The sequence below is a fragment of the Micropterus salmoides genome, unplaced genomic scaffold (genome assembly GCF_014851395.1).
Source record: "Micropterus salmoides isolate LMB-PRFRI ecotype aquatic unplaced genomic scaffold, ASM1485139v1 Ms_hic_scaffold_8, whole genome shotgun sequence".
Taxonomy (NCBI): domain Eukaryota; kingdom Metazoa; phylum Chordata; class Actinopteri; order Centrarchiformes; family Centrarchidae; genus Micropterus; species Micropterus salmoides.
Window position 1 is genome coordinate 3945153 of NW_024044570.1, and position 71745 is coordinate 4016897.

Here is a 71745-nt window from a genome sequence, read left to right on the forward strand (position 1 = left end):
CGGAGCTGCGTTATTGTCACTAATACTAGTATTGCAGTAATGTGAAGTATATCTCTGAATGAGAATGGGTTTGTATTAGCCTGGGCTTAACAGGCTAATACAAACCCTATGTAGCTGTAGCCTATGACAGACAGATGTAGTGCAGTAAAAAGTACCATATTTCCTCTTAGATGTAGTGGTGGGAAAATCTAAAGTATAGCAACCTGATTTTTTTACTTTTATATGTCAGTAAATGTACTTAGTTACTTCCTGCCTGCCTCAGAATCCTTCTGATTGGGCCACAGCAGCAGATTAATGGGCTTCTCTCTGATTCTACCTTTTTAAAAGTACAATACTTCTTAACTCAAAGTAAAGTTGCAGATTTTAGAATGAGAATAAAAAAACTACAAAACACATAAAAAGCTCATCAGTGATATTAGACAGAGTACTTGTACCAGTTAGACTTAGATCTCATTGAGCTCCTGCAGTCATGTAATCTGCTGCAGCATCAGACTGTGTAGTTATTCAGAGCGCGTCCTCATGTGGCCACAGGCTGCAGTTTGTTATGAACTCCACTAGAGGGCGTCCTCAGGTGTCATTTATTCTCTACAAACCAGTAGCTCTGGTTTTGTGTTCATATCAGCTGCTCAAACACAACTCAAACCTTAAATAACACCACATTATCTTCCACTGCAGACTGTCTCAGATGTGATGGGGGATTGGAGCTCGTCAGCTCGAGTCACGTCTGAGAACAGCTGATGTTGTTTTTAATCACATGATTTGGTGTCATTAGAAACACCATCAGCTGTTTTTCAGCTTTGATACCAATCAAAAACAAAATAACTTAATCAGACAATGAAAACATTATTTTGCTTTTGTTTATTTAAAAGAAAAAGAGAGAAAAACAAAAGACTTTTGTCTCATTTATAAACTGCTCCTCAGTAATTTGGGCCAGTATGCAACACTTCTTATAGAAACAATGATCAGAATATAAACAGTTTAGAATTTGGCAGCCAGACATAAGAAACGTGTAAATGCTTCTTATTTCTGAGGACATTGTTTTCTGATGATTTCACAGTGTTGAAGGCAGGTAATGCAGTTATTAGAATAAATTAGACGACATTAGATAAAATCAATCAGAGCGGTAAAATTGATGTGTTGTAGCAACGTGACACATCAAAGAAAAACATTTACAGAAACAACATCAAAGTGTAGAGAGTACATCAGCAACAAATATACATTTATTACATTAAATATAGAAAATCAAATGGTTTTTCTACTCAGTGTGATTGACAGCAGAGATGATCAGAGGGGCAGAGTTTTCACCACCATCGTTTATACAAGGACTAAAGAATGGGTAGAGTTTCTCAGTGAAGCAGCAGCCAGTAAAGGAGTAGATAAGAGCTGCAGCATCAACGTCATAAAAGGAGACCAGACCCTCCTCATAATCCACAAACACCCCCACCTTCTCAGGCTGAGACTTCAGAGAGAGACAGACTGGAGGGTCAGCAAGAGCTTCATACTCATTTTCATTCCTCAAACATATCGTCCAGTAACCTTTCTGAGGCTTCACTGTGATTTCTCCCTTCCTGTTGATCAACTCTCTGGCCACTCCTAAATCCCACTTAGTCTTTCCTTTAACCTGAACCTCGTAGTAAAATCTTCCTGAAGAGAAACTCTGCTTTGATAAGACATTAACACAATAATCAAATCTCTCTGGATTGTCTGGGAGATTCTTCTTTATATCACCATGTTTAACTTGTTTTCCATCATCAGACAGGATGAGGTTGGGATGTGCTGTATCAGGATCGAGTGTCACATCCACTGCATACTGCTGGACCCTCTTCAGCTCGGCCTCAAGCAGCTTCTTCATCTGTTTACTGAGCGTCTCCTCCAGCTGATTCACAGCTCTCCTCACAGTCCCCTCATATGAAGGTGGACGGACGCTGACTTCTGTCCAGTCCTTGGTGGGTGGAGCAGCGTTCAGGGACGGGAGGCTTTGGAGGAGGTGGAGGTGGTCTTCAGAGCGTGAGAGCTGCTCCACCTCAGAGCTTCTCTTCTTCAGCTCAGAGATTTCCTGTTCCAGCTCTTTGATGAAGCCTTCAGCCTGTTTCTCTGTCTCTCTCTGCTTCTCTTTGATCGTGTCGATGAGCTCGGCCTGGCTTCTCTCAACAGACTCCTTCAGAGCGCTGAAGACCTGAACACCACCTGCTATCTCTCTGTCTGCATCTTCCTTACTGAGCTCCACTGAGCGTTTGATCTCCTGAATCTTCAGTCGTCTCTTCTGGATCATCTGCTGAGTTTCAGCCTCTGTCTTCCCCAGCTCGGCCTTCTTTCCTTCATATTCTTCTTTCAGAGGAACAACATCATGTGTCTTGTGGTCTAAAACAGTGCAGAGCATGCAGACACACATCTGGTCGGTCTTACAGAACAGCTCCAGCAGTTTATCGTGCTTCGTACACATCCTGCCTTCCAGGTTCTCCACAGGGTCGATCAGCTGATGTTTTTTCAGGCGTGAAGCTGTCAGATGAGGCTCCAGGTGAGTCTCACAGTAGGAGGCCAGACACACCAGGCAGGACTTCAGGGCCTTCAGTTTGGTTCCAGTGCAGACGTCACAGGGAACTTCTCCTGGTTTGGCAGCTTGTTGCTCTGAGCTGCTGCTGCTGGCTTTCTGTTGAGCTGACTGTCTGAACTGAGCAGCCATCTCAGAGATGAAAGTGTTGACCTGCAGCTCAGGTTTTGAGTAGAAAACCTCTTTACAGCTGGGACACTGATACGGGACATTAATATTCCAGTGTTCAGTGATGCAGGTTTTACAGAAGTTGTGTCCACATGGTGTGCTGACTGGATCAGTGAACACATCCAGACAGATGGAGCACAGAAACTGATCTTCAGTCAGCAGACAGCTGGCAGCAGACATATCCACACTCTGAGGACAACAAGTGAGGAAAAAATGGACAGTTAAAATTAAGGCAACTGGACTTGGTTGAAGATACTTGAACTATCTTAAACTTTGAGCAAAGAGTCATTGTGTCCTTTGTGGAAACTCCTTCTGTAGGTTACATGTCATGTGAAAAGGTTGAAAAGTGAAGTTTGCTGTAAAGGGAGTGTTGTAGCCACTGATCCATAGATACAGGATGTTCCTACGTGTGTTGACCTCTTTTGTTCTGTTGTTTGACTGTTAGAGCATGCTGTAGACTCCAGTATAAGAAAAATAAAATTAAACTGTGAAAAGTCTCCAGTAACCACAACGTGCCCTTTAAAGCCTTCAGTGCTTTGCTCCAAACTAAATTCATCTTCTACCAAAAGAAAAACATCACTAATCAGGTCAAATCTGAAGGGCAACAAAACCTCACCTGCAGAGCAGAAAGAGGTGGAGCAGCACTGGAAAACCACGAGAGTTTAAGTGTCACATGATCAAAATGAAACTAAACTTTAGTCTGAGTGTCAGCAGACCTGCAGTCGAGACAACTCTGATTCTCAGGAAAAGAAAAGTTAAACTGACTTAACAACACAGCAGAGTCTCTGCCAAACAAGTACAGCTGATAATATTTACTGTTTCAACACTAACACAAATCTCTGACATCATATCTTTTATCTGGGAAAACAGATGTAAAACAGTCAGATTCTGGTTTGAACTAAACTTTGACCAAATACTGAGTCAGTGCATTTTGGGCTTGTAGGGCCGTGTACTCACCAGGGTTTGGCAGAGATTCTGCTGTTTTGTTGAGAAAAACCTGATGGATTCAGTTGAAAGTTTCTTTAGAGAGAAACAGAGAGACTTGTCTCGACTGCAGCTCTGCTGTTGCTCAGACAAACTTTAACTTTGATTTGAGGAAATGTGACGTTGCAGCTCTCCTCTTTCACTGTTGCTCCTCCTCTCAGTGTAAAAGTAAGGTATAACTTTTGGGAACTTTGTCTTTTGTCAGTCAAACTGCTTATATTCCTTGGATTCAGGTTTTTAAAAAGTAATTTTGCTATCAGCACCAAAACTCAGGTATAATATTTCAACTACTATAAAAATGTTGAAACAATGTTCCTCAGCAGTGAGTGATCTGTTTTCCTTAATGGCAGTGAACATAACACCACGGTGAAGTGCAGCAGGATGAAATCCCAGAAGGTGCAGCAGCTGATCACACTCTTCCTCCTGCAGGTTTATGCGTCACTAAATGAAAACACATTCCTCCAACCAGCTGCTCCTTTGTAGAAATGTGTTCACTAAATATTTACAGGCAGTAACCAGCGATGGAAGAAGGATTCAACTAATTTACTGAAGTAAAAGTAGCAGTACCACAGTATAAAAATACTCCATTACAAGTAAAAGTCCTGCGTCCAAGTAAAAGTACACAGAATGTACTTAAAGTATCAAAAGTAAAAAGTACTAATGCAGAGTGGCTACTGTCAGTGTTTTATTATTATAGTATTGATCATTATTATTGATATATTAATATGTAAGCGGTACTTTAATGTTGTCATTGGTCGAGGTGGAGCTAGTTTGAACTACTTCATTCACAGAAAGAAGAATCACCAGCGTCTGTTGATAAAAGAGACGCTTTAATAAAACACAGACTGCAGTTTGTACATGACGACAGGTGTGTTTGTATTAAAGTGTCAAATGTGCCGCTGAGGACACGACGACCTCAGGTGACCTTTACACGTCTGTCAGCTCTTTTAGTTGTGTGGAGGGAAAAAGAGAAAGTTATACCTCCACTGGTAATTATTTTCTCTAAAAGGTCAAATTAAACTTCTTTTTCTAGTCAGATTATTTAGTGGAGCATATTGTCGTCACGGTCGACAGTCTCAGATCCAACTTTCAGTAAACCAACAAAAATGTGCTCTGTTGCACCTGTAACCACACCCACCTGTGATGTCACAGGGTCCTGGAGTACACCTGTACATCACTGCAGCAAGGTGAGAAGTTAAACCACTGAAGGTCAAAAACAAGACGTTCAGGTTAACTTACTCTAAACTTCTTCTTCTTTGTTGGACATGTGTTGTACTTTCCAGCTGAGTTGTAGAGATCCAGGAAACGTGACTCCAGTAAAAAGCATCCAACAAATTGTGACGAGCGAGCCTCCTACAGCTTCATACAGTTTTACTTCAGCACATGACTGACAGCTGGCCAACAGAAGGTTAAAGGTAAATACGTTTATATAACCTCCATGTTTCTGTCATTACGTGAGGTCACAGGAGGGCGGGGCTTCAACAGGAAATACAGTTCATGTACAGGAGCGTTCAACTGATAACGGATGTGTTTGAGGCCAACATTAAACCTGATAAACCTCTGAAGCAGCGTTCAAAGACTCACGTGACACTAAAGTCTGCAGCTCGTTCAGATTCAGCAGCTGTTTAACATCAAGTCTCTTCATTGGTCAGTCGGACCGTCCTGCTGTTAACAGACTGCAGGAACACAGATTCACAGCAGCTGCTGCCAAATTTTGGATGGACAGGCCACCAATAAAATAATGACTTTGGCCACGTGAAAAATACATTTTCTCATTATTTTGTTCATACTTTACACAACTGGATCGATATTGATTGATTTATTTATCTGGTGAGTTGTTAGATATTACTTATTGATCAGCTGTATGTGTTGGAAAGGCCGGCAGTGACACCTAGTGGACTAAATCAGAAGTTGCACAGAAACAGTGTCTGCTTTCTCAGTCAGTCATTGCAGCAGCAGGAGAGGAGTGGAGGGTTAATGGATATTTTTTTTTAGTTAAATGCATCATGTTGTTGCTGTCGATTAAAAAGTTTGCATCTTCAGTTTTATTTTTTTTGGGGGGGGGTCATGTCATCAGATGAGTTGATGGATTAAATGAAGTCACTCAAGGGTTTAGATGTTTTTTTTTTTAGATTTGGTATTCAAAAAATGCACCTACAGTTACCTGAAACGAAGTTGTTGTTTCAAATTAAGAGATTAACCAGCAGTAATATGACTTTATTTCATGTTGAATGTAAAAGGTGAATCTGCAAAGTAACCATCAAATCCAGTTGTTAGACAGATGATGCTCACTGAAAAGGACAATATTTCCTCTTAGATGTAGTGGTGGAAAAGTCTAAGGTATAGCAACCTAATTTTTGTACTTCTGTCCATCAGTAAAAGTACTTAGTTACTTGCTGCCTCTGCCAGTGAGTCGTTGTGACTGTAACCATGTCATTATGTATCTGTTCTATACAGTCTGTGATCCATCACAGCAACTAATCCCTCTGCACTTCACTGCTGTTCTCCAAAGTGTTGAGCAGCTTTTCTCTCTCTGAAAGATTTCTCACAGATTACATTAGAAGGAGGAAAATAAGAGTTTCAGACTGAGATGGAGAATCCTTCTGATTGGGCCACAGCAGCAGATTAATGGGCTTCTCTCTGTTAGACTTAGATCGTATTGTGCTCCTGCAGTCATGGAATCTGCTGCAGATCTACACTTGTTATATAAACAATGATCAGACAATTAAAAGGTTAGAATTTGGCACCAAGATTTATTTCTAGCATACTGAATAAACGTACGATCGAACAGTTCACAAAATAAATAACAAAATGAATAATGAAAAATAAATAACAGATTCTTATATAATGAGAATGGTGAGGTACTCTGTACTCTGGGATGCTTGTAAAGCAGTAATGAGAGGGAAGGTGATTGCACATATTTGAACATATTTTCTTGAGAAACAAAGAGTAGAAAAACTCAAACACCTTTAAGTTGATTGAAAAAGCTAGAGATGGAACATAAGAACTCATTAGATCCTAAGAGTAAAGTAGAAATAAGGAAAAGAAACAAGATTGAAGAAATATAAACACAAGAAATTCAAAGGAATCTGATTTTCACTAAACAAAAGTATTATGAAAATGGAAGCAAATATACAAAATTACTGGCTTACAAACCTCGAAACAAAACTAAAGAAGCCTACCACCAAATGAAGGAAATTAAAGACTGAATATTATGAAAAATCATATTCACAACCTCAACAATGATCAGAAAATGGAGACAACAGTCAAGTAATTAAATCTGCCGACACTTAAAGATCAAGATTTACACATTTAAATCAAAATAAAACCCAGGCTATGCTGATAAGCCTGGATGCTGAAAAGGCTTTTGATTCAGTTAGTTCTTATTTAATGTCATGGAAAATTTCAAGACGTTAGAAGCTCTATACATCAGGCCATCGGCTAGACTGGAAATTAATGCTGAACTCACTGATTGTTTTTTGTTAGAGATCCACAAGGCTGCCCGTTAACTCCACTTCTATTTGCAATTTTTAGTGAACCATTGGCGCAATGGATTGGAGAACATGATTGAAGGTATAAAATTGGCACCAGGGGAACATAAATTGGCCTTATTTGCAGAAGACATTCTTGTGTACCTCTCAAGCCCAACAAACTCTTTACCTTTGCTGATGTCAGTGCTGGATGAATACAGGTCCTACTCAGGCTGTAAAGTAAATGAGCAAAAACACAGGTCCTTAACATCCACTATATCCCTCCTCAGTACCTCCGCTCTAGGTATCGAATGGGTCGGGACAAGAAATCTGTGAAATATTTATCCAACGAAGGTTAAAAAATCAAGGGCAACTGGACTTGGTTGAAGATACTGGAAGACGTTTCGTCCCTCATCCAAAGGACTTCTTTAGTTCTGACTGACTGGCAGGGAAACTCAGCTATTTAACCTCAGTGGGGTCGTTTGCCAGGGTCATCGATACCGCTGGTTCGTTAGTGTTCCTTGTTGCTGTGACGACAGTCGTTACAGTCGTTAAGACTACCTGTGGCCAAGACTGAACGACCATCGTTGGTATCTTCACCTGAGGCCAATAGGTTACGTTTGTTGAGTTTCCTGGGAAGAGATGAAAGGACAGCATTGTAAGTGGGGGATAAGTGGTGGCGTAGACCCCCTCCCCTGTTCAATGACGGCTTCTCAACCCTGGTGTAGATGCTTCCTTGATACCTCTTTCAAACCATCCATCTTCTCTGTCTAAAATGTGCACCTGGTGGTCCTCAAACGAGTGTCCTCTGTCCTTCAGATGTAAGTAGACTGCAGAGTCTTGACCTGAGGAGTTGGCCCTTCTGTGTTGAGCCATGCGTTTGTGTAGTGGTTGTTTAGTCTCCCCAATATACAGGTCTGTGCATTCCTCACTGCATTGGACCGCATACACTAGATTGCTTTTCTTGTGTTTGGGTGTGCGGTCTTTGGGGTGGACCAGCATCTGTCTTAGTGTGTTCTTGGGTTTAAAAAACACAGGGATGTTGTGTTTGTTGAAAATCCTCCTGAGTTTCTCTGATACTCCAGACACGTATGGAATCACAATGTTGTTGCGTTTGACCTTCTTTTCCTCCCCTGTAGTTTTGTTCTTCTTGGATCTTGTGGCTGTTTTCACAAAGGTCCATTTAGGGTATCCACAGGCTGTAAGTGCCCCCTTCAGGTGGTTCTGTTCCTTCTCTCTGGCTTGGGCGCTTGTTGGTATGTTTTCTGCTCTGTGGTGTAGTGTTCTCATGACCCCTAGCTTATGCTCCAGTGGGTGGTGTGAATCGAAGAGTAGGTATTGGTCTGTGTGTGTGGGTTTTCTGTAAACACCAATCTGCAGGCTCCTGTCCTCTTCAATGTGTACAGCGCAGTCCAGGAAGGCCAAACTGTTGTTGTGAACATCTTCTCGTGTGAACTTGATGTTACTGTCCACAGAGTTGATGTGTTCTGTGAAGGCTTGCACTTCCTGGCTTTTAATTTTGACCCAGGTGTCGTCCACATATCTGTACCAGTGGCTCGGTGCTATTCCTCTGAAGGAGTTGATGCTTCTGTCTGTAGAATCCACCGTTGTACTGGAAGTAGGTGGTGTTTAGACAGAGGTCGAGTAATTTGCAGATTTGGTCAGGGCTGAGGCTAGTTCTGTTGTCCAGGGTGTTGTCTTGTGTTAGCCGTTTCCTAACGGTTTCTACTGCCTCTATGGTGGGGATGCAGTTGAACAAAGAAGTCACGTCATAGGATACCATGGTTTCATCTGGATCCAGTTTTAGTCCTCGAACTTTGTTTACAAAGTCAATAGAGTTTTGGACGTGGTGAGGCGTGTTTCCCACCAAAGGAGCTAAGATGGTAGAAATGTGTTTGGCAATGTTGTAGGTAACTGAGTTAATGCTGCTGATTATTGGCCTGAGTGGGGCTCCTTCTTTGTGTATCTTGGGTAGTCCATAAATGCATGGAATGGCTTCTCCAGGATACAAACGGTAATATTGTTCACGGGTGATGGTGTTGTCCTTCTGTAACTAGACATTCTATGGCCTTTTTCTTGTATCCGCTGGTTGGGTCTCGTCTCAGTGTCTCATATGTGTTTGTGTCCATTAGTAGTGTGTTGACTTTGTTCTGGTAGTCCGCTACCGTGAATCTTCCTTTGTCAGCTTCCTTTGTTTTGGTCCTTGCTCAGAGATGTCACAGCCTTCCTTTCTTGGATGGTGAGGTTGGAAGGGTGGGCCTTCGCATTAGAAAGGGCTGCAGATACCTTTAGTCTGAGCTGTTCCGCTTCTGTTTCTGTTAATTTGTTTTTCCTAATGGCTGATTCTGTGGCTGTGATGAGGTCTACTATCGGTAGTTGCTGTGGTGTAATGGCGAAGTTTAATCCTTTGGCCAGAACGTCTTTCTCTGGTTGGGTGAGTTCCCTATCTGACAAGTTTTTCACCCATCTGTTGTCTGTTTCAAGTGTTGTGGGGTTATTGTCCTTTCTCCTCCAAGACAACTCTCCTGTTCTGTTAGTGCAGCTCGCTCTGGACTGTAGGTTTTGGAATTTCCGGGTCTGCCTTTCTTTGCTCTTGTTGTGCTGAGATAGCTGTGCTTTCTTGATGAAGTCCATGACCTTTCCCAGTGCTGTACTGGGCAGATATGTTTGTAGTTTGTGGTGTATGTTGTCCATTTCTTTGTTCAGGGCTTCAATTGTGAAGTGTATCTGTCTCACTCTCTCGTTCAGTAGCTGGTGTTGGGCTTTCTCCAGGATTATTCCGGCTCTGTGTCCTTTTACCGTGGAGCCTAAGTGTAGGCTGTTGGGAATAAGTTTGTGTTGTCGGCATCTCAGGTTGAATCGTAAATGGTTCCTGTAGTCTGCAATTTTCCTGGCTGTCCTTTCATACTCCCGTACTTCCTGAAAATGGTCTTACAGATTTCTGAACACTCCTAAATCAAGGTACGTGTAGGAGCCACCTGTAAGTCTCCCATGTGTTCTATGTTTATGGTCCCATTCATATTATTCACTGCACTCGGATTGTAGGTGGTGGGCGTGTCCATCATTGTTATGGGCGGAAGTGATAGTGGTCTATTTGTTTGCTTCACCTGTTCACCTGGTTTTTGGGGGCTTTGACAGAGAGAGGGGGTGAGCCTGGGAGCAAACACTTTCTGTTGACCGCACTCGCAATTTTTATGACTTGGTAACTGCAGTGCCAGTTGTATTTTTTATGTGTTGAAGTGTAATAAATGCTTGAACTTAGATCGTTGAGTGGAACTTATTTTTTGCGCGTCACAGTGTTTTCAGTTGTCTACAGCCGCCATATTTATTCAACAGAAATGTATTAAACCAGAGTGTTCTTCTACAGAAAATAGCTGGATCACAACGGAACGATTTGGATATCAGAGGAAACGCGGAAATGTTTGGAGCTCCGCTGTATTGGATGGCGGTTCATTCATTACCGCTCAGAGGATAAAGACCCGGCCGCAACAGCAACTGAAGCGGTATGAAGTAACTTAGTGGCAATTTGTGCTGTGTAAGTAGTTTATTTGAACACAGTGTAAATAGGTTACTGCCACTTGTCCATAGGGGACGCATTGTTGCTTGCTTGTGTTGTTTATTGTTGGTCTTTGGATGTGGTTTGTGAGGCAGCGGTGGATTGATTGATTGATTGATTGATTGATCGAAATGGTGGATTCTTGGATGATTTGTGGTACATTGGGAAATGGCAACAAGTGGCTCAAAATCAAATTCAGATGTCAATGGCTCAGAGATGGATGAACAAAAGAGAGAAATCAAACTCACTTCCAAGGCCTTGGGGAATAAAATTAAAACACTACAAAAGGAACGTAGAAAAAAGGTTCACAAAATCAAAGGTCTAATACAGACAGAATAAAGGATCTAATGCAAAAGGATGATAATGCCCCACAAGTACGATCTCATCTTGAGAAACTGAGTCTAAAGGTGGATGAAACTACCATGTTACATGAGTCTGTGATTCCCATACTTCCTGAAGAGGAACAGGAAAAACCAATTAATTGGTTAGCACAAATTTATCTGTGATCGTTAAAAGAAATGGTAATAAAGAGTAAATGACAAAATAAAGAAGAAGAAAAAAAAGATTTTGGCATCCAGACATTTGAGGAACGTTCAAATGCTTCTTATTTCTGGGGACATTATTTTCTGATGAGTGTGATGATGATAAGTGTTGAAGGCAGGTAATGCAGTTATTAGAATAAATTAGATAAGAGGTGTAAAACTGGTGTGTTGTAGTTATGCTCATTAAAAGTTGTTGTAGGCAACGTGTTTTTCAGCTATACAGCTAGCTTAACATTATATTCTCCAGCATTGCATTCTCCAAGGAACAGGCAGGATGTTGTGTTTGGCAGGATTTAATGAAGGAAAATATGTAATTTGTAAAACTGCAAAAAGGCCTTATATGTACTAAATAATGTCTCTAGTACATTATTAGAGAAAGAATACTAACACAACAGTTACTGAAGGTAGGTATGTCAATCCAACGATACACTAACATCATCTACCAATATTCATAAATACTTTGACTACACTCAAAAACAAGAAATAATAACATGTTAATACCACTGTATATCGAAGATGACTTACGGATGAAGCCGTTTGGTGGACTTTAAGACACAGGATTGTTTGGATTGTTAACTGTGATGTTTCCTCTAAGAGCCCATGTGGAAAAGGAAGTTCCTAAACACTACTTCCTGTCATCCTGACTATTTGCAAGTAGCTTACTTCCTCTTCAGAGCAGCTTTTGCAATGACCACTAGATGGTGCTAAGAACATACAAAATAAGCCTATAAACTGGTTCCAATACAATAGTAGTAACGTGACACAAAGAAAAGAAAGGAGTAAACACGCATTGATCAGAATCTGCAAAGAGGGGGTTTGGCAGAGATTCTGCTGTTTTGTTGAGAAAAACCTGATGGATTCAGTTGAATGTTTCTGCTGTCACTCAGAGAAACTTTCACTTTCACTTGAGGAAATGTGACAGTTGCAGCTCTCTTTCACTGTTGCTCCTCCTCTCAGTGTAAAAGTAAGGTATAACTTTTGGGAACTTTGTCAGTCAAACTGCTTATATTCTTTGGATTCAGGTTTTTACAAACAAACAATGTTCCTCAGCAGTGAGTGGTCTGTTTTCCTTAATGGCAGTGAACATAACCCCACGGTGAAGTGCAGCAGGATGAAATCCCAGAAGGTGCAGCGGCGGCCGGAGTCGTGCCACTCCTACCAGCCAAAGGTCAGTGCTGAGTTCTCCGACTGTCAGCAGACATTCAGACAACAATATGAACTGATGAACACATGATGAAGTGAACTGTTGATGATTTTGGACTCTGAAGCAGCGAACGACTGTTAAACTGCTTCAGAGTGAAAAGTTAAAACAACAGTGACAGCAGCCAGTTGCAGCAGCTGATCACACTGCAAACCTCCTGCAGGTTTATGCGTCACTAAATGAAAACACATTCCTCCAACCAGCTGCTCCTTTGTAGAAATGTGTTCACTAAATATTTACAGGCAGTAACCAGCGATGGAAGAAGGATTCAACTCATATACTGAAGTAAAAGTAGCAGTACCACAGTATAAAAATACTCCATTACAGGTAAAAGTCCTGCGTCCAAGTAAAAGTAAACAGAATGTATTTAAAGTATCAAAAGTAAAAGTACTGATGCAGAGTGGCTACTGTCAGTGTTTTACTATTATAGTATTGATCATTATTATTGATATATTAATATGTAAGCGGTACTTTAATGTTGTCATTGGTCGAGGTGGAGCTAGTTTGAACTACTTCATTCACAGAAAGAAGAATCACCAGCGTCTGTTGATAAAAGAGACGCTTTAATAAAACACAGACTGCAGTTTGTTCATGACGACAGGTGTGTTTGTATTAAAGTGTCAAATGTGCTGCTGAGGACACGACGACCTCAGGTGACCTTTACACGTCTGTCAGCTCTTTTAGTTGTGTGGAGGGAAAAAGAGAAAGTTATACCTCCACTGGTAATTATTTTCTTTTGACTTCCTGCTTTCTAACAGTGCAGACGCTTTGCTGCTTGCTCTTGCCTCTCCTTGCATTCTTTTGCTTAAACTCTCTTTTTTTCCTCCTGCTAGAAATCAGCAGCTCTTGGATACTTTTAAATCACTGGGACTGTCAGATAAAGTTGGCTCTTACCATACTTTAAAAACTTTTATGATCTTAGTGCTATGTGAGTGCGGCCTATCAATAACACTAACCTGTACTGCAGTAACTGGAGTTATAGCTAATGCTAATTAGCAACAAGATGCCCCCCTTCTCCACGGACGACTTCTACAAACTTCTACAGAAAATTACTGTGCTGGAAACCAAGACCCACAGGTTGGAAGTGATTCTGGAAGTGAATGGACTATGTGGGGATGACACCACTTTACAGTGGACCCAAAACAGTGGACAAGAGCATGCTAACACACCTAATGCTAATTACCCAGATAGCAGAGGACTGTGGGGCGGATCCGCCTTCAAGCCGGCACATTCGCCGTACGCTCTCTCCTCCTGTCTATGGCAAGCCATTAGTGCCAGAAAAACGTCACTCTTGTAGCATGTTTTGCTAACAAAACGGCGTTTAAAACGGCGTTTTGCGTATAAAAACGCTGCGAAAAACGCCGTTTTATTTTGGCACGCCGTAAAAAGCGGCGTTTAGTTTACAAAACGGCGTTTTACTAAACAAACGGCGTAAAAAAAGGCGTTTTCTAAAATGATAATGAGCTCCGCCCTGTGGATTTTACAGCCACTAAATTTGAACTGTTGCCACCCAATCAGTACAGAAGAAGAACAGACCACACTAATTCAGCACTGATCTACTTTACTGTGATCGTAGCCACCCATAGGAAGAAAGTAACTACAGACAAACATGAAAAACTCAACACAAAAGTCCCAGACTGATCAAGTAAATTAACTACATTTACTAAAATTTGAGCTACTCTAGGTTATAGCTTGTAACATCTATTGATTGATGATTTTAGATCAAATTTGACATAAATAATTAATTTGCATTTTATTTATCATCATTGTCAGATTAAAGTATCTCCTAAAATAGAACATACAAACGCAAAGAAAGTAAGAAATCACCATAAGTGGAACAACTATCTTTACATCAGTGAACAGTTTAAGCCTCAATTGTCTTTTTATGACCCCTTCAGTCTGTGTACTGTTGATAGCGAGCCTACCCTTGTTTCTACAAAGCTTTGTTTTACCATGTCATCCTAAATCCAGGCCAAAGGCAACGTGACACAAACGTGTGTTTCAGTCCATTCAGACAAAACACAGCTTGTCATTTATTCCCTGGCTGGAAACTTTTTATTTATTTATCCAAAGCTATCCTTCCGGACTCCTGCAATAATATATATATGTTACCCCAAAACACTACACTACACAAGCTGCTACAAAAACTTTCCTTATTCCATATTTATATATTTCCACATTTATTTATGTTGATGTTTGTCTACGTGTAGCACCTTATCACACCAGCAAATTCCTCGTATGTATAAAACACTACTTGACAATAAGGCTCATTCTGATTCTGAAAAGGCATCTGCAGGCTATTAAGATGCTTGCTTTAAAAAAAACGCTGCATTGCTTTCCTCCAAAAATGGACATATTTGAGAAAGGTTACCTGAACTCTTTGTGAAAGCATACCTTCTGATAATACCTAAGCTAAATAATAAGAAGCATGTTTTGAAATCATGTTAATCATCAATAAGCTATCTTTACATTGTGAATAATGTTGGCTGATAATGACAAAATGAAATCAGTTTAATCAGTAAGGTTAAAATTTATTTTACTGTGTAAACCACACAACATTCAAAATTACATCCCAAAGTTCATCCCAATTCATTTTTCAATTCAATTCAATAGCGCCAAATCACAACAACAGTTATCTCACAGCGCTTTTCATAAAAGATCAGGTCTAGACCGTACTCTGTGATGATATTTACAGAAGCCCAACAGTTCCCACCAAGAGCAGCACTAGGCGACAGAGGCAAGGAAAAACTTCCTTTTAAGAGGCAGAAACCTCGAGCAGAACCATGGCTCAGGGTGGGCGGCCATCTGCCTAAATTATATAAAATTTTATTAGAACATAATTATGAACAACCAGGATGACGAATCTGTCAGACTATTTGTGAGAGACAATTGATTGGAGTCTTTACTACTACTAGATATTTGACTTAATACTTTGAACAATTAGGAATTATATTAAAACCATTAAAACCAGTAAAGGTATTAAAAAAAAAATTCCAAAAAATAATTACGCTAATTTTAATGAACAACTGTAACCAATATAGCCTATGTACATCAGTGTGTGTGCGTCTGCGTGAGGCTCCAGCTGCTGACGGGCATCACTAGTGGTCCAGTCCATCGTAGGATGAGTGGAAGTTCTTGGGCAAAACCTTCAGTTCTTGGCGCTGTTTGAACTTCAGCTCTTTAACTGGCTGGCTTGATGTGCACAGTGGGGCTGCTGTGGTGATACTCTTCTTTTAAGAGATGGGGACAGATAGGCTTCCCAGTCATCTGAGCGGTGCCATCCACGTTGTATCTAGTGGATAGTTGGATGGAAGAATTTAAAAGGGAAAAGAGGGACAGAATTTTAATAGATTACAAAGTATGTCTTTCATAGTGCCAATGACCATTTGGATGATCCAGAGGAGTCATGGGAGAAAGTCATGTGGTCAGATGAGACCAAAATAGAACTTTTTGGTCATAATTCCACTAACCGTGTTTGAAGGAAGAAGAACGATGAGTACCATCCCAAGAACACCATCCCCACTGTGAAGCATGGGGGTGGTAGCATCATGCTTTGGGGGTGTTTTTCTGCACATTGGACAGGGCGACTGCACTGTATTAAGGAGAGGATGACCCCCCATGTATTGCAAGATTTTGGGGAACAACCTCCTTCCCTCAGTTAGAGCATTGAAGATGGGTCGAGGCCGGGTCTTCCAACATGACAATGACCCGAAGCACACAGCCAGGATAACCAAGGAGCGGCTCTGTAAGAAGCATATCAAGGTTCTGGCGTGGCCTAGCCAGTCTCCAGACCTAAACCCAATAGAGAATCTTTGGAGGGAGCTCAAACTCCGTGTTTTTCAGTGACAGCCCAGAAACCTGACTGATCTAGAGAAGATCTGTGTGGAGGAGTGGGCCAAAATCTCTCCTGCAGTGTGTGCAAACCTGGTGAAAAACTACAGGAAACGTTTGACCTGTAATTGCAAACAAAGGCTACTGTACCAAATATTAACATTGATTTTCTCAGGTGTTCAAATACTTATTTGCCGCTGTATCATACAAATAAATAGTTAAAAAATCATACATTGTGATTTCTGGATTATTATTTTTTTAGATTATGTCTCTCACAGTGGACATGCACCTACAATGACAATTTCAGACCCCTCCATGATTTCTAAGTGGGAGAACTTGCAAAATAGCAGGGTGTTCAAATACTTATTTTCCTCACTGTACATAGATATGTAGTGTACCATTTATGAGGCATTATAGCCTATCACTGGAAGTTTAATCATACAATACATTATAGTGTAGCTACTGCTAACTGTAAATGATAACATTTCAAAGCACACAGGGCAGTCAGGCCTAAAGCTAGTTAATGACAACTCGAGGTGGTACAAATCTCCCGCTGACATTGAACATAACCCAAAAATGTCTTTACATACTTGTTGAAATAGACATATGGCCTTAATCAGCACATGTATACTCTTTTCAAATAAACCACCTAATGCAGTGTAATTCATGTTTCGGCTGCAGTAAAACATTTATAGGCCTATATTTTTTTGATTTGTGATTTGATACTCCTGTTTACATCTGTTTTTGCAAACAATAATAACTACAACTGTGGGGCTGATGTTTTTATTAAGTTACATGGGGCAGCTCTAAAATGTAATCTTTACATTTTCTTAACATAGAACATTTAGATATAGTGTAAGTAGGCTACTAGTTTGGCTAGATAGCCTATTTGATATATTCATATAGCCCATCTTTTTACAACCCTATTCACAGCCATAAGAAATTTAGGGACAGAACCAACAAAGCACCAAGGTCCGAACTTAGTTTTGGTTTAGTTTCACACCTTCTGCGACCGCACTAAAAGACTTTAAGTGACAGACTTGTGTCCTGTCGTCATCATCTAAGTGCGCTGCATCTCCCCACTGCGTCTCCCTATACTTGACATTGATTGGTTTATTAAATAGTTCGGCAGGTATCTTTGACAAGAATGAATGAATGAAAAATTAACATGTACATAGATAGGCTATTTGTCGCTATATTGTCATTATTATGGCATTACTACCTGTAGCACCAACTATACTGAAGGCTAGTTCAAATTCGCAAATACACACCCTCATTGTGCGAATAACTTCTCCGACAGGAATGGAGAAGACAACAATCCTTCTGCACCTTTCGTTTCAGGAGAAATCATAGGTAGGTGTACCCTACATTAGGTCTAACACTTCTAACACACAGTCTAATCACTCTGAGGAATGAGATAGGTAAACAGCAAGTGTAATATTAGTGAATATATAGGGCATGATTTTGAACTGTGAGTTTTTGAAATATAGCTTCTTATGGCCTAGGCTATCTTTTGAGACTGTAGCCTAAACACACTCATAGCCTTTTAAAAACAGTATCACAAAAGAGAGTGTCCTCCAGCCCACTTGATGTAATACCTACAAAATGTTTACTGAAAGTAAAAGATTCTGTTGGGCCCCATTTGATCTCTGTTTTCAACAGCTCCCTATCTACTGGTTGTGTCCCTGATTATTTTAAAACGGCTTGTGTGAACCCACTTTTAAAGAAACCTGGTTTAGATCCCTCCCTCCCACATAATTTTAGACCAATTTCAAAACTGCCTTTTATTGCAAAGATTTTAGAAAGAATTGTGTCCAAACAGCTGCTCACTGTACTGGAAAATAACAAATTATTTGAAAAGTTTCAGTCTGGTTTCAGGAAGTACCACAGCACTGAGACTGCCCTGCTTAAAGTCACCAATGACCTTTTAATGTCTGCTGATGAAGGCATGTGCTCAGTCCTGGTACTCCTGGACCTTAGTGCTGCTTTTGACACCATTGATCACAACATCATGTTAGACAGACTGAGGCACTGGTGGGGATCTCTGGTTCTGCCCTAGAATGGTTTTCATCCTACCTGTCAAATAGGAAGTTTTGCGTGTCTGTAAACAACCATGTCTCCCCTTTCGGTCCAGTTAAATATGGTGTGCCTCAGGGGTCGGTCTTAGGACCCATTTTGTTTTCCTTGTATCTGCTTCCCCTTGGACATATTATCCATAAACATGGCATTTCTTTTCATATTTATGCTGATGACACACAAATATACTTGCCCGTCAGATCCACAGACCCTGGAATGCTGAGTTCACTTAACAACTGCCTTTGTGAAGTTAAAAAATGGATGTCAAATAATTTCCTCCAGCTGAACTCAGACAAAACAGAAATCCTGGTCATCGGGTCTCAGCAGATGGCAAATCAAATACTGCCATCTGCTGGTTCCCTAGTAAATCACATTAAGCCTGTGGCAAAGAACCTTGGTGTTTGGTTTGATAGTAATTTAAATTTCGAGCAGCACACCACAAAGCTTGTTCAATCATGTTTTTATCAACTTAGAAATATAGCAAAAATTCAATCTATGTTAACTTTTAAGGACACCAAGACCATTTCACACGCCTTCATCTCATCACGCCTGGATTATTGATATCATCTAGATAGAAGACAGACATGTTTCTGCTGTCACACCACCAGACGGCAGAAGAGCTTTAAACTCAAGCTACGGTTTTTAGTTTATTTCTGTTTACCATTCTATGATTGTACTGCCTGCTATGTACCAGAAGGGAGTTACAAACATTTCATTTTACAACCATGTTGTCATGTGACCATTGAACATTGAACACAGCTAAACATTGCAGATAGGTAACCTAACATGTGGTTATAAGATTTTTAAAGAATAACTATTTAATGTGTGACTTTCTAAATAAATATTTCCAAAAGTTTGTAATATAATCATATTATAAAGGTTTTTAATACATAGATATTTGACCAGGTGGTTGTTCCTCAGCAGAGTTAGACCAAGGCTACAGCGCATAGGCCTAGCCTAAATAATATTGGAAATAATAATAATAATGACTGAAAATGGAAATAATCCTAACCATTAACATATTCTCACAGAGAATTGCTTTAAAAATGAGACAGCAAGAATGAGGAAACAAACATAATTGTTTATTTTCGCGGTTTTCCGTGGCTTTTCATTCTCAGTCCACTCTTTTGAGATGGTAGATGAACAGACATGTCGGAGAGAGGCAGAAGATTTCAAAGAAGAATAAGTGAAATCAGAGACAGAATGAACGCCCAGTTCAACAGAATTTTGAATGAAGACGGACAAAAAGAGTCTTCTCTACTTCAGAGGTGAACAGTTTTTATCATAGACTGTATATAAAAATACGTTTTTATAGATATTAGTGTAGGCTATGTTAACTGTTACTGGGTAACGTTAAACTTACACCAGACATTCCATAGTATTGCATATTAACGCTAGCATTTAAAAATTGTTGAATTAACATTATTATAATTGTAGGATAGCCTGTGCATAAAGTGCATGTTTCTAAAATGAATACTTTTGCTGTTACTTTACAATAAAAGTAAAAGTCTGGACATTTCATTTCATTTCATTTATTTATTTAAGGACAGTGCACATTAATAAACATTTCTGTAAATGTGCCAGTGTTAGCCAGCAGGCTAATTTTCAACTGTAGTCCATTGGCAAGATGTTATACTAGGCACATAATAGCTTAAAAGAAACAAACAAAAAAAATAAATAAAAAAAAAAACAAAAAAAACAAACAAAAAAAAAAACAAACACATTAAATCACACAGCAATTGATATACAACAATAAAACATAATGCCATAGCACTGGCTCCATTAAAACATAACATCATAAAACATATAACATATAACCATACAGCCATACAACTGTTAGGGCATTAATAAAGTTACCATCTAACCATCTATTTAGCATACATATACCAAAAGTTACAGGACAGCTAAAATATAGAGACAGACATACATTATTATTCTGAGAGGTGTTCACATTTTTGTATGCTCAAAAGCCAGACCTTAAGATGGTGTGAGAATGTATGGTATGAGGTGGAATTTCTAATATCCACAGGCAATTGGTTCCATAGTTTAGAGGCTCTCACAGAAAAGCATAATTGGCCAAAGGAACTAGACCTACGAGGGACTACACAGTCCCCTCTTAAGGCAGACCTTGTGGTTCTGCTGCTAGATGACTTCTGCTGTATAAAAGTACAGAGTGGTGGGTGAGCCTTCCCATTAATGATTTTAAAGATTAGGCATGCATCACTGTGTTTTAAAATATTTTCCCAATTGAGTAGGTTATAAGTATTAAGAATGTTACAGTGATGGTAAAATTGGGGGGTTTTGTCCAATACTTTAAGTGCTTGTTTGTAAAGTGATAAAATAAGCCTTAGTGTTGTACTGCATACCTGGGTCCAGCTTGTCATACAATATGTTAGGTGAGGAATTATCATAGTTGTCATGTATAGCTTTGCTACAGGTGTTGTCAAACAGTTCCTTATATACTTAAAGTTCGCTAGGTTATATTTGGTTATTTGCACTACCTTTCTCACCTGATGTTTAAATGATAGAGTAGAGTCAAGAATAATGCCTAGATATTTGAACTGTGTAACTGTTTGAATGACCTCCCCAGACACACAGACATTGGGTTCACAATGAGATACAGTTTTGCTTTTACTAAAAAACATACATACTGTTTTCTTAACATTGAGATTCAGCTGTGAGCCAGTAAGCCATTTACGTACATGTACCATTGTATCGTTGAGCTTGGCAACAACTTGGGCTTTAGTTTTCGCGTGAACATATATGACTGTATCATCAGCATACATCTGCACCTCACATCCAGTGCACACTAATGGCAGGTCATTTATGTAAATGCTGAACAAAACAGGGCACAGGACAGATCCCTGGGGTACACCCAGTTCGTTCCTCAGGGGTGGTGATGTCTCATCATTAACTCTCACATACTGTACTCTATTTGACAGATAAGATCTCATCCAGTCAGTAACACTGGTTGAGAAATTAAAATAAGACATTTTGTGGATGAGTATTTCATGGTTGACAGTGTCAAAAGCTTTTTTCAGATCTAAGAAAATTGCCCCAACTATGCCTCCTTTGTCCAATTTTGACTTGATGTTTTCCACAAAGAAACAATTTGCTGTCTCAGTGGAGTGATTGGCTCTAAAGCCAAATTGCATGGAGTGCAGTTTAAAAGGGCTTCTGTTAAGATGTTCAGTCAATTGCTCAGCCACGCATTTTTCCAAGATCTTAGACAAGACGGGTAAAATACTAATCGGCCTATAGTTATTCATATCAGTTGTATCTCCTGATTTATAGACTGGCACAACAATGGCTAACTTCCAATCGTTTGGGAATTTTTCCTCCTTAAAAGAGCTGTTTATAATTTTAGTGATAGGCCCTGTGAGGGAGGCAGCATGTTTCTTTAAAAACATGGAATCCAGTCCAAATATGTCTTTTGATTTGGAATTCTTAAAATAAGTAATTATAGACTTAACCTTGGGTTCAGAAATTTCAGTCAGAGTGAAGACTGGCTGTAATACATCAATTGGTGAGGAGTGTTGTGGACCACTTATGGGACTATGCACAGTCAATCTCACAGAATTGACAAAATGATTATTGAAGATAGTCACAACTTCAGCTTGTTCCTTATATAGGTTACCATTTTCTTTGATCTCCAGCTGCTTTGTTGCCTTATTATGTCCTTTCCCTGTTAGTTTATGCAGACAGTCCCAGACTTGTTTATGATTACCTTTAGCATCCCGTATGAGGTCAACAAAGAAAGTAGATTTAGCTGCCCTAATTTCCTTTATTACTCTATTTCTCAAGGACACAAATATATGCCTATCAGTCAATGATTTGGACTTGAGAGAGAGCTTTAAAGCATTATCTCTCTCCTTCATTAATCTCCTTATGTCACTAGAGATCCAGGGGAGGGTGTATTTACTATTCCCTTTAGATTTGTTTTTCTTTAAAAATCGCTTTGTTATGTTTTGAATTGTGGACATGAGGACATTAGTGTCATTTTCCACATCTCCACCAGCTATGATTTGATCCCAGTTAATATTTTTGATTTCTCTTTCAAATTCATCAACATCACACTTGGGTATTCGTAACTGGCTGGATTTGGTGTTAGGTTTTAAATAAAAACGGGATTTAGTAAGCTTTCTAGCTATAAGAGTGAGGTTATGGTCAGACAGACCAGTGACCATGTTAAAGGATTTCGACACCCTTTCAGGTTTGTTGGTAAATATCAAGTCAATTTGAGTTTTTGAAGACGAGGTTACTCTAGTGGGCCCTTTAATTAGTTGTGTGAGATCAAATTTATTACAGATCCGTTGCAGTGCTTTACTAGTGCCTTTGTCCTCCCAATTAACATTGAAGTCACCCATTACTAGTATTTCCTGACCTGACCTGCATACCTTTACAACAGTTTCTAATTTGTCAAAGAAACTAGCTTTTGCAGATGGAGGTCTATACACTCCAATGAGAAAGAAGGACATTTGTGGTGAAAGACTAATATTAAGGCAAATATACTCAAGCTCATTCTCAACTGAGCATTGAACCTCTTTACATGATATATGTTCCTTGATGTATAACAGTAAACCCCCACCTTTGCCAACCTTTCTATCTTTCCTAAAAACATTATAGCCAGGAATATGTATGGCTGCGGATGGGGAGTTTTTATTCAACCAAGTTTCAGATAAGCATAGGAAGTCCAAGTTAGAGTCCACAAGAATATGTTTTATCTCATCACTTTTAGAAATCAAACTACGGATATTCAGGTGACCGCCCAGTAGCCCACTGGGTTTTGTTTGAGGGTCCCACAGAACTTTGGCATTATTCACTGTTTGAAAAAGGTTAAATTTACGCAGCTTGAAAATAGCTGGATTTAGTCCTGTGGCTCTCCGTTGAGTGGCGCTAACTCCTATTCTACGTGGATTCTTGATTGGCCCACGCTTACCTGGACCATAGAGAGCGTAGACGGGAAGAGTGGAGTTTGTCGGACAGAGGTCAACTGGTTGAGCGCTGCCCGAAAACTGGGCAACCACCACCCTTGACGAGGAGACCCCTCCGGCCACGTCGGAGGAGACGGAATCATCCGCGCGGTGGATTTGCTGCCGTGCGACTTCCCCGGAGCTTTGCGAGGATGCACACCGTTTCAGCGATCGCGGCACTCCCGCTTCCTCCATGCCAAACATCCCCCACGAACCCGCCCGAGCGGCGACTGCAGCCAGTACACTCCTCGAACCATCCGAGGAACAAGCACGGAACTTAGGTGGGTGATCCGGACTTTTTTGTACAACGTTAACAGCAGATCGTATCTGTAAACCAGATGACTGACTAGTCGTGTCAGGTTTTGATGATTTGGTTGCAAATTCAGTGTGGAACATTGGGCCAGGGCATTGATGAACGTCACCAGCTAAGAGCAGACAGAAAGTTATGAGAAGTCGTCCCCCTCTCTGATCCGTCTTGGTGAATTGTTTGTCTGAGCCCTGCATTCCCATGCCAGGGCGAATAAAGGTGGTAAACAATGCGAGCTGACCAAATTAAAACGTAAGTATTTGAAAAGACACATATTTTCTGAAATGATATTCAAGCCTACAACGTTAAATCTTTTGGGGATGATTAATGTTAGGCCGCTACTATGTTATGCCATCTCAATTAAAAATAGTGCAAGTTTTTGATTATCCTCTTAATGGATTTACAGAAGCGGCCATTCAGCAAAAGTACCAAAGGCTACAAACTATATATTTAACAAAATATATAGTTATATAGGCATATAATCTCAGATGTTCAAGATTATTAAAACGTGAAGCACCGCTTTGAGACAAAGCACAAATTAGCACAAGTAGGACAATTAAATTAGGTAAAACCTCCTTAACTGGCATTTGACAGAACACAATGTGACTAGATTAATCTGCAGATTTACTTCTGGCACAGGCCGTTTAAGAAGTAGAATTTAGAATGTACTGAGAGCAGAACATAGAATTTACTTAATAGTTTTTCTTTTATTATGATTGTTCAAACCAAGATTGTGGAGGTTGTGCAAAGAGCCGTAACATTGTGTCTAGCGGAACCTAACCTAGTTACAAGGAACCTGTTGACAAAGCTTATTAAAGTAAATGTTAGTATTTTAACTGCATTGCCAGAATTCAGTCGGAAATACAGTAGACCTATACCTTTGAAGGACTGCAGTATAAGTAATGTTAATGTTTGTGAGTTGTTACAGTTCATCATATTTTCCGTGTGTATTTTCTACTATTCTGTAGATTCCAAACATTCAGACGAGAGGAGGGTGGAGGACCAGTCCGGAGACGCAGATGTAGCACAAGACAACAAATAACCTTCAGAGTGTCTGTGCTGAGGAGCAGCACATTGACCTGTTACAGGTCTCATAGGGGTAATCTCTGTTTTTATTAGTTCGCTAATTTACGTGGACAGATCTTTGTTAAAAAAACAAAAAACAGATTTGTTGTATAACCAGTTTCTTTGTTTCACCATCTTTTACATAGTGGTTCGTTATATTTTGTCTTGCTTGTTATTAGTAATAAGACCTTTGTTACGTTGTTAAAACTATGAGTAATATATCTTTTTTTACGCAGATGCTACTCCTCCCTGTCGGGTCGTCGTCCCTTTAGACCTTGACGAACAGGAGTTTGTTCGAGCCCTTCAAGAAAACATCCCCGAGTTGCACTTTGAGCTTTGCCGAGTCAATGGGCAGCGCAGCATAATAGTGTTGGAGGAGCAGTACATACATGTCCAGAATGCCCTAGGGCGCTCTTGTCTCTACCTACACCCCAAGGTATGCAAATATGTGACACAGTGCCAGTGTTGTAGTTTTTTGGTCCTGTTATGTTTTTGTTGTTTAGACCTCCCAGTCTCCACATTCTTGTTCCTTGTCCATGATTATATGGTGTTAAGCATTTGTTATACGTTGTCTTTTATTTTGTTAAATGCACCCTTATGTATTTTGTAGTAGTTCCACTTCTTGTTTCTTATCTAGCTTTTTTCCTGTTAGTGTTGATTATCTGATCTTGTCTAACAATTTTTCTGTTTCTTTGGGGATTCTGTACTTTGGTTCTTGCTGGTCTTCTCAGTTTGTATTGTTGCTTTTTTTTGGATATTTGGTTGATTTCTGCCTGCCTCACCTCCATTTAAGTGGATTACTCCTATTAGTTCGCTTCAGATGCTCCTTGCCTTTACTTATAAAGATATAAAGTTGTGGCTGAAACTGTATGAGCCTTCACATGCATATTAATGTTGTTCATCATTTCATTTTAGGATGTTATGTCAAACCCCTCCATACCACTGGAACAAACACCAGCTGCACCACCAATTGCAGTTGGGACCACTTCCCCTGCTCCATCTCCACCAATCACAATCCACACCTCTTCCCCAGCTTCCTCTCCAGCTCACAATCATTTCTATATATCCTCCGCTCCATCAAGCCCATACCAGGAGGGAACTGAAGAGTAAGTACACATTTTCTGAAAATACTACAACACCCTTATAGTGCATAGTGAAGGTGTGACAAAAACTTGGAGAACCACTGGTTTAAATGATTGTAACTTCAGCGTTTTTTCTCTATCAATACAGAGCTTTTGACATTGCTGTGGCACTGTCAATCCCTACAATCAAGGGTTCACCATCTGGCTCCCACAGCCAATCAGATAACTTCGCAATGAAGAATTTGAATGTGACGAGAAAGCCTTCCGGCGACCAGCCTTCAATCCACAGTCCAAGCTGGACATCGTTTTCATAGATGAGGATGGTCAAGGAGAAGGTGCCATCGACGATGGTGGGCCCACAAGGGAATTTTGTAGGTTGCTAATGCAACAACTCCAGGAGCATCAAATATTTGAAGGGCCTCTTGAAGCCTGTACCTTGGCCCTTGACAGTGTTTTTTTGTTTGTTTTTTTCCCAACAATGTCAGGAAACATACTCATTTAATGTATGTCTACACTCCACAGCTTTATTTAACATTACTTTGATCAATTTTAATTTTCTTTCTTTTATAGCTCTTCACAACAACACTTATAGACTTGTGGGCCAAATGTTGGCAGTTTGTCTCATCCATGAAGGGGTGTCGCCACACTTTTTTTCCAAAAGGCTTTTTAATCAAGTCTGTGGTCTACCACCTAGTCCAGCAACCATTGAAGAGTTGGTAGACCACAGCCTTAGGGCAAAACTGGAGAAGGCAAGTTTGGAAGTCATTACACACTTTGCACACCTGTCTCTGGCCAATAAATGTTCAAGTATTTGGTAGTGGCTACTCTCTACCTGGAGGTTGTATTCAAGTCCATCAGTCACCTGCACACTGAGTATAAGCCCTCTTGCAAACAGCCTCTGTCAATGTAAGTTTTAGAAGAAAGAAAGACCAGCGCGATGCCTACTGTTCATTCAAGCCTGGAAACATAGAAGCAGCTTCATGGGACACAAAGGCTGCGAAGCAGAAGGACAAAGAAGATGCAGATGACAAGACCTTAGTGGCACTCACTCCAATTCCAGGGCATACCGTGTGAGGTACGTATCTTCAAGGACTTCAGCCAGATGGGGAACTGGGGAAAAGCTGGGTATCCAACCTTGCATGACCTCCAAACAATCAGGTATTTTATCAGACATATACATTCTTGCACAAATATTGCCTTCTATGTCAATAGAAATCAGTTGTGAAAAGTACCCAAGTACACGCGCCCAATTACTCTTCTTTTTGAGGTACTACTCCACTACATTTATTTTGACGGCTTTAGTTACTAGTTACTCTGCAGAATATAAATTAAAAACATATTCAAAAACTAGAGTATGATGTATTTTCACAGATAAAGCCACAAAGCAAAATATAAAGTAGTTAGAATTAGCTTTACTTTCCATCTTAAAATGTGAATGTAGGACTTTTGACATACAGAATATCTCTACTGTGTGGTGTTGGAACATTTACCTTTACACTATGAAAGACATACTTTGTAATCTATTAAAATTCTTTCCCTCTTTTCCCTTTTAAATTCTTCTATCCAACTATTTTGTTATGTTTTGCCCAAGAACTTCCACTCATCCTACGATGGACTGGACCACTAGTGATGCCCGTCAGCAGCTGGAGCCTCACGCAGACGCACACACACTGATGTACATAGGCTATATGGGTTACAGTTGTTCATTAAAATGAGCGTAATTATTTTTTTGCATTATTTTTAAAATACCTTTACTGGTTTTAATGGTTTTAATATAATTCCTAATTGTTCAAAGTATTAAGTCAAATATCTAGTAGTAGTAAAGACTCCAATCAATTGTCTCTCACAAATAGTCTGACAGATTCGTCATCCTGGTTGTTCATAATTATGTTCTAAAAAAATTTTATATAATTTAGGCAGATGGCCGCCCACCCTGAGCCATGGTTCTGCTCGAGGTTTCTGCCTCTTAAAAGGAAGTTTTTCCTTGCCTCTGTCGCCTAGTGCTTGCTCTTGGTGGGCTTCTGTAAATAGCATCACAGAGTACGGTCTAGACCTGCTCTTTTATGAAAAGCGCTGTGAGATAACTGTTGTTGTGATTTGGCGCTATATAAATAAAATTGAATTGAATTGAAAAATGAATTGGGATGAACTTTGGGATGTAATTTTGAATGTTGTGTGGTTTACACAGTTAAATAAATTTTAACCTTACTGATTAAACTGATTTCATTTTGTCATTATCAGCCAACATTATTCACAATGTAAAGATAGCTTATTGATGATTAACATGATTTCAAAACATGCTTCTTATTATTTAGCTTAGGTATCATCAGAAGGTATGCTTTCACAAAGAGTTCAGGTAACCTTTCTCAAATATGTCCATTTTGGAGGAAAGCAATGCAGCGTTTTTTTTAAAGCAAGTATCTTAATAGCCTGCAGATGCCTTTTCAGAATCAGAATGAGCCTTATTGTCAAGTAGTGTTTTATACATACGAGGAATTTGCTGGTGTGATAAGGTGCTACACGTAGACAAACATACAGTCAACATAAATAAATGTGGAAATATATAAATATGGATTAAGGAAAGTTTTTGTAGCAGCTTGTATAGTGTAGTGTTTTGGGGTAACATATATATTATCGCAGGAGTCCGGAAGGATAGCTTTGGATAAATAAATAAAAAGTTTCCAGCCAGGGAATAAATGACAAGCTGTGTTTTCCCTGAATGGACTGAAACACATGTTTGTGTCACGTTGCCTTTGGCCTGGATTTAGGATGACATGGTAAAACAAAGCTTGGTAGAAACAAGGGTAGGCTCGCTATCAATAGTACACAGACTGAAGGGGTCATAAAAAGACAATTGAGGCTTAAACTGTTCACTGATGACCATGTAAAGATAGTTGTTCCACTTATGGTGATTTCTTACTTTCTTTGTATGTTCTATTTTAGGAGATACTTTTACTTACTTTTAATCTGACAATGATGATAAATAAAATGCAAATTAATTATTTCTGTCAAATTTGATCTAAAATCATCAATCAATAGATGTTACAAGCTATAACCTAGAGTAGCTCAAATTTTAGTATATGTAGTTAATTTACTTGATCAGTCTGGGACTTTTGTGTTGAGTTTTTCATGTTTGTCTGTAGTTAATTTCTGCCTATGGGTGGCTACGATCACAGTAAAGTAGATCAGTGCTGAATTAGTGTGGTCTGTTCTTCTTCTGTACTGATTGGGTGACAACAGTTCAAATTTAGTGGCTGTAAAATCCACAGGGCGGAGCTCATTATCATTTTAGAAAACGCCGTTTTAAACGCAGCTTTGTTAACTAAACGCCGCTTTTTACAGCGTGTCAAAATAAAACGGCGTATCACGTATCACGTTAAGTCAGCGTTGCGCAGCGCTGCATGAAGTCAAACGCACCTAATGCATTTCCACCTGTTTCAATTCTTTACACTGTTTTAACCTTAGCTAGGCTCCTTACATGCTTATAACTTTTTTAAGGTGGGTCTCCGTCATTGACCGCGTTGTGCTGGACTCATTTGTGCAGCGGTGTTCATGTCAGACGAGTGATTGAGAGAGAAAGAGAGAGAGAGGATGTGCCACGTTACAACGCTCTGCAATCAAATGCTATTTTAAATAGGCCTAGTTAAAAAAATCAATATGTGGTGGTCAGCCTATATCATTTTGTAAAAACTGTTGGTTGCAATAGGAGTTCATGAAATTTTGTATGAAAATCTCCTTGTGTGATTACAGATGCTGTGAGAGAGTCATATCTCCCGTGCTGCCACAGATGATATCCTAAAGCAGAAAATATGGTGTTTCGACCTGGCAGCAGAGAGAGGAAGAAGCTAAAGGTGTGCCGCTATCAGCATCCTTATGGAAGATCAGCCCACTGTTAATTCACCTTAAAGGTTTCTACCTGTCTTGAAACATGTTAAAGTTATAATCCTTGAGGTTTTCATTAAATAAAAAATATTTTTTTATGGTTGCATTTCATTTATCCAGTAATACATCGTATTCAATGTATTTACAATCTGTAAAGACGTTTTTTGACTGATAGAGGATTAAGTTTTTACTGGCAGTTCACCTTTGGATAAAAACTGTGTAACGAAACAATGCATTTAGGATCCCCACTTTTTTTTATCTAACAGTAGCATCGCTGATAACTGATAGCTCTCTTATGGCCGTAGCAGAGCTGTATTAAGTTGTTGACTTGAAAACTTGGTTGGACTTTCTGGCACAGTACTAAACTGGTTTGAATCCTACTTAAAGGACAAGGACTACTTTGTGTCTATAGGTAATCACACATCTGAGCTGACAAAAATGACATGGAGTTCCCCAAGGCTCCATTCTGGGGCCTCTTTTGTTTAACATTTACCTGCTTCCACTGGCTCAGATTATGAAAAACAACAAAATATGTTACTATAATTATGCAGATGACATACAGATTTACATAACCATTTCACCAGGGGACTATGATCCCATACAGGCGCTGAGTAACTGTATTGAACAGGTCAATGATTGGATGTGCCAGAATTTTCTTCAATTAAACAAGGATAAAACTGAAGTTATTGTTTTTGGAGCCAGGGAGGAACGATTGAAAGTAAGTGCTGTAATGTTAAGAACCACAAATCAAGCCAGAAATCTTGGTGTAGTCATGGACTCAGACCTGAATTTGAGGAGCCATATTAACACAATCACAAAGTCAGCTTACTATCACCTAAAGAATATATCAAGGATTAAAGGATTTATGTCTCAGCAGGACCTGGAAAAACGTACCCATGCATTTATCTTTAGTCGACTTGACTACTGTAACGGTGTCCTTACAGGGCTCCCTAAGAAATCCATCAGACAGCTGCAGCTGATTCAGAACGCTGCTGCTCGAGTCCTCACTAAGATCAAAAAGTGGATCACATCACTCCAGTTCTGAGGTCTTTACATTGGCTTCCTGTATGTCAAAGAATTGATTTCAAAATCCTGCTGTTAGTTTATAAAGCACTAAATGGTTTAGGGCCAAAATACATTTCTGATCTTCTGCTTCATTACGAACCATCCACACCTCTTAGGTCGTCTGGGGCAGATCTGCTTTCTGTCCCCAGAGTCAAATCTAAACAAGGAGAAGCACCGTTCAGTTATTATGCTCCGTATATTTGGAACAAACTCCCAGATAACTGCAGGTCTGCTGAAACAGTCAGTTCTTTTAAATTAAGACTGAAGACTTTTCTTTTTACCATTGCTTTTAATTAAATATTTAAGATTTTTCTTTTTACTTATATCTTACACTGCACTAACTTTTATTATATTTTATGTTGCTTTTAAACTTTTACATATTTCCCTGTTGCTTTTATGTTTTATGTAAAGCACTTTGAATTACCTTGTTGTTAAATTGTGCTATACAAATAAACTTGCCTTGCCTAAAATTAAAGTAAACTTCTTTTTCTAGTCAGATTATTTAGTGGAGCATATTGTCGTCATGGTCGACAGTCTCAGATCCAACTTTCAGTAAACCAGCAGCAGAGTTTCAAAATGTGCTCTGTTGCACCTGTAACCACACCCACCTGTGATGTCACAGGGTCCTGGAGTACACCTGTACATCACTGCAGCAAGGTGAGAAGTTAAATCACTGAAGGTCAAAAACAAGACGTTCAGGTTAACTTACTCTAAACTTCTTCTTTGTTGCACATGTGTTGTACTTTCCAGCTGAGTTGTAGAGATCCAGGAAACGTGACTCCAGTAAAACAGCATCCAACAAATTGTGACGAGCGAGCCTCCTACAGCTTCATTAACAAACTTACATTTTACATGAATCATTTCAAATGATCGTCCCAGAGTCTGACTGAAAGGAAACACAGAAATCAGCCTCCTGGATTAGCGACTGTAGCTCACTGCACAGGGATCTACTTCCAGAGTTTTCTTTCTGAGTCATGTTTCCCAAATCTCTACAACAAAGGTGGAAATAATTCAACTCGCAGCTCTTGTGATTTGAAATCTGTAATCTTTCAAACTATGATTTTGATAGTTATCCCAAAAAAGTTAAAGTCAACGGCAACCGGACTTAGTTGAAGATTCTAGAAGACGTTTCGTCCCTCATCCAAGAGACTTCTTCAGTTCTGAACTGACTAGCAGGGAAACTCAGCTATTTTACCTCTGTGGGGTCGTTTGCTGATCATAACTGCTGGGTTTTTGTCAACTCAAACTAGTATGTTTAATTCAAATAGCCTCACTCAGGTGATCTAGAGTAACTGACTAATACGTGTTAAGTAGGGTCCTCCTGCTGGCACTTCCACATAGCGCATAAAGGGCGTGTCTACAACCTATCTCTGCGCATGCCACTGTTTGTGCGTGTGAGCTCGCATGTGTGTTTGTGTGCAGGAGGCGACACAGGGCAGCAGAGGCTGCATCCTGATAATAAACAGTAAAGTCTTCAGTGCCAGGCTTATTTAACATTGTGGTTCAGTGCCCATCTAGTATCTGAGCATGTAAGCATGTAAATTGCATGCCTGCTCTGTTCTGTATGGGGTTCTTTGCTGCGGCTCTCTGCCTCAGGCTTTCCATGTATGCACATGGATGGGCAGGGAGGTGCTCTCCCTACCTTACGGCTTTTCCACGTAGGCATATGGAAGAGCATAATTACTTTTGGTCAAACAAAAGAGCACCGATCCGAGACGTGAAACCCCCTTCGATCTACAGGAACAAACAGTCTTTTCTCTAAACTATCCAATGAAGGTTAAAGTCAAGGGCAACTGGACTTGGTTGAAGATACTGGAAGACGTTTCGTCCCTCATCCAAAGGACTGACTGGCAGGGAAACTCAGCTATTTAGTTAAATAGCTGAGTTTCCCTGCCAGTCAGTTCAGAACTGAAGAAGTCCTTTGGATGAGGGATGAAACGTCTTCCAGTATCTTCAACCAAGTCCATTTGCCCTTGACTTTAACCTCCGTTGGATAACTATGACCTGGATGACTGAGAATCTTCATAGACATCTTTTCTCTAAACTAATCATACAGAACAACAGGGGCTGTCTCCAAAACGGTCAACACCCAATCTTAGATGTCTATGAAACAGTTAAACAAAAGAATCCTTCTGGCACTAAACAAATATGTGTCAGTTTTCTTCACATTACAAAGAGGAGATAAACAATGGTTTAATCAACGTTCTGATGCAATCACAGTTTACATTTGAAGAAAGACACTGAAACACTGAAACACATTTGGTAAAAAGTTTCAACTCTACAGTACAAGCCTGTACTTGAGGAGGAGTGAGGAGTCCTCTGTTGTCGTCTGTCAGCCTGGCAGGAAACCCCTCTGCTGGCCTGTCTGTAGGAAACACTTTAACCTTAGTCCAATTTCATCTTTAGTGTGTAGTTATGATGACGGTTTGGCACTGTTCGTAGCTGTAACTATTACAGTTATGTAGTTGATATGACAGACAGACTGACTGTTCCTATAACATTAACTGTGACGGAGCTGCGTTATTGGGCTTAATGTCACAATTCACAACAGAAACAGCTTGATGTTGCAGTTAGCCACATTAGCTGTACAATATGCTAACGCCAAGTTCAACAGGCAAGTGTTCAAAAAAACAGAAAATCAACAGAAAATGGCAAAACTTACAGGTTCCAAGTTTGAAGTTGGTATAGATCCATCCTTGAGCTGTTCGGTTGATAAATTTCATTTGGTTGTGAAGTTACAGCCTAGTGTTGTGTAATGGTAGATACACAACTGAACCATGAGAACCTGAAGTGGCCTTCCAACTGAAGAGGAAGTGAAGTGTTAACTGAGGACCCGACTTGATGAGAGGACTGACAGATTGCATTTTCATTTGCTTTGTGTACCTTGGAAAGCTGCTTAGAAATGTAAATGCAATGCAATAGCCTGGGGGCGCTGTTTCACTCATTGCATTTGTATAAAGTCCACTATAGAGCAGAGTCAGTCTTTGAAAATAAAATGTCAAATGCTGTTTCCATTTTCATTTTAATATGTTCCTAGAATGCTCACACAAGTATGTGAAAATGAAAATGATTGCATTTTCATTTTTACCTAAATAACACGTGTGGAAAATGATAATGTTATTGTGGGATTACATTTTACAAGTTTGCATGATAATTTTAATTTAGTCGCCTGTATGCTTCCATAGTATGGGGTAATGTTCCTCCGTGGATATTTCCTGTGCCTTGAAGCTTCTAGAGAAGAAGAAAGAATGAACATGTAGGATCAGGAGTTTGATGTAGTTATATGTAAAATAATTAATGACAAATTATCTGTATATACAGCAGAAATGGTTGCTATTATTTTAGGGTTACAGTGGATAGAAGAGGTGAGAGCAGAGAGAGTTGTAATTTGTTCAGACTCCACTGCAGCCCTTAATAGTTTGAATTCCAAAGAAACGGTAAGAGATGATATATTGATTGAAATATTTACAATAATGCTGAGAATACAAAGAGCCGGAGTTGATGTGCAATTTGTTTGAGTCCCTGCTCATGTTGGTGTTGAGGGGAATGAGAAAGCAGATGAGACTACAAAGACAGCATTGAAATTAAAAGATGATGAAATCATGACAGTTCCCTTTGGAAAAGGAGAGGCCAAATCATCAGTAAGAAAGGCAGTGAGTGACGGATGGCAGAAGAAGTGGGACACAGACACTAAAGGGAGACACTATTACAGAAATCAATGAAGGTGAAGGGTTTCAAAGGGAAATGCAGAAGAGATTAAGTGTTTTGTTCAAGATTAAGATTTGGACATACTGGATTAAAATCTGCTCTTTATTTAATGACATAATGTGTGTCTGATAAATGTGAGGTTTGTAATGTTCCTGAAAATGTCGAGCATGTCATCATGAAGTGTAGTAAAAATGATTTTGAGAGGAACATCTTGCGTGACAAGTTATGAATTAGGATGGGGATGGAATTTAGAAAGAGAGAAACAAGGGAGAGCTGCAAAGCTCTCTTTATTTTTCTTAAATGTACAGTCTTAGATCGTAACATATAGTTTGTTTGTTTTGTTGAGTTTTATTTATTTTTGGTTTTATTGAATGTGCAACCTGAAGTATATAAAGCCTTTGTTACGTTCCTCCGGATGGTAAGTCCAGGGGGAGGAGGAGCAACAATATTTGAAATAAAAACCAGGGCAAAAGAGGAAAGGAAGTCAGGGTTATTTGCAAACTAAAGTGTATTTATTCAATATTCAACAAAAGAACACAGGGTTACAACTGAGGGAGCAAGGTTCAACACTAAATGAACCGCTGAAAAGTCCTCTCTCCACTGAGGAGGTGACCAGACACTGTTCTGGACACACGGAAGCTCTACGCTGGTGTTCAACCCACTGGTTAAATGGGCTGCCTCTGTCCGCTGGGTTGACGGGCTGGCAGTGGTCTGTTCACGGGTGTTGGTCTGCAGTGTGGTCGCAACAGGTAGAAAGGGAAACAGACCAAGTGCTGTGAAAAAACCCCAAGCCTTCTTATCCTCCAGGCACTGAGTGGTGATCAGGCACACCTGCTGCCACTCACTAGCAGCTGAGGCATGGGGGGGAAGGGCCACTACCTGAGAGAGAGAAGGAACACACACCCCAACCCAAACACATGACCCATAGGGTCGTAACACACATATACCTCGAAGTGTTGTAATGGGAGTAACATGGCCAGCGTCTCCTTTTCAATGGTGAAGTAATTCAGTTGATGGCGCTTGAACTTTGTTGAGAAGTATGAAACTGGATGATGCACACTATCTTCTCCAACCTGTAACAAGACTGCTCCAGCTCCAGTAGCACTAGCATTAGCTTCTAACTGGAATGGAAGAGCAAAGTTAGGCACAGCCAGTACAGGAGCACTGCACAACAGGGACTTAGCAGCAGCAAAGGCATAATCACATTCACTTGTCCACACAAACGGTACAGCTGGGCTACAGAGCTTAGTAAGGGGCGCCACTACCACTGAGAAGTTCCTACAAAAGCATCTGTAGTATCCTGTCATGCCTAAGAAACGCCGGAGCTCTCGTTTGGTTGTTGGAATTGGATAAGCCAATACTGCAGCCATCTTGGCCTCCACTGGCCTGACCTGCCCCTGTCCTACCTGCTTCCCTAGATAGGTGACAGTAGCCCATAGCAAATTCACATTTGGCTAGGTTAAGGGTCAATGCTGCATTAGCAAGCCGTTCAAACACGATTTCCAGGCTAGGCAAGTGACTTTCCCAATCATTTGAATAGACCACAACGTCGTCCAAATACACATTACACTGGGGTACATCTCCCAACACTATGTTCATGAGTCGTTGGAATGTGGCTGGGGCATTTCTCATGCCAAAAGCCGTCACTGTATACTAGAGAAAGTGATCTGGTGTCACAAATGCTGATATGTCTGAGGCTCTATTAGTCAGCAGGACCTGCCAGTATCCCTTAAGAAGATCCAGTTTGGTAATAAAAACAGCAGAACCAATCCTATCTATTCAGGAAAAGAATCTGGGACCGTGACTGCATTGACCTTTCTGAAATTGGTACAGAACCAGGGGGTACAATCTGACTTCGGTGTCAGCAAACAGGGTGAACTCCATGAGCTACTGCTAGGCTTTGCTAAACCATTTTCTAGCAGATAAGTAGCCTCCTTCTTCATCAACTCTCTTTTTCCAACAGGACACCTGTAAGCATTCTGCTTGATTGGGATGGAGCCAACATCAATATCATGCTGTAGCACATTTTTACGAGATGGTACGTCACTAAAAAGCATGGGAGATGAGTTGAACAAGGTAAGTACATCTCCCCGCTGAGTTTCAGTAAGGTAGGAAAGCTGTGATTCCCCGTCAGCCAAAAACTCTGTATTAGATAACCTACCGCACTGTTGCCCCTCAGACCCCATGGTCAAATAATTCTGCCTTGAATGATAAGCTTTCAACATGGTAATGTGACACAAGCGCTTTTGCCTCCTGCGCTCAGGTGTTTGGATGACATAGTCGGTTTCTGAGACTTTGCTCTCCACTACATATGGACCTGAGAAACGAGCAGAAAGAGAAGAACTGAGCACAAGCAGTAATACCAACACTTTGTCACCAGGCTGAAACTTGCGCTCAACAGCGTTTCTGTCATACTGCGGTTTCATGCGGACCTGAGAAGAGGAGAGGGCTTCCTTAGCCAAGGAAGTGGCGCGATGCAAATGTTCCCTACACTGTGAAACAAAGTCTAACACATTTGACTTAGAGGAGGAGCCAGCCACTAACTGCTCCTTCAGCACTTTCAATGGCCCACTCACATTGTGGCCAAACACAAGCTCAGAAGGTCTGATTCTCAGGGACTCTTGTTTGGCATCCAGTATGGCAAACAATACCAACGGCACACCTTCGTCCCAGTCTTTCCCTGTGTCATAACAGTACTTTTTCAGCATCGACTTCAGGGTTTGGTGCCAGCGCTCTAAGTCTCCCTGTGACTCTGGATGGTAAGCACTGGATACAGAATGTGACACTCCCAAGGACTGCAGGGACTGCTTGAATGCTCTAGACATGAAGTTGGTTCCTTGATCAGTCTGAACAATCCTGGGCAAGACAAATGGAGGAATTTCCTCAGAGGGATTGCCTCTGGAAAACGAGTGGACATGCACATAACAGTCAGTAAGAATTGGTTACCAGCTTTTGTTCTTGGCAACGGACCCACACAGTCCACAAGAACATGTTCAAATGGCTCACCAACTGCAGGAATCGGTCGCAGTGGAGCTGGATGCACAACTTGATTGGGCTTGCCTACCATCTTACATGTACTGCATGTGTTACAGAACCGAGTAACATGAGATTTCATTCCTGGCCAGAAGAAGTGTTTAAGGACACGGTCATAGGTTTTTGTGATTCCTATATGACCAGACCACGGGTGTTCATGAGCTAATCCTAACACATGCTTACGCCAACTAACCGGGACTACTATCTGATACACTGTGTCGTAAACCTCACCTGTCTCATCAGTTGCTGGCCTCCGAGACTGGAACCAGGAGAGAGGAGGAGGAGGCTGAGGGCACGAGCCCAACTCAGGACAAACAGTGGGCCATGTAGAGTCCGAAAACTCTGAAGAGAAACAAACTTTATATCCAGCTGCAAAAAAAAACAAGACAACGCGGACTCACAGAGTTTCACAGAGCCTGGGAGGGGTGAGGGGGGATTTTTATAATATAAATGACCAGCAGCAAGGTCTCAGTTTCATCCAGTTTGTCCCCTCAACACTCTCGAATTTCATTTTAATTTTGGACCGAGACATTTGGGTTTTATCTGTTTAAAAAATATGTACAAAAGAGAAAGAAGAGGGCAAATGAAATGATAATTCCTGCTCTTACATTAGGACACAAATGAAGTAATTTAAGTTTATTAATCACCACTTTGAGAGAATATTTCAGTCAGAAGTGTTCCTCCAGAGAGCCACCAGGCTCTGCACCATCTCCACTTAAATGTAGAATTTACTTTGATTCCACTGAGGCTGCGATCAGTTTGTTTTTTCACCGTTCGGACAGGAAGACGCTCCAAATCGCCTTAAACAGGAGATAAACATATTTTTAATCTTCCTGAACCGAGTGTACATGGTGCACATTTACAACGGACTGATTTTCTTTTTATTTATTTCATAAAAAGGGAGTTCTGCTCCCTGACTGACGTTGGCCTTCCTGATAACGAGGAGGAGGAAGTCGAACACAGTCCGAAGAAGTTTTCTGCAGCCAAATGTTTCACCGGGTTCAGTGTTCATGTCTGCAACATCACAGCGACTGTCAGTTTGAGCTCTACTGAGTTTGGTTTTCTTTTATACAAACACCTTGATGCTGTAAAAAGATGTGGAGATGATTGTGTACATTTTGTGTGATAATGACTAAACAGGAAGCTGCTACATCCACTGACTGATGGAAATTAATATTTCAGTTTTCTCTGAAGGATTTCTGCTGATTCAAAGGAAAAATCTACAGTTTTCTGATCCGTCTCTGCAGCAGAGTGAAAGGCTTGTCTTTGTTTTAATTATTTTAATCATCCGCTCCCCTGAAGGATAAAACCAATTAAACTTATACTAACAAGTACTTTCTTTATCTGCCTAAACTATTATAAACACATTCAATTCAATTCAATTCAATTCAATTTTATTTATATAGCGCCAAATCACAACAACAGTTATCTCACAGCGCTTTTCATAAAAGAGCAGGTCTAGACCGTACTCTATGATGGTATTTACAGAAACCCAACAGTTCCCACCAAGAGCAGCACTAGGAGACAGAGGCAAGGAAAAACTTCCTTTTAAGAGGCAGAAACCTCGAGCAGAACCATGGCTCAGGGTGGGCGGCCATCTGCCTCGACCGGTTGGGGTGAGAGAGAGAGAGAGAGAGAGAGAGAGGGCAAGAGAGGAACAGAGAGAAAAAGAGAGGGATGTAAGGAGAGAGAGAGGGGAGGGAGGCAGCCTACACAATATACACACACAGAGGTACAGACAGTAAAGGTGATGTTGCTATAGACTAAATGAAAAATGGTACAGATATTTATAGTAGTGTTAATGATAATAATCATAATGTTAATGATTATAATAACAATAATAACAATAAGACTAGCAACAATAGTCGTTGCAGCAGAGGGTGTCGAGCAGGAACACGGGGGCAGCAGGTGACCCGCAACCACAGATCCAGACTCCACAGCTCCAGAGCCAGAAACACCTGCAGGAAGTGATAGGAGGAGAGAGGAGAGGGACGAGAAAGCACAAGACTACCGGAAAGGGGAGAAGTTGTGTTAGTAACATGCAATAATGGGATGAGGTTGTATACAGAGGGAGAGAAAGTAGAGGAGAGAGGAGCTCAGTGCATCATAGGAAATCCCCCGGCAGTCTAGGCCTATAGCAGCATAACTAAGGGATGGTTCAAGACTCACCTGAGCCAGCCCTAACTATAAGCTTTATCAAAGAGGAAAGTCTTAAACCTACTCTTAAATGTGGAGATGGTGTCTGCCTCCTGAACCCAAACTGGAACCTGGTTCCACAGGAGAGGAGCTTGATAGCTGAACGCTCTGGCTCCTAGTCTACTTTTGGAGACTCTAGGAACCACAAGTAACCCTGCATTCTGGGAGCGCAGTGCTCTAGTGGGGTAGTAAGGTACTATGAGTTCTTTAAGATAAGATGGTGCCTGACCATTAAGAGCTTTGTAGGTAAGAAGAATGATTTTAAATTCTATTCTGGATTTTACTGGAAGCCAATGCAGAGAAGCTAAAACAGGAGAAATATGATCTCTTTTCCTGGTTCCTGTCAGAACACGTGCTGCAGCATTCTGGATCAGCTGAAGAGTCTTAACGGACTTTTTCGAGCAGCCTGATAATAAAGAATTGCAGTAATCCAGCAAAGTAACAAATGCATGGACTAGTTTTTCTGCATCATTTTTAGACAGGATGTTTCTGATTTTTGCAATATTACGTAGGTGAAAAAAGGCGGTCCTTGAAATTTGCTTAATGTGAGACTTAAACGACATGTCCTGATCAAAGATAACTCCAAGATTCCTCACAGTGGTGCTGGAGGCCTGGGCGATGCCATCAAGGGAAACTATATCTTTAGATAATGCGTCACGGAGGTGCTTAGGCCCCAGAGCAATAACTTCAGTTTTATCTGAGTTTAACATTAGAAAATTACAGGTCATCCAGGTTTTAACATCCTGAAGGCACATTTGAAGTTTAGCTAACTGATGAGTTTCATCTGGTTTGATCGATAGATATAACTGAGTATCATCTGCATAACAATGAAAGCTTATGGAATATTTCCTGATAATATTGCCTAAAGGAAGCATATATAAAGTGAAGAGGATTGGTCCGAGGACAGATCCTTGAGGGACTCCATGACTAACTTTGGCATGCATGGAGGACTCATCATTAACATGTACAAACTGACACAATCGATCTGATAAATAGGACTTAAACCAGTCGACATAGGAAAGGTACTGTTACAGTGCACAGTGTTCCTCTCTGAAAAGTCTCCTAACATAAGAGATAAAATACAACAACGTGTCCTGATATGTGGAATTCAGTTGTTGTGTCTTTAGTCCCTGAAACGACAGCTACGGGGTTAAAATGCAGATTGCAAACCTCCACCTACGTAGCAGAATGTAGGTTATTTAAAGTTCATTCAAAACAGTGAAATGAATAAAATAAAAGGTTAAAAAGTAGAAGTAGTCAAGATCAAATTGAAGTGATTAAAGACACCATTAAAGCCTTATATTATAATCAAAGTAAGACTCACTTGATTGTAAGCCAGAAATTAGTTGGTTAGAAAGTACAAATATATATTTCAAAGTCTTTTTAAAGATGTTTAGAAATTAAAACATTTGTCACAAGATGAAAAGAAAAGATTTATTTTTAGTTTAACACAAATAACAGATTTTCACGGGATTTTATCTAAATTTAAGGCCTTTAATTGAAGTCATTTTAGACCCTGCAGAAACATTAAAAATAAAATCACAAGTTTGCACAGTCTTAATAACTCAGATACTGCTTCAATCTCAAGGTTTCTGTAGCAGCTGCTGGAATAACTGACTCATCAATAACAGAGTCTGTAGGGAAACTTTGTCTTTTTAATGTGACGTTAGTGTCGTCGCAGTTGTCCAGCAGGTTGCAATGTCACTGACTGTGTGCAGAGTGTGAACATGCAGCTGCTGTGAATCTGTGTTCCTGCAGTCTGTTAACAGCAGGACGGTCCGACTGACCAATGAAGAGACTTGATGTTAAAAAGCTGCTGAATCTGAACGAGTTGCAGACTTTAGTGTCACGTGAGTCTTTGAACGCTGCTTCAGAGGTTTGTCAGGTTTAATGTTGGCCTCAAACACATCAGTTATCAGTTGAACGCTCCTGTACATGAACTGTATTTCCTGCTGAAGCCCCGCCCTCCTGTGACCTCACGTAATGACAGAAACATGGAGGTTATATATACGTATTTACCTTTAACCTTCTGTTGGTCAGCTGTGAGTCATGTGCTGAAGTAAAACACCTTGTCAGGAAAACATGCAGAGGGCTGAACAATAAATATTCTTTATATCAAAATCACAGTTTGAAAGATTACAGATTTCAAATCACAAGAGCTGCGAGTTGAATTATTTCCACCTTTGTTGTAGAGATTTGGGAAACATGACTCAGACAGAAAACTCTGGAAGTAGATCCCTGTGCAGTGAGCTACAGTCACTAATTCAGGAGGCTGATTTCTGTGTTTGCTTTCAGTCAGATTCTGGGACGATCGTTTGAAATGATTCATGTAAAATGTAAGTTTGTTAATGAAGCTGTAGGAGGCTCGCTCGTCACAATTTGTTGGATGCTGTTTTACTGGAGTCACGTTTCCTGGATCTCTACAACTCAGCTGGAAAGTACAACACATGTCCAACAAAGAAGAAGAAGTTTAGAGTAAGTTAACCTGAACGTCTTGTTTTTGACCTTCACTGGTTTAATTTCTCACCTTGCTGCAGTGATGTACAGGTGTACTCCAGGACCCTGTGACATCACAGGTGGGTGTGGTTACAGGTGCAACAGAGCACATTTTTGTTGGTTTACTGAAAGTTGGATCTGAGACTGTCGACCGTGACGACAATATGCTCCACTAAATAATCTGACTAGAAAAAGAAGTTTACTTTAATTTGACCTTTTAGAGAAAATAATTACCAGTGGAGGTATATGTTTTTTTTTTTCCTCCACACAACTAAAAGAGCTGACAGACGTGTGAAGGTCACCTGAGGTCGTTGTGTCCTCAGCAGCACATTTGACACTTTAATACAAACAAACCTGTCGTCATGAACAAACTGCAGTCTGCGTTTTATTAAAGCGTCTCTTTTATCAACAGACGCTGGTGATTCTTCTTTCTGTGAATGAAGTAGTTCAAACTTGCTCCACCTCGACCAATGACAACATTAAAGTACCGCTTACATATTAATATATCAATAATAATGATCAATACTATAATAGTAAAACACTGATAGTAGCCACTCTGCATTAGTACTTTTACTTTTGATACTTTAAATACATTCTGTGTACTTTTACTTGGACGCAGGACTTTTACCTGTAATGGAGTATTTTTATACTGTGGTACTGCTACTTTTACTTCAGTAAATGAGTTGAATCCTTCTTCCATCGCTGGTTACTGCCTGTAAATATTTAGTGAAAACATTTCTACAAAGGAGCAGCTGGTTGGAGGAAAGTGTTCATTTAGTGACGCATAAACCTGCAGGAGGATGAGTGTGATCAGCTGCTGCAACTGGCTGCTGTTACTGTTGTTTTAACTTTTCACTCTGAAGCCGTTTAACAGTCGTTCGCTGCTTCAGAGTCCAAAATCATCAACAGTTCACTTCATCATGTGTTCATCAGTTCATATTGTTGTCTGAATGTCTGCTGACAGTCGGAAAACTCAGCACTGACCTTGGTGTAATGTTCACTGCCATTAAGGAAAACAGACCACTCGTTGCTGAAGACCATTGTTTCAACATTTTTATAGTAGTTCCAATATTATACCTGAGTTTTGGTGCTGATACTAAAATTAGTTTTTAAAAACCTGAATCCAAGGAATATAAGCAGTTCCCAAAAGTTATACCTTACTTTTACACTGAGAGGAGGAGCAACAGTGAAAGAGGAGAGCTGCAACGTCACATTTCCTCAAGTGAAGGTGAAAAGTGAAAGTGAAAGTGAAAGTGTGTCTAAGTGACAGCAGAGTTGCAGTCGAGACAAGTCTCTCTGTTTCTCTCTAAAGAAACTTTCAACTGAATCCATCAGGTTTTTCTCAACAAAACAGCAGAATCTCTGCCAAACCCTGGTGAGTACACGGCCCTACAAAGCCAAAATGCACTGACTCAGTATTTGGTCAAAGTTTAGTTCAAACCAGAATCTGACTGTTTTACATCTGTTTTACCAGATAAAAGATATGATGTCAGAGATTTGTGTTAGTGTTGAAACAGTAAATATTATCAGCTGTACTTGTTTGGCAGAGACTCTGCTGTGTTGTTAAGTCAGTTTAACTTTTCTTTTAGTGAGAAACAGTTGTCTCGACTGCAGGTCTGCTGACACTCAGACTAAAGTTTAGTTTCATTTTGATCATGTGACACTTAAACTGTCGTGCTTTTCCAGTGCTAATCCACCTTTTTCTGCTCTGCAGGTGAGGTTTTGTTCCCCTTCAGATTTGACCTGATTAGTTTTGTTGTTTTGGCTCAATATGAATTTAGTTTGGAGAAAAGCACTGAAGGATTGTAAGGTCACCTTGTGGTTACTGGGGTTTAATTTTATTTTTCTTATACTGGAGTCTACAGCATCCTCTAACAGTTAAACAGAACAAAAAGGGTCAATACATGTAAGAACATCCTGTATCTATGGATCAGTGGCTACAACACTCCCTTTACAGCAGACTTCACTTTTCAACGTTTTCACATCACATGAAACCTAAAGAATGAGTTGCCACAAAGGACACAATGACTCTTTGCTCAAAGTTTAAGATAGTTCAAGTATCTTCAACAAAGTCCAGTTGGCCTTGATTTTAACTTTCCAGTTTTTTTCCCACTTCTTGTCCTCAGAGTGTGGATATGTCTGCTGCCAGCTGTCTGCTGACTGAAGATCAGTTTCTGTGCTCCATCTGTCTGGATGTGTTCATTGATCCAGTCAGCACACCATGTGGACACAACTTCTGTAAAACCTGCATCACTGAACACTGGAATATTAATGTCCCGTATCAGTGTCCCAACTGTAAAAAGGTTTTCAACACAAAACCTGAGCTGCAGGTCAACACTTTCATCTCTGAGATGGCTGCTCAGTTCAGACAGTCAGCTCAACAGAAAGCCAGCAGCAGCAGCTCAGAGCAACAAGCTGCCAAACCAGGAGAAGTTCCCTGTGACGTCTGCACTGGAACCAAAGTGAAGGCCCTGAAGTCCTGCCTGGTGTGTCTGGCCTCCTACTGTGAGACTCACCTGGAGCCTCATCTGACAGCTTCACGCCTGAAAAGACATCAGCTGATCGACCCTGTGGAGAACCTGGAAGGCAGGATGTGTATGAAGCACGATAAACTGCTGGAGCTGTTCTGTAAGACCGACCAGATGTGTGTCTGCATGCTCTGCACTGTTTTAGACCACAAGACACATGAGTTTGTTCCTCTGAAAGAAGAATATGAAGGAAAGAAGGCCGAGCTGGGGAAGACAGAGGCTGAAACTCAGCAGATGATCCAGAAGAGACAACTGAAGATTCAGGAGATCAAACGCTCAGTGGAGCTCAGTAAGGAAGATGCAGACAGAGAGATAGCAGGTGGTGTTCAGGTCTTCAGCGCTCTGAAGGAGTCTGTTGAGAGAAGCCAGGCCGAGCTCATCGACACGATCAAAGAGAAGCAGAGAGAGACAGAGAAACAGGCTGAAGGCTTCATCAAAGAGCTGGAACAGGAAATCTCTGAGCTGAAGAAGAGAAGCTCTGAGGTGGAGCAGCTCTCACGCTCTGAAGACCACCTCCACCTCCTCCAAAGCCTCCCGTCCCTGAACGCTGCTCCACCCACCAAGGACTGGACAGAAGTCAGCGTCCGTCCACCTTCATATGAGGGGACTGTGAGGAGAGCTGTGAATCAGCTGGAGGAGACGCTCAGTAAACAGATGAAGAAGCTGCTTGAGCTGAAGAGGGTCCAGCAGTATGCAGTGGATGTGACACTCGATCCTGATACAGCACAGCCTTGGCTCCTCCTGTCTGATGATGGAAAACAAGTAAACTGTGGTGATATAAAGAAGAATCTCCCAGACAATCCAGAGAGATTTGATACTTGTGCCTGTATATTAGCAAAGCAGAGTTTCTCTTCAGGAAGATTTTACTACGAGGTTCAGGTTAAAGGGAAGACTGAGTGGGATTTAGGAGTGGCCAGAGAGTCGATCAACAGGAAGGGAGAAATCACTCTGAGGCCTCAGAATGGTTACTGGACGATATGGTTGAGGAATGAAAATGAGCACAAAGCTCTTGCTGACCCTTCAGTCCGTCTCTCTCTGAAGTCTCAGCCTGAGAAGGTGGGGGTGTTTGTGGATTATGAGGAGGGTCTGGTCTCCTTTTATGACGTTGATGCTGCAGCTCTTATCTACTCCTTTACTGGCTGCTGCTTCACTGAGAAACTCTACCCATACTTTAGTCCTTGTCCTAACGATGGTGGTAAAAACTCTGCCCCTCTGATCATCTCTCTTGTCAATCACACTGAGTAGAACAACCATTTGATTTTCTGCGTTTAATGTAATAAATGTATATTTATTGCTGATGTACGTTAAATGTTTTTCAGATTTGGACCAATGTATTTTTTCCCATTTTTTTCAAATGATTTTCTTTGATGTGTCAAGTTGCTACTTACAGTTCTGATTAATTTGATTTAATGTCGTCTAATTTATTCTAATAACTGCATTACCCGCTTTCAACACTGTTAAATCACAAAACAATGCCCTCAGACATAAGAAGCATTTACACGTTTCTTAAATGTCTGGCTGCCAAATTCTAAGCTGATTATTGTCTGATCATTGTTTCTATAAGAAGTGTTGCATACTGGCACAAATTACTGAAGAGCAGTTTATAAATGAGACAGAAGTCTTTTCTCTTTTTCTTTTTAAATAAACAAAAGCAAAATAATGTTTTCATTGTGTCTGATTAAAGGGGCATTATGGAGTTTTCAGCGGCCACTAGCGGTGCGGTTTAAAGATTGCAACCAGGCGTGTTCTCGTACGCGTGCTCGCTTGAACTCATGAGCGAGCATAATCCCAAACACAAACGCTTTCATACAGAAATCCTGCAATAAACACAGAAGCACCAGCATGCAGGCTGTGGCTTTTCACTCAGACATGTTCAGGTTCTGTTACCTCAGCGTTCCCGGCTCAGAGGCAGAACAACATGTGCGGTGTCCTGAAGCAAGAGACATCATTAAGGGAAAAAAGATCATTTTGTACAGAAAGGGGCATCTGCAAAATGTGGGAGACAAGAGACAGAGCAGCTGCTTTAGCAGCAGCATCAGCTGTTTCCATTTCCTTTTGACACTGGGTCGTTAGCACCTGTGTGGGCCTGACATTTGCATAGGGCAACAGAAGAAGGTAACAGTAATGCAGACAAAAGACTGATGATTAGAGTTCTGTGAGCAATAGGTTTACCTGTGGAAGTAAGAAACCCACGATTTCTCATAGCCGAACCATCTTAAAGAAAACAGAGTTAGCGTTAGGAAGGGGTGTGTCAAACAAAGCATCCCTTAGTTGTGACACCATCTCAACCACCTCCAGGCAGGCATGTGGCTCTCCATCTTCAGCTGTTGGGAGCAAAGTTGAAGGGTTAAGGACAGTGCAGCGCTTGAGGGTGACATGCGACATGGTTAGAAGGACATTTTGCCAATGCAATAATCGTGCAGGGGTTAGATGGGCGGTTGTTGCTTGCAAGATAAGGGAACGGACAGCATGCAGGACGTGCACAGTTAATGGACACATAGCAACAATGTCAGCCGTTGCCAACACTGCTTCAGTAGCAGCTGCTACAGCTCTTAAACATGCTATCATTGCCCTTTCAGTAATGGACAAGCGTTTTGAGTAGTAACCTATCGGTCGCTGTTTGTCACCATGTGATTGAGTGAGGACTGCTGACATAAAACCATTACATTCGGACACAAAAAGATTGAAAGATTTAGTCAAGTCAGGAAGTCCTAGGCAAGGGGAACTAGACAGAGCTTGCTTTAAGTCAGTGAAAGCTTTTTCTGCCTCGGGGGTCCAAGTCAAAAAGTCAGTCATGGCCAGGTGTTTACCCCCGTGTGTGATGTCGTAAAGGGGGTGGGAGATCTCCGCAAAATTTGTAATCCATGGACGGCTATAGCCTGCAAAACATAAAAAAGACATCATCTGTTTTTAGTTTGCGGTTTTGGAACATTCAGAATTGCCTGAATGCGTTCAGGGCCCAATTTGCGACCATCCGGAGTGATTATATGGCCAAGATAGCGCACCGACGTCAACACAAGTTGCAGCTTATCTTTTGAAACCATATGACCATTTTCTGCCAGAAAACAAAGAAGTGACACTGTGTCGTTTCTACAATCCTCCTGTGTAGGAGAACACACCAATATGTCATCAACATAAGTAAACAGTGTACTCCCGCACAGAGGACGCCAATGTGACGGGTTTTCAGTCACAGTAAACAGCGTAGGGCTTGAGGCAAAACCCTGTGGCATTCGTGTCCAAGTGTACCGCTTACCATTGCAAATTGTGAAAGCAAACCAGAATTGTGAGTCAGGATGTACAGGGATGCTGAAATATGCATTTGCTAAATCAATCACAGAGAACCAACAAGAATTTGATGGAACCTGCGACATTAGCGTTACCACATTAGGTTGGGGCCGGATGTTGAACAGCTTCATTAATTGCCGTAAGATCTTGTACTGGTCTCCACCCCCCATTTGATTTCTTTACAGGCAGGATGGGTGGCTTAGAGACAACATATGGTGGCGGTAAATTCTGATCTGGCCTTTTGTGTTTATCTTTCTTCTCCTCATTTAAAACTTCATCCCTTATCTGTTGTTTTACTATTAACCCTGCCACTAAAGCTTGCCAATCAATCTTTTTCTTTTCCATTTTCTTTGCTTTCTCTGTCAAAATAATTCTACATCTCTCTAAACAATCTGTACTGGAAAAATGCCTTCAGTTACATCATGCCAAAGTTGAACATCAACAACCACACCTTTTCCCTATTTCTCTACCATTATTTTAGCTGGACCTGAAAGAGTGTCAGGCAAATAATTTAGTTTTTTACCTGATTTGTTCCCCATGTCCTTCTACTGACTCAGACTCACTGAACAAATTTGTTTTTACTTGCAATGGGTTTTATCATTCACACACTCTGATCTTCCCATATGGTGATATATTCAGATCTTGTCAAACACACACTAACTCTGGAGAAACTCTTTCAGGCACTTGCATGATGAGGATCTCGTTTTCGTTTACAATTGTGTGCTAGACACTGAAATTAGTTTATCACAGAGTTTTCTATAATCATCTCATACACACAGATATTTACCTTCCTTAGTGGAACATAATGTTCGAAACAAACACTTATCACATCACATAAACTCTTTAAAACTCTAAATGGGAAACACCTGGAATGTTTTTCTAAGATGTGTTATTTATAGTATAACAAAACTATGGCAATTGTGATCATGCAAACACATGGCTATGGGCCAGAGGTTGACCCAGGCCGCTGCACCAAGGATAGAATTCTTTTTTTTTTTGAAAAATCACTCAGGATTTTGGAAAATAGGCTGTTCCTTATCACTGGAAATGCCACCATTAAATGGCGTTACCTGCTAGTCTATATAAGCTCCTAGGTAGTTTATCGCTAGAGATGCTACCATAATGGGATTATGCACTTATCACTCCTGGCCTGTTGTTTTTTCTCTGTTTATGTGTTTTTTAAAGTTCCATTTTAATTCTAAACTCCCCCGAATAGACCCATTATCACCACCCCCGATGATTAACTATATTTATAGTTCTATAAACCCCAAGTGGGCAAACTTTTTCCGGAATAGGTGTCTGACCCTACAGAACACCTGGCTACCACGAAGGTTTTACACTGAATTCCGATGAACATCTCCAACACATGTCCTATCAACCTAGGTTTTTTCCCCAATTCAAAACATCGTACTCACGTTTTTAAGTCGATTGGAGCGTCCAACCGGTCACCACCCGGTCCAAAGTCAGGCGGGTTCCTCTCTCGTTTTGTGAGACGGACTTCCCTACCTGTAAATGTTGCCTGCGGTTTAACTCGGGCGTTGATCAGCTGGAACGTCCAATCCCATCCTCGTCGCCAAAATGTCAGGGAAAATAATTCCTTCCCAAAGAATACGGAGTCAAATAGATGTGTTGAATCATTTCTTTATGTAACGTGGCCACGGAGAGAACGTACGGTTACTCTCTCAAACTCAGCATTTCCTCTGCTTAAGTACAGAAACATGTACAAAGCAAACAACAGCCAACAAATGGTAGATGAAGGAAAACTAATGGCAGAGCTAAGAAAGGAAATGCAAATGTATGTGGCATCAGATGTTTCTCTGTCTCTTAATTGGTCTATGTTAAAAACTCTCACCTACATGCCATATCGTAAATCAGGCTATGACTAGAAACCAATGCTAATTTCTCACAAGTTAGTTACAGTGAAATTCTAAAATGGAGCAACTTACAATGTATTTCTCACAGTGGCGCTGTAGGGTTAACCGGTCGACATGCATACAATCAATAACATTAGGCACACACCCATTATCTCAAATGGCAAACTCCAAAGAGTCCATTTCTACTAAAGCCTCCTCTTCTGAATTCCAGCAAGCAAATGAGAAACTAAGTTTGACTTTAAATACAAACGCTGGCACTCGGGTTGGTGCTGCTGCAGCGCACTGGCTGTTACTCAGGATGGACTGGGCCTCGTCCACTCAGGAGGTTGGTTTGAAAGTAACAGTGACTCTGTCGTGTTTTACAGATCATCTGAGTGACCTGATGAAACTCATGTTTGAGGTGTTTCTGGACCCACCAGACTCACAGGTGACTGTCATGCTTCAGTCAAGCAAAAGCAAAGCAAAGGCCTGAAGACACCACAGAGGCCAGCAGCATCAGGAAAATCTAAGCATCCCCAGGAAGATGCGTCATGATGACCACTGTGACCCGGATGGGGCATGATCTGGACAGTTTCTCTAAATGTTATGGCTTTGCTACTTTGTGCATTATAATAAAAATATATATATTTTCTATTTCAGTGGCCATGAATAAAGTGTTTTATTTTTGAGGTTTTGGTGTTTTTTAAATTTACTATTACGGGACCTGTGGTTTTACAAAGATATCATGTTATCACAAAGCGTTGATGAAAAACTTTTACTAATGGTAGTGAATGAGTCTGTAAGCAATACATTTCTTATTTCACACACTTTATTATAGTGTTGACAGATCACAATATAAATGATCTCAAACTGAATCTGCATCTGAACATTTTTAAACCCATATGGCAATAATTATCTGACAAATAACTTGTATAAATATCCAATTTTCTCTGAATGATGGACACAGTACAGTCCGCACAGTAGCTGCAGATACTTTGGTTAGTGAGTACATAGAAAGGGAAGAGGAAGTGCATAAGACTTTGTAAGATCAGTAACCTTCAGTTGTGCTGAAATGGTAACACTTAGCACTCATTTCTGCCACATCTGTGTACATGTCTATAAGACGAGAGTGGCCACAGTAATCTCTATACTTTTGTCTTTTTACCAGAAAAGTACTTGACTAATGTTTCACATCTTCTGTTTGTTTCATATGTCGCCTCTCTGTCTCCTAGCAAATATTTTCTACTTCACTCGGCTTTAACACCACTTCTCCCAAATGTAGGCTACCTGTAAAGACAAATAAAAGACAGTGTATATTTATGGTGAGAGTACAAACCTGTACTTGAGGAGGAGTTCTCTGTTGTCTTCTGTCAGCCTGGCAGGAAACTCCTCTGCTGGCCTGTCTGTAGGAAACAGTTTAACCTTAGTCCAGTTTCATCTCTAGTGTGTAGTTATGATGACGGTTTTGCACTATTCATAGTTGTAACTATTACAGCTATGTAGTTGATATGACAGACAGACTGACTGTTCCTATAACATTAAATGTGACGGAGCCGAGTTATTGTCACTAATACTAGTATTGCAGTAATGTGAAGTATATCTCTGAATGAGAATGGGTTTGTATTAGCATCGGCTTGACAGGCTAATACAAACCCTATGTAGCTGTAGCCTATGTAAACTTACATGGGCTACTGCAGCAACAACACACACATACAGGCGACGGCGTGTGGGCTTAATGTCACAATACATACAGTTAGCAACATTAGCTGGTCAATATGCTAACGCCAAGTTCCACAGGCAAGTGTTCAAAAAAAACAGAAAGGCAACATAAAAATGGTCAAACTTACAGGTTCCAAGTTTGAAGTCGGTATAGATCCATCCTTGAGCTGTTCGCTTGATAAATTTCATTTGGTTATGAAGTTACAGCCTAGTGTTGTGTAATGGTAGATACACAACTGAACCATGAGAACCTGAAGTGGCCTTCCAACTGAAGAGGAAGTGAAGTCTTAACCGAGGACCCGCCTTGATAAGGACTGACAGATAACATTTTCATTTGCATTGTGTCCCATGGAAAGCTGCTTAGAAATGTAAATGCAATGCAATAGCCTGGGTTCGCTGTTTCACTCATTGCATTTGAATAAAGTCCACTATAGAGCAGAGTCAGTCTTTGAAAATAAAATGTCAAATGCTGTTCCCATTTAGCTTTTCACATAGTTAGGAAATGGCATTTTAATTTTGACTTAAAAAGACCATGAACACATGGACGTGTAAATGCAATAGACTGGTGGCACTGTTTCACTCATTGCATTTGTCCACTATAGAGCAGAAGTCTTTGAAAATGTAACGTCAAATGCTGTTTCTTTTGTCATTTTAATATGGTCCTAGAATGCTCTCACAAGTGTGTGAAAATGAAAATTATTGCATTTTCATTTTTACCTAAATTACACATGTGGAAAATTATAATGTTATTGTGGTATTACATTTTCAAGTTTGCATTATAATTTTAATTTAGTCGCCTGTACGCTTCCATAAAAACCCAGTTATATAGCCTTCCACCAATTCCCATTTCATACAATTTTATCAACAGTCCTTCTCTCCACATTGAATCATAAGCTTTCTCAATATCAAAATATACTATAGCCATGACCTCTTTCATACTAACTACTGTCTACTGTAGATCTTCATTTACGAAATCCACTTTGGCATTTGTTTAGCAATCCTCTTTGCTCTAAATAATATGACAGTCTACCAGAGGTGGGACCAAGTCATCGTTTTACAAGTCCGAGTCAAGTCCCAAGTCCAGACCGATCGTGACTGGCAAGTCTGAGTCAAGTCTCAAGTCAAGGACCAACAAGTCCGAGTCTTAAACTTTGAGTTTCGAGTCCTAAACAAGTCATAATGCGGTCTTCACCAAATTTAAAACCCATTTCAAAAGTTTTTACAGTTAAAAATAAAACAACCTATTGAATGAAGCTTTAGCCTGTACAGAAAGAAGGTAGAGGTGCAGTTTCACACAACAGATGTTCTATAATTTCATGAATTAAATTAACTGTTCATGTAGGGCTGCTAATTATTTTGGTCAATGATCACAATTATTTAACAGGATTACTCATTGCCTAAGGAAACATTAAACTATTGAACTTCTAAAATATAATAATTTCTTTTTAAAAACTATTATGTGCATTACTCCAAAATCTCATAGCCCATGAAATAAGAAACAATAACCCAACATTATTAACTTTGCAGCATCTACAGTCAGTACAAGAGGTAGCAGCTCAGTTTCAGCTTTGAGTGACAGATGGGTCACTGAGGGGGCTGTGTGTGTGTGTGTGTGTGTGTGTGTGTGTGCGTGTGTGCGTGTGTGCGTGCGCGCGTACATGGAGGGGAGCAGAGCAGGTGACAGGTGAACTACTCGAGTTGATGAAGTTACTTACAGAACACTGAAATAAAACCGTGGTGTTTTTTCGGGAGATGCACTGACAGAAACCAGTGGTGAGAAAACTATAAATCGCTATGACATTAGAAGACGCAGACACCGTGGATATTTTACAAAAACCGATCAGGTAAAGCAACACTGAACACACCTTTTAGGGAGGGCCTCAGCTGTAAAGGAAAGAGGTTCACTGGATTTATAAAACAAATTCCATTCAAAAAGTGAAACTTGTATAATGTATAGGACGTTTTGAAGCACGTCATGCTTCCTGCTGCTGACCAACTTTATGGAGATGCAGATTTCATTTTCCAACAGGACTTGGCACCTGCACACAGTGCCAAAGCTACCAGTACCTGGTTTAAGGACCATGGTGTCCCTGTTCTTAGTTGGCCAGCAAACTGGCCTGACCTTAACCCTATAGAAAATCTATGGGGTATTGTGAAGAGGAAGATGCGATACTCCAGACCCAACAATGCAGAAGCGCTGAAGGCCACTATCAGAGCAACCTGGGCTCTCACAACACCTGAGCAGGGCCACAGACTGATCGACTCCCTGCCACGCCGCATTGCTGCAGTAATTCAGGCAAAAGGAGCCCCAACAAAGTATTGAGTGCTGTACATGTTCATACTTTTCAGTTGGCCAACATTTCTAAAAACCCTTTTTTTGTATTGGTCTTAATAATATTCTAATTTTCAGAGATACTGAATTTGGGATTTTCATTAGTTGTCAGTTTTAATCACCACAATTACATGAAATAAACATTTGAAATATCAGTCTGTGTGTGATGAATGAATATAATATCCAGGTTTCACTTTTCCTAATTATATGACCAGCACCTGTATAATCAATAACTTAGGTTTAGGCACACACTCTGTGGTGGTTGTGATAAGGGTAATTGGCTTTGGGGGGCTGTAAAGAGTAACATAGCTAGCCAGCCAGCTAGCTAGCCAGCCAGCAGTATCAAAGTAAACAAGGGTCCTGAAAGTGCGGTTCCGGTCCTAGGATTGCGGTCCTGAGACTGCAGCCTCTGGTACTGCACTACATATTACTCGCTGCTGCAGCGAGTGACTGAGAAAGCAGACACCGTTTCTGTGCAGCTCCTATTTTAGCCCACTAGGTGTCACTTTAACACATAGCTGATCAATAACTAATATCTAACAAACTCGCCAAATAAATCAATCAATGTACATCTTGTTGTGTGAAGTGTGAAGTGTGAACGGAATAATAACAATGATGTCAGAGAAAATCTATTGATTGCTTGAGCAATGGTTGGCCCGTTTTTAAATCATCCAAAATTTACAGATATTGAAACAGCTGCAGAAAGATTAACCTGCACAGTGAAATATGAAATTTTTAGACTCCATAGGCTCATAGAAGTAGATGAGCTTGTTTTAATTCACATAAATTATTTGTGTTGGCCTGAAAAGTCCTTTAAAATCAGAAAATGTTCCGTTCTTAATAAGGCCTAATTCAGAATGTCCAAATGTTGTTTACATGACCCGTATCAAATCTGAATATTGTTATTGGAATAATTCTGGAAAATTAGAGTGCATGTAAACTTAGTCACTAAAACAACATTCAAGTTGTTGTACTGCTCAGTTTTAATGTGAGTTTCACATTCAGTTGGTGACACTAGTCTGTCACCTGGGGCCTTTCACATTTTCCAAATTTGTGTCTCCTCGATCCTCACTCATCACAGTGCATTTTAGGAATTAAAATGTCCTTCAAGATGGCGCACTGAGATCGATTTCCAGGTCACAGGCCCGAGGAGGCACAAATTTAGGGAATGAGAAAGGCCCCTGGTGTGGCTGTCTTGTTGTGCTTCCTGTCTGTGTGCTCCCTGATTGGCTCATGTGTTCCACCTGTGCCTTCACCCCTCCTGTGTAAATAAGTCGTTGTCTTCCTGCCATTAGTCGCCAATTCTGTGTTCACTACGGTGTCACTAGTGTGTCTACCAGTGTACTACTGATGTCTCGTTTCCCAAGCATCGTCTCAGGTGGTCAAGTGTTTTGTGAATTGTACTTGTGTGGATTTAAATTGTGCTGTGGCTTATTGATCATCATCTGTTCATTTATGTAAAAAACAACAAACAAAAAGGACTCCACTACCTTCTCTGCAGAGCATTTACCACCACAGAGTCCGCAGGAGAGCTGCCTCCGTTATCAAGGATCCTACCCACCAGATGGGGCTGCAGGTGTCTATTTTATTCTTGTGAGTGAGTACGTCCTCACAAACACAGAACTAAAAAGGGACAGTTGAGGGGAATTTAGTGTGTTGACTTACTTACTGTGCATTGTAAGAGCTGAGATTAAAAAGCAGAACGAGAAGGTTCATTTTGTCTGGTCCTCATTTTCTGTTACTGCTGAGATAAGAATCACGTTCAGATTAGAGGTTAACATCAAATGAAGAAGCACCTCAGCCCCTTCACATTTACCACTTTAATAATCATCAGAACTTATTGTCCACAAAATAATCAGAGTGCCAGAGACCACAGAGATTAGAGGCAAGCAAGAACCTGACCGGAGACAAACACATTAAACAGAAATCTGTTTATGTCCTGAGGAACACACAGCACTGCGCTGCATCTGCACACCTTGTATCAGGATCGCTGGGTGCGCAAAGCAGGAGAGAGCCCAAATGCATAACAATGGGGCGCTGAGATAAGTTCCAGGGTTTTTAATCCAAGGCAAGACAAACAGCCATGAACAAAAACTCACGGGTACAGGAAACTGGTACATCCAAAATCCAGAACAGGTAATGCAGCAACTTGCAGAACACACAACAAAAAACTATGACCGGACGGATACTAGACAGAAACACCAGACATATATACACACAGGGACTAATGAGCAGGGCGGGAGCAACACAGGTGACTGGGATCAGGACTAACGAGACAGGCAGGCGGAGAGACCACAGGGGAAAACAGAGTGACAGTCACTGATAAACTGATGAATAAACAGCAGTTCACACTTACATGAATGTGTTGGAGAAGAACCATCTTATCAACGCCGCGATGCCATAAAATGGCTGCAGGAGAAAAAAGAAAACAAGGAGTTAAAAGTAGAACTGCAAAAAAATATTGACACCGAGTTTGAGAAAATTAGCTTCTCTGGTCTTTGACATTGTGGGGCCAATAAATGTGTTCAAAAATCAATAAAGTCTTTTTTCCCCTGATGTTAAAAATCTACTGTCACAACTGCCAGTGGTGGAAGAAGCATTCAGATCCTTTAAGTAAAAGTACCACACTGTGAAAATTTTCCACTACAAGTAAAAGTCCTGCCATTCATTACTCCTGTAAAAGTATGTCAGTAATATCAGCACAATGTAGTAAGAAAAAAATATGAAAAGTAAAAGTACTCATAGTGCAGTAAAATGTTCCTGTCAGTGTTTCTCTTTTATACCTGATGTTTCTGGATTAATATTCCTGCTGAATTAATGTGGATTTTGCATTTTTCTGCTGTAGATTTTTAAGGTTGAGCTCATTTTAATGTAGCCGGGTGGTAAATCTAGTCATAGGTGATTTTCCCCCTTTATATTAATATAGTTCTAAAAGTTGTGTAAATGTGAATACATGTGTTCTTTGTTGTTTTGTTTGAGAGTAACATTGTTCAATGTAAACTAAGTGTGAAGTAGATTGTAAGTGGATTTCCACAGTCGTACATGTGATGGCTGACTTTGGTCACAAGGCGGCAGCATTGAGTAGTATTGTTGTTGTTCCGCCAAGTGCATCATGGTCTTCCTTCCTGTTAATGTGCGATGGACGTACAAGGGATTGGTGCGGAGACTTCGTTGTGTAGAATAGTAGGTAAATGCATGCATGTCTTGTAAAATATTCATGTACAAGTGTATAAAATGTAATCACCTGTCAATATTTTAACTAGACAGTTTGATTTAGGCACTACTGGAATTGTATGCTGGGATTTTGGGCGCCAATCGTCGACCATTGTGTACTAAATTTCATGGTAATGCTAACATGCATTTAGTCAGACCCTGATATTGTATTTTGGTACTCGGAAACTGTTGCAGGTTTTACATAAAGTGTAACTCTGTTTGAAGGTAATTGACGTTGAAAGTACGTTGAGTTGTGCAATCTCCGGGAAGTTCCACGTGGGTTTGGTGGAACTTGGTGAAGTGTAAGTGTCATTTACAGTTGTACATTTTATACACTGATGTTGATATAAGTGGGTTTATGGTTGTTAACATGATTTATTTTATGTTTTCTGTCGATGGTCATAGCCCACTGCCGTATTTTGTATTGTGTTTTTTTTATTGTATTTCTCGGCATTTTATTTTTTATTTTGCCTCTTCCTTCCCTAACATTTGGGTGTTAGAGACTGTTACAAAATCCAGCATTTGAGCTGTTACGGGAACGACCCAGTAGCATACCACTCTGTAAATTGACCTGTACATGTGGTCAGGAATAAACCTGGAGCTACAGGAACCCCTGAAGTAATTGTGTCCTGTGTGGCATCTATTCCACGGGCTACATTAACTACATTATATCCTGTTTGGTATTTAATCTGCAGCAGCGCATCATGGTCTAGAAGATCATCATGTGTTTTTAGCGTCACTGTCCTGTGAGAACCATGTATCTTTCAGCGTTGTGACAATGAATCAATTACCTCAAATTTGTACTCGGTAGCCACGAGCCCGACACTCTACTAACAAACAAACATTCAGATGAACCTCAGTAACCTCTATGGAGAGAAAAGCTCATGGTGTGCTTCACACTTCCACCAGATAGTAATTTACCGTGTGTGCTTTAACCAGCTCATTAAATTCAAAACTACTTCAAATATTTTGAACCCAACATCAGTTAAAGGGCTACAGAGGACATCAAACTAGAGAAACTGCTATTTGCACCAAATAAGCTTCTAAACACATTCGTAACATGTCTCATCTTAACATGTCTTACAAAGTACTTTTTATGTCCATCAGTCATGAACATTCCCATCTTGATAAACGACGCCATGACAGACCTGTCCACCTCGCCAAAGAAACGACCTGGAAAAGACAACGTGAACAAAGTTTGTTTGTCTGTTATTCTAGTTGAGCAACATAGACACAACACATCCATCCAGAAAGAGACACAGACAGCTGGACAGACTGCATGATCAGTCAGCAGATATCACAAACAATAATAGTCATACATTTTATTTGTAATGCACTTTACATTTGAAACAAACAGGCTTCAAAGATGAATTGTGGGTCAAATCTTACACCAAGATTGGCGACTGGTGCGGAGAGGGTAATGTCATGACCAGAGATAGTCAAACCGGTTATGGAGGATGACTGGATTTGATGTGAGGTGCCAACAAGAATTGCTTTTTAGTTTCAGAGCTGTTAACTAAAGGAAGTTGTGTTTCCTCCACACTGTTACGACCCCCTGTTGGTCTAGGGGAGTGGGAATGTGGTGACGAGCCATTGGTTGAGTGGAAACAGAGGGAACCAATGGGCGGGACAGATGTCAGCACCCCAGAAACCAGGAAGTAGGCGGGTCTTCATTCCCCAGGGACACAGCCTACTTGGTAGAGGTGAGACAGGAAAAAGGGGAAACACAAAGGTGACAGTGATAGCCGTGCCACTCCCCCCACCATAAACACAAACTCCCCAGTTTGGGAATTAACCAGTTTAGACCTAACTACTTTCTTTTCTCTATTATAATTGCAGCCTAGACAAGGCATCTGCAATAATGTTCTCTGAACCTTTCTTATGCCGTATCTCCAGATTGTATTCTTGTACAATCAACGCCCACCTCATAAGCCTCTGGTTATGGTTGTACATACGGGCTAAGAACACAAGCGGGTTGTGGTCTGTGTAAACTACCACGGGCAGAGAGGTGGAACCAACATAGACCTCAAAATGCTGTAAGGCCAACAACAAAGCAAGGGTCTCTTTTTCGATGGTTGAATAGTTAAGCTGATGGTGGTTATACTTCTTTGAGAAGTAACATACAGGATGGTCTATCCCCTCTACATCTTCCTGCAAAAGCACGGAACCAGCTCCCACGGCACTGGCATCCACCTCCAGCTTGAACGACTTGGACAAGTCGTGGGCAGCCAGGACGGGAGAGTGGCAGAGGAGAGACTTAGCACTATCGAACGCGACTTGACATTCTGGGGACCACACAAAGTCTACTTTAGGGCTAAGTAACCTAGTTAACGGTTCGACCACGGATGAGAAGTTCCTACAAAACGCTCTGTAGTAACCAGCCAGGCCGAGGAACGAGCGCAACTCCTTATGAGTGGTTGGAACTCGACTCGAGGCAATAGCTTCCACTTTTGCCTCTACTGGCCAAACTTGACCTTGACCGACTTGACGGCCTAGATAGGTCAAAGTGGCCTTCCCAAACTCAAACTTAGCGAGATTTATGGTAAGGTCGGCTTGAGCAAGGCGAGAAAACACTTCGGAGAGGGTGGACATGTGACTCTCCCACGTATCTGAGTAGACAATGAGATCGTCTAGGTAAGCATTACAATTTTTAACACCGGCTAACACTGTGTTAACTAACCTCTGGAAAGTAGCTGGAGCGTTACACATTCCAAAGGGCATTACAGTGTACTGTAAAAAGTCATCGGGAGTCACAAAGGCTGCGACCTCAGAAGCACGCTCAGTAAGAGGGACCTGCCAGTATCCTTTTAAGAGATCTAGTTTGCTCACAAACACGGCAGTACCTAGGGTATCAACGCAATCCTCCATCCGATGTAAGGGATACGAATCACGCACTGTGACCGCATTAACTTTTCTAAAGTCGGTGATAAATCTCGGTGAACCATCAGCCTTGCTTTCTACAAGACATGGTGAACTCCACGGACTGGAGCTAGGCTTGGCGAGGCCATGCTGAAGGAGGTACTCTACTTCTCCTTTCATTACATCATGCTTCATTACATTTGCGCGGTACACGTGCTGCTTAATGGGTCGCGGGTTGGTAAATTCGACATCATGCTTTAACACTTTGGTCCTACCTGGAACATCACTGAACAAACTCGGAAACTGAGTAACTAAACCTATCACATCCTGCCTTTAAGCGGGGGATAGATGTGGTAAGCAGGTAGGCAACTCGTCAATCGCCTCTGAATTGGGGAGACGAGAACCTGGGTAGATGGTACAACACGGCCGCAAATCGTCGACGTCTGGTACAGGCGTAGGGTCAGTCGCAACTACAGCTACCACTCCAGACCGAGGTTTTGCATCAGTTGTGTCTGATTTGAACCCCACAGCAGTACCCTGAGAGTCCTTTTCCCTGACATGATAGAGTTTTAGCATATTAATGTGACAAACACGGGTTTTCCTACGCCGATCAGGAGTGCTTATCACATAATCTGTGTCACTGAGTCTTTTGTGAACCTCATAGGGACCCCAAAATTTGGCGGACAACACGGTGCCTGGTACCGGCAGTAATGCCAAGACTTTGTCTCCTAGATTAAAGTCACGTTCTACAGTGGAACGATCGTAGTTGCGTTTCATCACGATTTGTGCGGTAGTCAACATGTGCTTAGCGAGTGTATTAGCTCTGTGCAATCGCTCGCGGAAGTGACTTACATAATCAAGCACGTTGTGTGCAGGAACGGACTGCAACGACAGAAACTCGTCATGCAATGTTTGCAGAGGACCACAGAGAGTGTGTCCAAACACAAGCTGGGCAGGGCTGAATACTAATGTTTCCTGTACAGCATCGCGTGCAGCGAACAAAACGAAGGGGATGCTCTCATCCCAGTATGTGCCATTGTCATGGCAATGTTTCTTAAGCATAGACTTTAACGTCTGGTGCCACCGTTCTAGCACACCCTGTGACTCAGGATGGTAAGCAGATGAAACAATATGGCGCACATTTAGTGTCCCTGGTACCTGTTTAAACAGTCTGGACTGGAAATTAGACCCTTGGTCTGACTGTACTACCTGAGGTAAACCAAAAGTTGAAAAGAATTTAGTTAGAGCCCTAACTATGCTCCTTGCAGTGATGTTTGGGAGGGGGACAGCCTCAGGGAAGCGAGTAGCCGCACACATGATTGTAAACAGATACTGGTTACCGTTTTTACGTGGCAACGGACCTACGCAGTCGATAATCACTCTGCCAAAAGGTGCTTCAATCACAGGTATGGGATGTAGAGGGACTGGGGAAAGTTTTTGGTTAGGGGCGGGGCGGCTGTGGCTCAGGAGGTAGAGCGGGTTGGCCGTTAATCAGAAGGTCGGCGGTTCAATCCCTGGCTCCCCCTGGTTGCGTGTCGAAGTGTCCTTGGGCAAGGTACTGAACCCCGAATTGCCCCTGGTGGCTGTTCCGCCAGTGTATGAGTGAGTGTGTGAATGTTAGTTTCCGTTTGAGCACTTAGGCTCAGTGTATGAATGTGTGTGACTGGTGAATGCAGATGTAGTGTAAAAGCGCTTTGAGTGGTCGAAAAGACTAGAAAGGCGCTATACAAGTACGGAGCATTTACATAATTTACATCCCTGTCACTTGACATACATGACAACTACGGCAAAACGTAGCTGTATCTGTCTTCAACCCAGGCCAGAAGAAATGTCGCAACACTGACTGATAAGTCTTAGTGACTCCTAAGTGCGCTGACCATTTACTTTCGTGGGCGACAGATAAGACATGCTGTCTGTAAACTGAAGGCACTACAGTCTGATACATGCGTTGCCAATCCGCATCAAAAGCTACACCAGGAGACCATTGCATTAACACACCATTTTCTAAGTAATACACTACTTTTTCACCACTTGCTGCGTTGCTGTCACTCACCACATTCCTGAAGCAGGCTTGTAAGGTTGGATCCTCTCTCTGAGCCACAGCCAAGCGTTCTCTTGTAGCTGGCAGTGGTAGGGAGGAAGAGGATGGTTCCACTGCACTCTCCATTGACGCTGGCTCCTTCACGGGAGTTGAATCAGCTATCTGCAAAGACTTACAAAACACTGTATCAGCTAGCGAAATATCTGACCCATCATCACTTGTCATCTGGCGTGCCCGCGCACGAGTGACAACGCAGGCTGGGAATACCGTGGGCGACTCTGCGCTGCAGGCAGCGTCACTTGGTACATCCAAGACTTCCAACGTTGGAGTAACTTTACCCCCGGCTATGTCATTTCCCATGAGCAACACAACACCCTGTACGGGAAGTTCATCACACACTGCTACTGGGAAAAAACCACTGAATAGATCAGACTGAATGTGCACCTTGTGCACAGGGCAAGGCGCAAATCCCATTTCAATGCCCCTTAAGACGGACCCAAATCCACAGGCGGATTCAACTGAAAAGGGTAGCACGGAAGCTAACACAACCGATTGGGAACAAGCGGTGTCCCGTAACACTTTAACAGACTGCTGGTCTGCTGGCAATCCTGTAAGCGAAATAAGTGCTTTGAGTACAAATGGACGAAAACAGGGATCAACCTCACTTTGGTTGTCACAGTTTAACTGAGGGCTTGGTAGATTGTTAATTAACCCGACACCCTTGGGCTGAGACCCATGCGAAGACGACCGGTCTTTGCGTTTCAAAATCACACAATCCGCAATAACATGTCCCCTCTTATGACAGTAATAACACTGACACTCTTCTTCCTTCGGACTGGGATTCATTCCCCAGGGACACAGCCTACTTGGTAGAGGTGAGACAGGAAAAAGGGGAAACACAAAGGTGACAGCGATAGCCGTGACACACACCTTTATCTCCTCCAGACAGGCGGTGAGTGTTGAAGAAGATGACGTTGGTGAAGCTGCAGAGGTGTGTGTGTCTGATTTCATGTAAAGTTGTGCATCATCAGTATAACAGTGAAATGAATGGATGTTAATGATGATGGGGCCAAGACTGACTGGCAGGGAAACTCAGCTATTTAACCTCAGTGGGGTCGTTTGCCAGGGTCATCGATACTGCTGGTTCGTTAGTGTTCCTGGTTGCTGTAACGACAGTCGTTACTGTTGTTAGGACTATATATACTTCCATTGTTGAAAAACAAATAAGAAGCAAAAAGTAAAAACTCATCTTCTTCCAAAGCTGTGTCAAGTTTTTTCCCAAGGAGGCAATAAAACCTCACTTCCAGAGCTGCACTGAGAGGAGGAGCAACAGTGAAAGAGGAGAGCTACAACGTCACATTTCCTCAAATGAAAGTGAAAGTTTGTCTGAGTGACAGCAGAGCTGCAGTCGAGACAAGTCTCTCTGTTTCTCTGTGAAGAAACTTTCAACTGAATCCATCAGGTTTTTCTCAACAAAACAGCAGAATCTCTGCCAAACCCTGGTGAGTACATGGCCCTACAAAGCCAAAATGCTCTGACTCAGTATTTGGTCAAAGTTTAGTTCAAACCAGAATCTGACTGTTTTACATCTGTTTTACCAGATAAAAGATATGATGCCATAGATATGTAACATTTTGAGAAAATCAGCATGTAAACAAAACAGAGGTAAAAACCAAAGTACAGTGACTGAACTCTGTCTAGTTAAGCTTAGACAGGACACCACCTAAACTTGTCCCGATAAAAGCTAACTGGCCTAGATGCCCCTTGGATAGTCCAAAGTACAGTATCTGACTGCCTTTATTGCCTATAAAGGCATAAATCAGATGTTTTACAGCGTATAAAGCTGTTCTACACTCTGGTAATAATATAAACAGCAGGGTAGCAGTATTATTATATTATTTCATGTGTGATGTGACAGTAATGGAGTGATCACATTGTGTTTTGGGGGCTTTGAAATGTCATGACTTTACAGATTTACATTATGTAATCAACAAGAAGCAGAGGGCTTGTGTCAAGGGGTTGCCAAGTTCAGTCCCAGGAACAAGGGATTTAGGTCCAGATGCAGGTAACGTGGGAAGTCAAAAGGCAAAATACAAAAAAACAATAATCCAACAAAAAGCACACAAAAGGCAGACAAGAACCAAAATATGAAATCCAATATACGAACGGGTAGACCATGAACAGGGGAGACACTCGAAAACATAAACTAACAATCCAACAAAGACTGAAGAAAAGGCAGAGACTTAAGTACACAAATGGGAGTTGAAGAAATGAGGCACAGGTGGAACACATTAGGTAAATGAGACAGATGCAAACAATCAAACCACGGAAAATACAAAGACAGGAAATAAAAGTTCAGAATAGACTGTGGTGTCCGAACAATAATGCTGCGATGATGTGTTGAGAAGAAATCCGCTTGACACTGTTCTTGATCATAAAAGTTTATTACATCAAGGAGTTCAGCATCAATTACAAGCTCTGCAGCAGCTTGGAGAGAGACCCAGCCCGATGGCCACTCTATCTCTCTGTACATCGAACACAGCTTATATAGGACATGTTTAGGTATCTGCTAAATACCATATAAGGGCACAGTCCCTTCATACACACTAATCTCTACTCCCCCTACCACTGGGTCAGAGGTCAAATTCCATAGGAGGGTTCACTCTTTGCACACCCATCAATCATTACTTCCCCTTAAGGGTTCACTGTGCCTCTCTCCAGCTCTGGGTCAGGGGTCAAATTCCATATGTTATACACCACAAGACAAAAGAGTTGTGTGTGTTCAAAACTAAACAGGAAGTGCCAAATCGAACCAGGATGGGTGGAGGGAGGTCTGGTCGAGGGACTCAAAGGCAGGTGTCCAGGACGTAGGTGATTGACAGGGGACCTTAGGCAGAAAGCCCAAGCTTTGCCAAAGTGGAACTGGAACCCTGAAGGCAGGACATGGAGCACCACAGCTAATTTGTGTTGTTTATTTTCTTAGTAAATATGTTCCTCAGTCAGGTGAAATAAAAAAACAGAACTCACGATGACTCACCTGATATTCCGCTAATCATTGTTTGATGTTTTGAAACAAAACTTGTGTTGTTACAGTTTTGTTTTTCACCCTTCTTGTCCTCAGAGTGTGGATATGTCTGCTGCCAGCTGTCTGCTGACTGAAGATCAGTTTCTGTGCTCCATCTGTCTGGATGTGTTCACTGATCCAGTCAGCACACCATGTGGACACAACTTCTGTAAAACCTGCATCACTGAACACTGGAATATTAATGTCCCGTATCAGTGTCCCAACTGTAAAAAGGTTTTCAACACAAAACCTGAGCTGCAGGTCAACACTTTCATCTCTGAGATGGCTGCTCAGTTCAGACAGTCAGCTCAACAGAAAGCCAGCAGCAGCAGCTCAGAGCAACAAGCTGCCAAACCAGGAGAAGTTCCCTGTGACGTCTGCACTGGAACCAAAGTGAAGGCCCTGAAGTCCTGCCTGGTGTGTCTGGCCTCCTACTGTGAGACTCACCTGGAGCCTCATCTGACAGCTTCACGCCTGAAAAAACATCAGCTGATCGACCCTGTGGAGAACCTGGAAGGCAGAATGTGTACGAAGCACGATAAACTGCTGGAGCTGTTCTGTAAGACCGACCAGATGTGTGTCTGCATGCCCTGCACTGTTTTAGACCACAAGACACATGATGTTGTTCCTCTGAAAGAAGAATATGAAGGAAAGAAGGCCGAGCTGGGGAAGACAGAGGCTGAAACTCAGCAGATGATCCAGAAGAGACGACTGAAGATTCAGGAGATCAAACGCTCAGTGGAGCTCAGTAAGGAAGATGCAGACAGAGAGATAGCAGGTGGTGTTCAGGTCTTCAGCGCTCTGAAGGAGTCTGTTGAGAGAAGCCAGGCCGAGCTCATCGACACGATCAAAGAGAAGCAGAGAGAGACAGAGAAACAGGCTGAAGGCTTCATCAAAGAGCTGGAACAGGAAATCTCTGAGCTGAAGAAGAGAAGCTCTGAGGTGGAGCAGCTCTCACGCTCTGAAGACCACCTCCACCTCCTCCAAAGCCTCCCGTCCCTGAACGCTGCTCCACCCACCAAGGACTGGACAGAAGTCAGCGTCCGTCCACCTTCATATGAGGGGACTGTGAGGAGAGCTGTGAAGCAGCTGGAGGAGACGCTCAGTAAACAGATGAAGAAGCTGCTTGAGGCCGAGCTGAAGAGGGTCCAGCAGTATGCAGTGGATGTGACACTCGATCCAGATACAGCAAATCCTAAACTCATCCTGTCTGATGATGGAAAACAAGTAAACTGTGGTGATGTAAAGAAGAATCTCTCAGACAACCCAGAGAGATTTGATACTTGTCCTAATGTTTTAGCAAAGCAGAGCTGCTCTTCAGGAAGATTTTACTACGAGGTTCAGGTTAAAGGGAAGACTGGCTGGGATTTAGGAGTGGCCAGAGAGTCGATCAACAGGAAGGGAAAAATCATAACGAGCCCTCAGAAAGGTTACTGGACGATATGGTTGAGGAATGAAAATGAGTATAAAGCTCTTGCTGACCCTGCAGTCCGTCTCTCTCTGAAGTCTCAGCCTGAGAAGGTGGGGGTGTTTGTGGATTATGAGGAGGGTCTGGTCTCCTTTTATGACGTTGATGCTGCAGCTCTTATCTACTCCATTACTGGCTGCTGCTTCACGGAGAAACTCTACCCATTCTTTAGTCCTTGTCTTAACTATGGTGGTAAAAACTCTGCCCCTCTGATCATCACCAGTGGAACAACCATTTGATTTTCTACAGTTAATGTAATAAATGTATATTTGTTGCTGATGTGCAGTTTTTCAAGACTGTTAAATCATCAGAAAACAATGTCCTCAGAAATAAGAAGCATTTACACGTTCCTTAAATTCTAAGCTGATTATTTTCTGATCATTGTTTCTATAAGAAGTGTTGCATACTGGCCCAAATTACTGAAGAGCAGTTTATAAATGAGACAGAAGTCTTTTCCTTTTCTCTTTTTCTTTTTAAATAAACAAAAGCAAAATAATGTTTTTATTGTGTCTGATTAAAGGGGCATTATGGAGTTTTCAGCGGCCACTAGTGATGCGGTTTTAAGATTGCAACCAGGCGTGTGCTCGTACGCGTGCTCGCTTGAACTCATGAGCGAGCATAATCCCAAACACAAACGCTTTTGTAACAGTGGGTTCTGGATTGGTAGCGTCCTCCTGTCCTTCGGGCCTGTGGGTAATAAGCGGCTACAAGTTCTTCTTCAATAATCTTCTTTGATCAACACCAAGAAGCATGACAGTAACTACACACGATGTAGCACGTTTCTCACACCCTCCGACTCCGTCACTCTTTTGCATCCCCCTGGGAACATACAGGTGGGAACCAAGATGCTCTGAATAAACAAAAATTAAAGAAACAATTACTGTGTACTAATAAACTTAATTCTGCACGTCCAAATAATATATTACTCTTACTGTTACCAAACCTTACTCAATCCTACCAATTTATACTGAACAGTTCAATAAGCAACATAAATCATCAAGTAACCAAAATATATAATGCATACAGTAACTAAGGTTACACTTTCATACAGAAATCCTGCAATAAACGCAGAAGCACCAGCATGCAGGCTGTGGCTTTTCACTCAGACATGTTCAGGCTCTGTTACTTCAGCGTTCCCGGCTCAGAGGCCGAACAACGCCGGCTCCGTACATTTCATTCAGTGCAGCGATAGTTTTCAGTCAAGTGACATGAGCGGTGCCCTGGAGGGCAAAACAACAAGAACTTCCTGAATTTTTATCTGCTCTGGTTTTAAATTATGACAGAATTGTTCTTTGTGGCGATTTTAATATTCATGTTGATGACCCCAACAATGTTAATGCAACTAACTTTTTAAATATGGCCACTTCTTTTAACTTCTAACAACATGTCAAAGGGCAAACACATAACCGTGGTCATACACTGGACTTGGTTTTTACCCTGGGTGTCAGCATTTCCTCTGTGGAATTAGTGGACATGACCATATCTGACCACAGATGTATTGTTTTTAGCTGCGATTCGCCTGTTACTCATGCCGCCTCACCAAGCCCTGTGTGTTCTCGCATCTTCAATGAACAAAGTGTTTCAAAGTTTTGCGCATTCTTTCAGAGCCAAAGCCAACACCTGTCTGATTCCAACACCAACAATCTGGTCGATCACTTCAATCATATCTGCTTGTCGTCACTAAATATTACTGCTCCTCTAAAGGTTAGGCCTACGTCTAAAGCTAGTAAGCAACCCTGGATAAATGACAGCATTCGCAGCCTAAAAAGGGAATGCAGGAAAGCAGAGCACAGATGGAAAAAATCTCCAAGTCCATTACCTCAGTCTGAAGGATTTATTAATTAACTACAATAACATGGTTAAGGATGCGAGAACACACTATTTTTCTGAACTCATTACTACACATAAACACAATCCCAGGTTTCTGTTTAAGACTGTGGATCAGCTGGTAAACCCAACCCCTCCTTCCTCAGCTGGAAGTAATGATGACTGTGAATTGTTTTTATCTTATTTTACCAATAAGGTGGTGTCAATCAGAGCCTCTATTACCCCTGCGGCCTCTTACTCAGAGGTCCCTCACCAGCAACAACAGAGTTTTAACCAGTTTTATCCCATCGACTTGTCTGAGCTTGTAACACAAATGAGAGTGTCCTCCAGCCCACTTGATGTAATACCTACAAAGTTTTTACTGAAAGTAATGGATTCTGTTGGGCCCCATTTGATCTCTGTTTTTAACAGCTCCCTATCTACTGGTTGTGTCCCTGATTATTTTAAAACGGCTTGCGTGAACCCACTTTTAAAGAAACCTGGTTTAGATCCCTCCCTCCCACAAAATTTTAGACCAATTTCAAAACTGCCTTTCATTGCAAAAATTCTGGAAAGAATTGTGTCCAAACAGCTTCTCAGTGTACTGAAAAATAACAAAATATTTGAAATGTTTCAGTCTGGTTTCAGGAAGTACCACAGAACTGAGACGGCCCTGCTTAAAGTCACCAATGACCTTTTAATGTCTGCTGATGAAGGCATGTGCTCAGTCCTTGTACTCCTGGACCTTAGCGCTGCTTTTGACACCATTGATCACAACATCATGTTAGACAGACTGAGGCACTGGGTGGGGATCTCTGGTACTGCCCTAGAATGGTTTTCATCCTACCTGTCAAATAGGAAGTTTTGCGTGTCTGTAAACAAATGTCTCTTCGTTCTGTCCAGTTAAATATGGTTTGCCTCAGGGGTTGGTCTTAGGACCCATTTTGTTTTCCTTGTATCTGCTTCCTCTTGGACATATTATCCATAAACATGGCATTTCTTTTCATATTTATGCTGATGACACACAAATATACTTGCCCGTCAGATCCACAGACCCTGGAATGCTGAGTTCACTTAACAACTGCCTTTGTTGTTTAACTGCCTAAGTTAAACAATGGATGTCAAAGAAATTCCAATTTCCATCTCAGACAAAACAGAAATCCTGGTCATCGGGTCCCAGCAGATGGCAGTATTTGAAAAAATACTGCCATCTGCTGGTTCCCTAGTAAATCACATTAAGCCTGTGGCAAAGAACCTTGGTGTTTGGTTTGATAGTAATTTAAATTTTGAGCAGCACACCACAAAGCTTGTTCAATCATGTTTTTATCAACTTAGAAATATAGCAAAAATTCGATCTATGTTAACTTTTAAGGACATCGAGACCATTTTACACGCCTTCATCTCATCACGCCTGGATTATTGCAACAGCCTTTTCACCTGTTTAACCCAAAAATCTATTGATCGACTCCAGACTGTCCAGAACTCAGCTGCCAGGCTTTTAACCAGAACAAAGAAATATGACCACATTACTCCTATTTTAGCTTCATTACACTGGCTCCCAGTATGTTTTAGAATTGACTTCTATTAATCACTTTTAAAGCTCTTCATGGCCTCTCGCCTTGTTATATTTCTGACCTTTTAGTCCCATACACACCAGCACGTACGATGAGATCCTCGGGCAGAGGTCTGTTGTCTGTTCCAGAGTCTCGACTGAAAACTAAAGGGGACAGAGCGTTTGCTGTCAGGGCCCCGAGGCTCTGGAACAGCCTGCCCGAGGAAATCAGGTCGGCTGAGTCAGTGAACTCTTTTAAGTCCCTTCTTTAAACATACTTTTATGGGAGAGCCTTTCCCGATCTTATTTAACTTTATTTTATCCCTTTTATTTTATTCTATTTTACTTATTCTATATTTATCTTTATCTTTATATGTATTTTAGTCTTTTCAATGTTTTCTTGCTTTTATCTTGTATTGTTTTTGTATTATTGTCTTTTGGGTATTATTGTCTTTACACTTGTTAAAGCACTTTGTAACTTGTTTTTGAAAAGTGCTCTACAAATAAAGATTATTATTATTATTATTATTATTATTATTAAAGTCAAAGTCAAGTCGCAAGTTTTCTTTGATTTTGTCAAGTCAAGTCTAAAGTCATAATTTTTGTGACTTGAGTCTGACTCCAGTCCAAGTCATGTGACTTGAGTCCACACCTCTGCAATCTACAATTATCTTTTCCATCCATTTACACACGTGCGATGTTAAGGCTATAGGACTGCATTAGCTGTATCTTTACCAGGTTTACCAAAAGGAAGTATTACAGCACTTTTCCAACTATCACGCTCCATACCTTATTAAACTGCTTTATAATTTCCAAGACTTCTTTTGGTAATTGTCTAAACATAGCATAGCATAGATGATCTTGTCCTGGAGCTGTATTTCCACTTCCCTCTAGGACCATTTTTAATGAGCACATGGACGTGTAAATGTAATAGATTGGGGGCGCTGTTTCACTCATTGCTGTTCTCATTTTCATTGTCACATAGTGAGAAAATGGCATTTTAGTTTTAATTTTTACCTAAAAAGACCATGTGCACATGGTGAAATACTGTTTCCATTTTCATTTTAATATGGTCCCATAATGCTCACACAAGTATGTGAAAATGAAAATGATTTCTATTTTCATTTTCAGTTTTACCTAAATAACACGTGTGGAAAATGATAATGTTATTGTGGGATTACATTTTCATTTAAGTTTGCCTGATAATTTTAATTTAGTCGCCTGTACACTTCCATAGTTGTAGAGATTTGAGAAACATGACTCAGACAGAAAACTCTGGAAGTAGATCTCTGTGCAGTGAGCTACAGTCGCTAATCCAGGAGGCTGATTTCTGTGTTTGCTTTCAGTAAGAATCTGGGACGATCGTTTGAAATGATTCATGTAAAATGTAAGTTTGTTAATGAAGCTGTAGGAGGCTCGCTCATCACAATTTGTTGGATGCTTTTTACTGGAGTCACGTTTCCTGGATCTCTACAACACAGCTGGAAAGTACAACACATGTCCAACAAAGAAGAAGAAGTTTAGAGTAAGTTAACCTGAATGTCTTGTTTTTGACCTTCAGTGGTTTAACTTCTCACCTTGCTGCAGTGATGTACAGGTGTACTCCAGGACCCTGTGACATCACAGGTGGGTGTGGTTACAGGTGCAACAGAGCACATTTTTGTTGGTTTACTGAAAGTTGGATCTGAGACTGTCGACCGTGACGACAATATGCTCCACTAAATAATCTGACAAGAAAAAGAAGTTTAATTTGATCTTTTAGAGAAAATAATTACCAGTGGAGGTATAACTTTCTCTTTTTCCCTCCACACAACTAAAAGAGCTGACAGACGTGTAAAG

General features: G+C 41.1%; 4 protein-coding genes across 5 annotated transcripts; 3 read left to right on the forward strand and 1 right to left on the reverse strand.

The window, feature by feature from the left end:
- Positions 1–841: 841 nt before the first annotated feature.
- LOC119894179 (nuclear factor 7, ovary-like) lies at positions 842–3827 on the reverse strand. 2 transcript variants are annotated; one of them, XM_038706757.1, is made up of 2 exons: positions 3677–3827; positions 842–2908 (listed from the first exon to the last, which is right to left on the reverse strand). In XM_038706757.1, the coding sequence occupies exon 2, from the start codon at positions 2897–2899 to the stop codon at positions 1256–1258; it is 1644 nt and encodes a 547-aa protein (XP_038562685.1). In that variant the 5' UTR covers positions 2900–2908; positions 3677–3827; the 3' UTR covers positions 842–1255. The 2 variants fall into 2 exon arrangements, with proteins under 2 accessions (XP_038562685.1, XP_038562686.1); XM_038706758.1 differs by lacking the exon at positions 3677–3827 and adding an exon at positions 3336–3589.
- Positions 3828–23545: 19718 nt separating this feature from the next.
- Positions 23546–27762, forward strand: LOC119893709. The gene is made up of 5 exons (XM_038706034.1): positions 23546–23633; positions 24579–24758; positions 24961–25160; positions 25640–25830; positions 25955–27762. Exons 1-5 carry the CDS (start codon positions 23546–23548, stop codon positions 26118–26120), a joined length of 825 nt encoding a protein of 274 aa, XP_038561962.1. The 3' UTR covers positions 26121–27762.
- Positions 27763–43415: 15653 nt separating this feature from the next.
- LOC119894322 (E3 ubiquitin-protein ligase TRIM21-like) lies at positions 43416–46337 on the forward strand. Its single transcript, XM_038707005.1, has 2 exons — positions 43416–43561; positions 44313–46337. Exon 2 carries the CDS (start codon positions 44322–44324, stop codon positions 45957–45959), a length of 1638 nt encoding a protein of 545 aa, XP_038562933.1. The 5' UTR covers positions 43416–43561; positions 44313–44321; the 3' UTR covers positions 45960–46337.
- A 17059-nt stretch (positions 46338–63396) lies between these two features.
- LOC119894359 (E3 ubiquitin-protein ligase TRIM21-like) lies at positions 63397–67026 on the forward strand. Its single transcript, XM_038707066.1, has 2 exons — positions 63397–63518; positions 65138–67026. Exon 2 carries the CDS (start codon positions 65147–65149, stop codon positions 66785–66787), a length of 1641 nt encoding a protein of 546 aa, XP_038562994.1. The 5' UTR covers positions 63397–63518; positions 65138–65146; the 3' UTR covers positions 66788–67026.
- Positions 67027–71745: the final 4719 nt, after the last annotated feature.

What these genes read in the sequence shown, in the direction of transcription:
- LOC119894179 (XM_038706757.1), bottom strand. Translation starts at nt 2,899, where the DNA reads ATGTCTGCTGCCAGCTGTCTGCTGACTGAAGATCAGTTTCTGTGCTCC.
- LOC119893709 (XM_038706034.1), top strand. Translation starts at nt 23,546, where the DNA reads ATGCCAAACATCCCCCACGAACCCGCCCGAGCGGCGACTGCAGCCAGT. An exon ending in CTGTTACAGGTCTCATAGGG is followed by an intron (nt 24,759 to 24,960) that starts GTAATCTCTGTT and finishes TTTTTTACGCAG; the next exon opens with ATGCTACTCCTCCCTGTCGG. An exon ending in GTCTCTACCTACACCCCAAG is followed by an intron (nt 25,161 to 25,639) that starts GTATGCAAATAT and finishes ATTTCATTTTAG; the next exon opens with GATGTTATGTCAAACCCCTC.
- LOC119894322 (XM_038707005.1), top strand. Translation starts at nt 44,322, where the DNA reads ATGTCTGCTGCCAGCTGTCTGCTGACTGAAGATCAGTTTCTGTGCTCC.
- LOC119894359 (XM_038707066.1), top strand. Translation starts at nt 65,147, where the DNA reads ATGTCTGCTGCCAGCTGTCTGCTGACTGAAGATCAGTTTCTGTGCTCC.